Here is a 72,089-nt window from a genome sequence, read left to right on the forward strand (position 1 = left end):
GGCGAAAGGCTACAGCCGTACCTTACACCCTTCCTAATACGAGCACTTCGTTCTTGATCGTCCACTCTTATTATTCCCTCTTGGTTGTTGTTCATATTGTATATGACCCATCTCTCCCTATAGCTTACCCCTACTTTTTTGCAGAATCTCGAATAGCTTGCACCATTGTATATTGTCGAACGCTTTTTCCAGGTCAACAAATCCTATGAATGTGTCTTGATTTGTCTTCAGCCTTGCTTCCATTATTAGCCGTAACGTCAGAATTGCCTCTCTCGTGTCTTTACTGTTCCTAAATCCAAACTGATCGTCACCTAGCGCATTCTCAATTTTCTTTTCCATTCTTCTGTATATTATTCATGTAAGCAGCTTCGATGCATGAGCTGTTAAACTGATTGTGCGATAATTCTCGCACTTGTCAGCTCTTGCCGTCTTCTGACTTGTGTGGATGATGGTTTTCCGAAAGTCAGATGGTATGTCGCCAGACTCATATATTCTACACACCAACGTGAATAGTCGTTTTGTTGCCTCTTCCTCTCATGATTTTAGAAATTCTGATGGAATGTTATCTATCCTTTCTGCCTTATTTGACCGTAAGTCCTCCAAAGCTCTTTTAAATTCCGATTCTAATACTGGATCCCCTATCTCTTCTAAATCGACTCCTGTTTCTTCTTCTATCACATCAGACAAATCTTCACCCTCATAGAGGCTTTCAATGTATTCTTTCCACCAATCTGCTCTCTCCTCTGCATTTAACAGTGGGATTTCCGATGCACTCTTAATGTCACCACCGTTGCTTTTAATGTCACCAAAGGTTGTTTTGACTTTCCTGTATGCTGAGTCTGTCCTTCCGACAGTCATATCTTTTTCGATGTCTTCACATTTTCCCTGCAGCCATTTCGTCTTAGCTTCCCTGCACTTCCTATTTATTTCATTCCTCAGCGACTTGTATTTCTGTATTCCTGATTTTCCAGGAACATGTTCTCACTTCCTCCTTTCATCAATCAACTGAAGTATTTCCTCCGTTACCCATGGTTTCTTCGCAGCTACTTTCTTTGTACCTATGTTTTCTTTCCGAACTTCTGTGATGGCCCTTTTCAGAGATGTCCATTCCTCTTCCACTGTACTGCCTACTGCGCTATTCTTTATTGCTGTATCTATAGCGTTAGAGAACTTGAAACATATCTCGTCATTCCTTAGAACTTCCGTATCGCACTTCTTTGCGTATTGATTCTTCCTGACTAATGTCTTGAACTTCAGCGTACTCTTCATCACTACTATATTGTGATCTGAGTCTATATCTGCCCCTGGGTACGCCTTACAATCCAGTATCTGATTTCGGAATCTCTGTCTGACCATGATGTAATCTAATTGAAATCTTCCCGTATCTCCCGGCCTTTTCCAAGTATACCTCCTCCTCTTGTGATTCTTGTACAGGGTATTCGCTATTACTAGCTGAAACTTGTTACAGAACTCAATTAGTCTTTCTCCTCTTTCATTCCTTGTCCCAAGCCCATATTCTCCTGTAACCTTTTCTTCTACTCCTTCCCCTAGAACTGCATTCCAGTCGCCCATGACTATTAGATTTTCGTCCCCCTTTACATACTGCATTGCCCTTTCAATATCCTCATACACTTTCTCTATCTGTTCGTCTTCAGCTTGCGACGTCGGCATGTATACCTGAACTATCGTTGTCGGTGTTGGTGTGCTGTCGATTCTGATTAGAACAACCCGGTCACTGAACTGCTCACAGTAACACACCCTCTGCCCTACCTTCCTATTAACGATACGGAACGCAAATGGGGAAATCTGCTGACATCGACGACTACGTGCAACTTGAGATTGTTACGGACCAGCACAAGGGAACGAGTATTTTGAGAACAACGAAGATCGTCCTACTGTTGTGAGCATATGCGGGGCCTGGTTGAAGAACGGTTACAACGGACGTACATGAATTGGACAACCCGCATCTCTCACAGGACGTGGGAGTCGGAGGCTTACCCGCTCTTGAAAGGAAGACACGCAGCGATCGGTGTCACTTTCGATGACAAACTACGATGCTGTTGCTGGCTTAAGTGTTTCGGAGTACACCGTTCGCCACGAATTGTTCCACATGGTTCAAAATGGCTCTAAGCACTATGGGACTTAACATCTGAGGTCATCGGGTACCCTAGACTTAGAACTACGTAAACCTAACGAACGTAAGGACATCACACACATCCATGCCCTACCAAGGTTCGAACCTGCATCCGTAGCAGTCGCGTGGTTCCGGACTGAAGCGCCTAGAACCGCTCGGCCATAGAGGCTGGCGTTCAACATGGCACTCCGAGGCTGACAACCAGCCAGTGCTCCAATTTCACTCAACTACGAAGTCAACTACGATTGCAGTGGCTTGGGATCATCAAGATTAGACCATGGATCAATGGAAATCTTGCATGAATACCGTTGCTTGTTACACTAGGTCTTTGGTCTTGTCTGGATACGCCGTCATCTATTCGAATGGCTGCTCGAAACATGCACTGAAAACATGACGCAGGCCCCAATGGAGGCGGTTTTATAGTGCTTGGAACATTCACGTAGGTTCTTATGAGACCTGTGGTAGCTGTCGATCGCACTGTGACACCTCTTCGCTATGACAGTATTACTGAGGACCACTTGTTTGGTGCTAAGTTGACTATGCCACATCTCAACCCGATGGAACACATTCTAATAACCCTACCACAACAATGGTCAAAATTTAATAATGATTGTGGTGTAGCTCACGCTGCTAAATACTGCATTTTCGGGCAACAACAAAGTTATTATATGGCAGGTGCCATTAGAGCACAGTTAATAAACTCATTTCATGTAATAATGAATAAACTAGGCACACATCTTATCGTGTTTCCGACGCTAGTCTCGTTGTAAAATCATGGCTCAATCGTCGAAAATCTAGGGTGTGATGATTCCAAACTCGGATGCAAAGAGGCCTAGGTTTTATTCCGCTAAATTCAAAAGTTTTGTAGATGCGCTTCACAAACCATTCTTGAAGATTAAACCTTTCAAAGTTAGCGCAATGGTGATGTAACAAAATAATCAGCACTCCGAACTTAAGTTACACTTCATTTTATTACTTTTGCTGCAATATCACGTAACACACAAAACATCACTTCACAATACAAAACATACTTGAAAACATCTTCCTCACTGTTAAAGTTCACATTTTATAAGCTGACTACAATATGCGTCTTTCCAAGACTTGACTTTTTCAAGGTCCGACTCTCTAAATCTCTAACTAACTAATAATCGCTTACGCGCCCAAAAATCCTAGTTACAAGTACGACAAAGATCATAGTGACAACAGAAAGAATACACATAAGAATAATATCATTGCAATATAAACATATTGATGTATCAAAGTATCTCTACATTAATGAAATCAAATCTGAATGTTGTCTCAGGAATATGTTAACTACTTTACAGGAACCCAGTAAAATATTGCTGGTATCGAGAGGTTCACGTGGACTGCCGTTATGGTTACGTAATTCAAGTACCATTACAACATCTAGCAAACTAGTGGGTACCGCTGTGAACACCTGGTCCTACACACCTCTAGAAAACTACCGCGGATTTATTACGAAAAGTATTCATCAGATGCCTACTGTTTGATATTAGATGTACTAAGTAAGAAATATTACCTGCTGGTGACCCATGAAAATTTGTGCAGTACCAGGACTCGAACCCGTGTTTCCAACATATCACGAGCGGTCGCTTTAACTTTTCCTGCTATCCAAGCACGCTTTCCATTTCGCTCCATAAATCCATGTCACAACGTCCATGTCCCTATTGCTCGCAACATTACTTATATTCCCGCAACATGGTTAACCCTCGGAATATCAAAGGTGGTGTGGAAGGGGTGGGGGTGGGGCAGAGTACATGATGCCCAACACTTATAAATGTTGTAATCTAGTCACTTACTGTATATATCAAAATTTTGATAAAAATGTTTATTTTTTTTAATGATTGCATCTACCAGATCCTATAAATGTTTTAAATTTTTTAGCTAAACTTATACCTACAATTTAAGTCTTAGTAGTAGATATCACTTCCCCTCTCATATGCAATGTTTGGTTCAGGACCTTACCTACACATTATGATCTCCATAAAAAGTATTTTTGTGAATAAAAGTTGAAAACAATTAACTAAATCTGCACTTTAATTGTTTTTAGAGGGAGCATTCAATAACCCCCTCCACTTTCGGTAGTAGAAGTTACAAGTGCGTGGATATTGGAAGGAGTGTGCTTAAGGATATTTTCAGGGTCTGGACCCTAGTTACACATCAGTACCTTTTTCAAAAGTTTGCTGGTAATGTAAGTTATCGTCACATAAGGGATTTTGTTTTTTCTTTTTCTTTTTTAGAGGTAGCTCTTTGATAGTATCAGTTGTGGAAAATGCGTCCTCTGGAAATTTGCGTTTTGGATAGTACACTGGCATTGCCGGGGTAATTACACAAACATGTACAACGTTAGTGTTGTTATTGCCATTTAGCTCGTCTAAACTTGTAATACTTATTTTACAAGGTCTGTTCACTTGGAAAAGCATCCATGTCTGAAGGAACAGACATTGTAAAATAAGTACCAAGGACTTGTTGTATCCATACCGTCCAGAAAAGCTGCCATGCTGAGTTCCGCAGGTGGACCAATGCGCTATTAAGCAGGTAACTGTAATGTCTGTATCATCAGTGTAAGTTGCAAATTCAGAAGTAACAGGTACCGGGTGATCAAAAAGTCAGTATAAATTTGAAAACTGAATAATGTAGATAGAGTGGTACAAATTGACAAACATGCTTGGAATGACATGCGGTTTTATTAGAACCAAAAAAATACAAAAGTTCAAAAAATGTCCGACAGATGGCGCTTCATCTGATTAGAATATCAATAATTAGCATAACAAAGTAAGAGAAAGCAAAGATGATGTTCTTTACAGGAAATTCTCAATATGTCCACCATCGCTCCTCAACAACAGCTGTAGTCGAGGAATAATGTTGCGAACAGCACTGTAAAGCAAGTCCGGAATTATGGTGAGGCATTGGCGTCGGATGTTGTCTTTCAGCATCCCTAGAGATGTCGGTCGATCACAATACACTTGCGACTTCAGGTAACCCCAAAGCCAATAATCGCACAGACTGAGGTATCGGGACCTGGGAGGCCAAGCATGACAAAAGTGGCAGCTGAGCACACGATCATCACCAAACGAGGCGCGCAAGAGGTCTTTCACGAGTCTACCAATACTTTTTTTTTGTTCTAATAAAACCCCATGTCATTCCAAGCATGTGTGTCAACTTTTATCTCTATATCTACATTATTCCGTGGTTTATTAAGTTTTCAAATTTATACTGACTTTTTGATCACCCATTATATACAATGAAACCTAGCACTAATGGAAACAGTTATGTTGAGAAGGAGAGATGTGTGATGTCGAAAGTAAAAATTCATTTGTTTTCTCAAAATGAAATCTACAGGCTAGATGAGAATTTATACTTTCGAATTGTGTTGTTACAGAGCAATTCAGGTTTGATTTAATAACAACGAAGAAAGTCGTGATTGTAATCGGGTGGTGGGGGTGGGGACAAATACTTCAGGGCACAGCAAGATCTTAGAGCAGCTAGGCTGGCACGGCTCATCGTTAGGCACAGAAGAATATTTAAGTTGGTAATGGAGAGATAAAAGCTGTGTAGGTGTGTAGCAGTTAGTTCCAGGGGAAGAGGTGAAAACAGTTACACACTACAAAAGCGGATGGAGCTTCGCATCTATCAAGCATTCGGGATGAGGACCACACCAACAAACTTATAAAGTATGCAAATGTGGAAATTATGTGTTATTTCGCTTGATAATGAATCATACTTCGTATGAGAACAGCATACTTCAACTGTGCATGAGGGTGGTGCATTAGTATCAGGAGGCTTTAGTTTCGCTGTTACGCCACCCTACACAATGTGATGCTGACGCAGCTCGTGTTTCCACAGCCACGTCATGGTCCAGTCCAGGCAGCCTATTCCTCCCCCACGAGATGTGAATATTTAAACCGCTTTAAGTGGAGCGGCCGCTGAGTCGCATGTTTTGTGAGGTCAGGTTGCCACCCTGCGGCCGCGCGGCGATCAGGGGGAATCCCCGAGAGGCGGGGGAACTCAGCCGCAAGCTATGGCTGGAGTTGCGTTGCACTCAGCGAGGGATGCTGACGATGGAAGAGAGGGGGAGCCACTGGAGTGGGCGTGACCAGGCTGGACCAGTGGCGTTCCATGACATTTTTAATTTATTTATTTTGGTGTTATGTAACATTCACCATACAGCCAGTAATAATTGCCAGCATACAGAATTAAGACAAAATTCGAGTAGAGCTAAAAAGCACACAACAATAGTGATGTGGTTACCACAATATACCTAGAAGGGTTTAGATATGCTACAAAAGTGTTGCCACTTGCATGCCACTCGGGCGGATTCACTAAACTTGTGTGTGGAGAGATACAAATTGCTATGGTACCACTCGAGATACACCACCTTTAGCCATGCCACTAAAGTTAAGTCGTTTTACCTATGTGATGTTGCTTTCCTTCTTGAACTACCTATTAGAGTCAGAACAAATCAAACAGCAGCCACGATGATTTCAGTGTTGTCAGTGTTAACGTGTGTGTTTGCCAGTTTCTGTATTTAAACTTGCATGTAACGAATATACCCGGATACAAATGACACCACGTTAAAGATCTCTACACAGTGCGTTTTTTGTAGCAAGATTTGTTGTGCTACAGTGGCATAAGAACGTAATGGTTAATTTATGTGGTGAAAGCTTATGAAGTTTGAATTATATGATGTACAACTCAGTTTGTATGAGAGTAAGCAACTGTTATAGAGTAATTAGTGAAACGGGAACTGTAGTTTCATAGCAGCTCACTTAATTCTACAAATGGTGAAAATTAGTACAATACTAGCGATTAGATTCTATTACTGGTATCTTCAATGCTCTTGAACACTTGTTAAATGGATTTGAGAAAGGAAGTGACAAGGTTTTTGGTGGCAGCATAATTTCAGAATGAGTGTATCTTTTAATAAAAGAAATCAACGACATTACACTGTCTTTTAGTGGAAAAACCATAACTCTGAAATACGGCAAAGAATGACTTCAATATTTCTCCACATTTAACTGATGTGTGGTGCAGGAGTGATAGTATTTGTTTTCAAATGCGTATTCGTGGCATTGTAAATAGACTCCAACACATCACACAAGAACATTGAAATTGTAATTTTCAGGGTGTGGTATAAATATTGGCGACATGGCAGGTGATCACCAGATGCAAAAATGCTAGTGCCACTTTAGTTTCACTTGAGCTAGAGCTGCATCTAATTGTGAGTAACTGAGATTCTAACACACCTCGATAAACAGCTAAAAAGTACTCAAAATTAATTTTTGTTATCGAAAACTGGTTCAGGAATGGATTTTCGTTTATGAGTGGTGCTTTTTTCTATAAGTGTTTTTGATCTCCATGTTATATTTCTGGCCAGTATACACTTTCAAATGAACATTATGATTTCTCCCCTTCTTACCGTGTGCTTGCCTCAGATCTAAAGCCACAGACGGAGTGTCAACATCAATGTGTGTCAGCAGAATCCAAGTCGACGACATACTAAGAACTATGCAACTATAATTTTGACAGGAACGTGTGGAAGCAGTAGCAAATGATGCCACTGCCAAATCAACCATGATGCCACTCACTGTAGAGTCAATTTTGTTGACTTTGGAAATCAAGTAGAAGTTCATTCTGACAATTGTTTAATATGGAGTGCCTTGTTCAAGATAATTTAACTCCTGCATATGCAAGTGATTGATTAAAAAAAATGCAAATGTACCATAATTAGAGTCTACATACAGAGACAAAAACATGAAACACGTGCATATAAACTTTTATCATAAAAAAGAGTGTTTGTGCATGTATGTATGTGTGTGTGTGTGTGTGTGTGTTTGTGTGTGTGTGTTTGTGTCTGTTCCACATTTCCTCGTAAACCACCATAAACCACCAGACAGGTTTCAACCATACTTGGTACACATATACCTTACTGTCAGGCGACAGTCACTGTGGGGATAATAACCACCCACCTGTCGTAGTGGGACGGGTGAATATGAAGTGTAGCCTGTGATGTGTAAATTCCTATATTTCAATCACAAGTAATTTGACAATGAGAGCACATAGTGACTTGTAACATACTGCATAATTAGTTTCAATTATTCGATAATTTTTTTTCGTTGACAACCCCTACAAAATGATGAAATGAAAAATGTTATTGATTACTACTTACAGTAAAAAAACTGCATGAAGTGGACATTGTAATTAATTATTTCTTTACTAATAACTGTATTTGTCAAACTTTTTAAAGATATCACCATTACATATGCCATCGAATTTAAGTGCAAAACTATCTTTGCAACTACACACATGTCAGAAGACGCGACATCATAAACAGTAAGCTCAAGGCCAGATGCTGCGTGGTATGCGCATGTAAGCGCAGCTATCAGCCAAGGCCTGTGTTCACTATTCTAGCTGGACTGTCTCCATTAGATTATTTATGTGCATGGACTTAATAGTACCTGACGTAAATCTGTATATCAGCTCTTTTTAACAATTTAAACTTTGTAGCTCAAGTAATCTTATGGAGATACCCAAGTTAGAATAACGCATTGCACCCTTGTTTGTACACTACTGGCCATTAAAATTGCTATACCAAGAAGAAATGCAGATGATAAACGGGTATTCATTGGGCAAATATATTACACTAGAACTGACATGTGATTACATTTTCACGCAATTTGGGTATATAGATCATAAGAAATCAGCACCCAGAAGAACCACCTCTGGCCGTAATAGCGTCCTTGATACGCCTGGGCATTGACTGAAACAGGGCTTGGATGGCTTGTACAGGTACAGCTGCCCACGCAGCTTCAACACGATACCACAGTTCATGAAGAATAGTGACCGGCGTATTGTGACGAGGCCGTTTCTCGGCCACCATTCACCACACGTTTGCAATTGGTGAGAAATCTGGAGAATGTGCTGAAGAGAACAGCAGTCGTACATTTTCTGTATCCTGAGAGGCCCATACAGGACCTGCCCGATGCCCCTGAATCGGCCAGCGGTGGGGGGGGGGGGGGGGGGGGGGGAGGGAGGCCGCGTGCGGGGTTTGACTCCTGGCGTCCGTCTCTGTCTAACCCATCCGCGGCCCTTGGTGGAACGGAACGTTCTTCTCTGATTTTCCTGATTGCAGGCTTCCAGGCTGTGTTGAGATGGTAGCCACTGTTGCGGTTGATTATTTTCTTTGTGTCCTCGAAATCGAATGTGTGGTTGCAATACTATGTTCCGCCACAGCATATTTGTTGATCTGACCCAAGGGTACGTGACTGATGTGTTCACTGCAGCGCTGTGAGATGTAACGCTGAATCTGTCCTATATATTGCACCCCACATTCGAATCTGACCTTGTACACACCTAGTGCCGTCAGACCTAGTGGATCCTTGGTTGAACCGAGTAGGTCTTAGATTTTCCTTGCTGTGAGGAAACCGGTCTTCACTTTGTGTTTCTTGAGAATTCTCGCGGTCTTGGACGTCGGACGACCCGCGTAGGGCAGGAACATACAGCCCATTGCTTCGTCTTCATCCGGTCTCTCTTCTCTCTTCTTGTGGTCGGTCTTCAGAGCCCTCCTTATTTGTGTTTCACTGTGTCCATTTTTGTAGAAGATGTCCTTTAGGTGTTGCAATGCCCCTGGCAAACTTTCCTTATCACAGATGGACCTGGCCCTGTGCACTAAGGTGTTGAGTACAGCATTGCGTTGTGCAGGGTGGTGGCAGCTATTGGCATTAAGATAGAGGTCCGTGCGAGTTTTCTTTCTATACTCTGTGTATCCCAGCGTGCCGTCCATGTTTCTTGTGATCAGGATATCCAGAAAGGTAAGCTTCTGTTCTCTTCTATCTCCATGGTAAATTTGGTATTTCCATGTATGCTGTTAATGTGTTGATGGAACTCTAGTAGTTTGTCCCTGCCATGTGGCCAAACTACAAAGGTATCGTCAACGTACCTGTAGAAAGCCTTAAGCTTGTGTTTAGCAGTGTTCAGTGCTAGCTTTTCGAAGTGCTCCATGTATAGGTCGGCTACGCCTGGTGCTAGGGCGGAGCCCATAGCTACACAATATATCTGTTCGTAGAACAACCTCCCAATCCCAAATCCTGCTCCTTCCCATATAACACTTAACATCTCGCCAACCTCAGGCAAATACCAGAAACAAACAGAACAGACATCACATATCACAGACACCAAAAAACTACAGAAATAACAACACACACACGTACAGAGGGGAGTAAAAGCCAAAAGGCTACAAACTCCTCCCCACACTTCCCCAAAGAGGGGAAAGTAAAAGATGAGAGCAGCAAGATATCCTGACACTTCGCCTGAAGATGATGGAGACGCATTCCATCGAAACGTTGCTACGAGACGACGATGCTACTCGGTTGACAACCCATGAAGACTTCATAGACGAAGTTCTATATTTATTATTTTACCCGTCCTCAGCAACTTTATTCATATGTAATGAAATAATAAGCAACCAGTTACATAAAGGAGATTTAATTTCTTTACCACTTTCGGGCACTCAGCGCCCTTCTTTAGGAGGTTATGCCTGTTGCATTATTTGCGAATGTCAGTAATAAAGTGCGTACAGCAAAATACCATGGTTCTAAGGAATATGCACCAGCAATAAGTAGGTTTAACTCTTCAGGCATTCCCGGCGAGATCTTGACATGTGGAAAAATCGGGTCTACTGCCGGGTGTTTGTGTCACTCTGGCACAATATTTCGGCCACGTAACTCGTTGCCTTCTTCAGGTGCTACCTGACGCAGCCATGTTGGGTCGTCGCGTCGCGTTGATCTGCACGGAGATAACTTGTCCTCCAATTTGTGATGGAGTTCGCAGCAGTTATTGCTTTGCCTCCCATGCATGCCGATGTAATGCGTCTTCACAAATGGATTGTCTTCTTGGGTGTCTCCTCAGCACAGTTCTGCAGTGCTAGCTATGCAGCGAGCAGGTGTGGCCAGCGGGTGGTGACGCTGCGCCGCAGTTTGCGGCCCAGCGTCCGGATTTGGGCGTTGTGCGACCGGCCAGCACGTTCGTAAAAGGTGCGGGCGGTCGTCTGGAAGAAGTCGCAATGGCGTGAAGATGGGCGGTGGGGAAATAGTAAGGCAGGTGTAATGCCAGCTGAAGGATGCGATTCTGCAGTGTCTCCAGCTTCTTCAGGTTCGTGTCGGCGGCGTTCCCCCAGACGACGACGGCGTATTGGAGTACAGGGCGGAGCAGCGCCTTGTACAGGATGATGCCCAGCCGCGGCGGTAGTTGGGAGCCGGGGTTCAGCACCGGGTACAAGATGCGGAGCCGGTTCCGCACTTTGGCCTTCACTTCGCGGTTGTGCGGAACCCACGTGAGTCGGCCGTCGATAGTGACGCCGAGGTAATGCGCCGTGGGACGCCACGGGACAGGACTGCCACCTACGGTGAGCGGTTGCAGACCCGCAGGAACGAGTCGCCTGGTGACGACCAGGAACTGCGTCTTGGCCCCATTGAATTGTAGACGCCACTTGACTGCCCAGGCTGCCAGAGCGTCAACGGCGAGCTGCAGACGGCGGCACATGACGGCGCCATTGAGGCTCCTCGTATAGAGAGCCGTGTCATCCGCGTACAGGGCGAGCCGCACACGGTCGATCTTCGGCGCATCATAAGTGTACAGCGAGTACAGTAGTGGCTCCAACACCGAGCCCTGCAGCACACTGGAGTTGATGCGGCGGACGGAGGACAAGCCATGCGCGGCCCGCACGTGGAAGGTCCTATCGGCAAGATAGGAATGGATGAGACGAACGTGCGACGTCGGGACCCCTAGTGCAAAAAGTCTGAATAAGAGGCCGCAGTGCCACACACTGTCGAAAGCACGCGACACGTCCAGGAACACCGCGCCGAAGAACTCGAGTTGCTCCAGGGCGACGAACGCACCTTCCACTAGCCGAAGGAGTTGCTGAAAGGCCGAGTGGCTCCGGCGAAAGCCGAACTGCACTTCGGGCAGGAGGCCTTCCTCGTCAACATGGCGCTGCAGCCGCCTGATGTACACCCTTTCAAAGACGTTGGAGACGGCTGGCAGTAAACTAATAGGTCTGTAGTTCGCGAGATGACGCAGATCCATCCCCATCTTCGGAATCGCCACGATCTCTGCATGCTTCCAGGACTGAGGAAAAGTGCAGGACCGGAGGATGACATGAAAGACGTCGGCGAGATGGGTGATAGCCACCGGCGGCAACTTCTGGAGTAGGGCGTTGGAAACTTCGTCTGGGCACGCCGCTTTCCTGGGGTTCAGGGCACGCAGGATGGACGACACCTCCTCCGCCGTCGTCTCTTCAATGACATGTCTCCAAGTAGTCTGGACAGCGTCGGTCGGGTCTTCGATCAGCGTGAACGCAGCCTCAAAGACGTCTTCGAGGGCATCAGTCTTCGCAGCTGGTTCGCAGACAGCCTGACCATGGACCAGCAGCGGAGGGATACGTTGCGTGCGGCGTAGGAAACGCATCATCGTCTGCCAGGCCGTGCCGTCGTCAAGACAGAGGGTGGCGACCTTGTTATGCCAGTCACGATTGCGATGGTTGTCAATGGCGGCCGGGATGTCCCGAGGCATCCTGTTGAGGAGGCGCTTGGTGTCGGCATTTCTTGTCCTCTGCCACTCCCGGTATACCCGGTTCTTCTCAGTGATGGCCGCAAGGATGTCCGGCGGAAGCTGTCGGGAGTAGTCAGGTGGAGTGCAAGGTCGGGGTGGCGTTGCTATAGCGGCAGCGTCGATCGTGGTTACCGGGAAGTGCAGAAGTGCTGCGTCCACTCCAGCCTCTGCAGGGGGCGGCGCGGCGGCGAGTAAGTCCGTCACTGCTGCTTGAAACCTGTCCCAGTCGATGCCAGCAAGTGAGATGCCCATCCTGGGCTGTTGGAGGGCGTCTAGGTCGATATCAAAAATCACTGGGACATGATCAGAAGACAGTGCCGTCCCCGTCGTGGCCGTGATCTGATGAGGGATGCCCTTGACGACCGCGATGTCGATTATATCCAGGAGGCCACGGGCAGCGAAGATTGTCGGGTCATACGGCCCCACCACAAGCGCATGGTGACGTTCCGCTACCCAGAGCAGGCAGCGGCGAGCGGCATTGGTGATCCTGCAGTTCCAGGAGACATGTTTACTATTGAAGTCCCAGGCGATGATCACCTGCCCCCTCAAGAAGAGCAGAGCATCAATGTCAGCAGGGTGCAGTGGACGAGACGGCGGTCGATAGGCAGCGACGAACGTGATGGAGACCGCCGAGGTGTGAACGACGACACCAGTGGCCTCCAGCGTTGCCAGTGGTGGAAGATGTATCACGTGATGACGAATGCCATTGCGGACGCAAACGGCTGTCCCAACACCCGCCGTCAGTCGATCGGTGCGATAGATGGAGTAGTTTGCCACCCTGACGTCGACCCCAGGCTTCAGGTGGGTTTTATTGATAAGGCAGACGTCGACGGTTTCATCTCGAAGAAATTGGCGAAGTTCGCCAGCTTGAGTGCGGACGCCGTTGGCATCCCACGCGACGACCGTGAGCCCTCTAACGCTGCCCATGGTGCACCTGATGAGTGTTGACAGCGGTCGGGGCCAGAGATGCCATCGGCACTGCAGCGGAGAGTTGCTGCGACAGGACTTCAATCAACTTCGTAGGACTTCAATCAACTTCGTAGCACTGTCACCAGGGCAGTGAGCTGCGCGACGTGGTTGGCTAGGTCAGCGGTGCAGGCAGCCGGCTCGGCCCTGTCGCTGGAAGGGGGAGGCGTGGCTACGTCGCTGTGAGAGGACACCTGAGGCTGCTCGACTGACGGTGCCGAGCTTTGGGTACACACAGGGCGGCGACCCCCGCGCCAGCGGTTGGCGGGGCGCGGTCCGGCCGAGCGGCTGTACGCGGGTCCGCTACTAGCATCTGCGGTGTAGGCGCAGGAGCCTCGGGTGTCGGCTCGGCCTCGGATGCGGCAGGAGCAGGAGCAGTCGACGCAGCCGGGACAGCGGAGGGCGCACCTGACGTTGCCGCCGCGAAAGAGACGCCGGGCCGTCTCGTTGCTGGCTTCTTCGGACGTGGCGCTGGTGTTTGGCCACATTGGCGAGCGATGGAATGCTTCCACACCTCACACCCACGATAACTGGCCACGTGAGCACCGCCACAGAGTTCACATGTCGGCTTCTTGGTGGGCGGACGGGGGCACGCACGTCCTGCGTGGGCGCCGGCGCATTTAACACATCTGTCCGGCATAGAGCAGTGGCGCGCCACGTGATTGATCCCCTGGCAGCGAAAGCACTGCCCAGGGCCTCTCCGGGATAGAAGATCTTCGGTCTTAACCGGAACGTCGGCGACCCGCGTCAATTGGTAGAGTTTGCGGTTCTCCACGGTGTCAGAGCAGACGACCAGGAAGAGTGGCATATCATCGCGTGATTCGCCCGGATGCAGAAGCTCAGGTCAGCGAGTTCACGATGCTGGTGATCAGCTTTCATGTTTAATGGGAGGTCCCGGATTACAATCTTTAAGACCTTGTCAGGTGCGGAAGCGTGGGTATAGAATGGGACACCACACTCAGACGCCTCCTGAGTGACCCGGCGATAGTCGGCAGCAGTGCGGAGTGTGACCCTGTACAGGTCACGCCCGGCAGGCTTCACGGTGTACACGGCCGTCGTCCAGCTGCGCAACAATTTCTGCAGTTCCCCATAGGGCGGCCGAAAGTGGAGGACCACCGGCGGAAGATGGGAGTCTTTCTTCGGCACAGGACCGCGTGGCAGCTGGTCCGGCGCGTCAGTGAGCGCATCGAATGGATTGGCGACGGCAGTTGGAAGCGCCGTCGATGACTGCATGCGCCGTGCAGTTCGCCGGGTCGGGAGAAAACCATCGGCGTCAGGGGCGAAATCTTGCTTGGCCCTCTTCTCGATCGGCGAGCTGCGAACAGCGGACGACGCGGCAGTTGCCCTGCTCTTCTGTTTCCCGCTTCGTCCGCGTGGTCGAGGGGCGGTGGAGCTCTCATCTTCAGAATCGGGGAGCGTAGCAGACAGCGCCGTCTTCAAAGTTTCCGGAGTTGTTTCCGTCAAATCCATAGCCATAGCACGTCGTCATAAGTGGGGGGCCAGATGGAGCCGCAATCTGCCACACCCTTCACGTCGCTAGCAAGCGCAGGAACGTCCTTCTCGCGGCTGCACATCTCAGCGAACTGAGTGCCAGCCGTGTTGGAGGATCTTGTCTCGTATTTATGCCCAGAGGGCGCTGGGTGCTCTCTCTGCCGTCCGCGCCCGCCTGGCGCTGCATGTAATGTGTTGTCTCTTCCCCGGTGGTCCCTCGGACGTCCGCGGCCGACTTGGGCGCCATCTGTGACAGCTCTCTGTCCTGTGTCGGGCGTTCCGTTCGTTGTCCGCGCCCGCCAGGTGCTGCTCCTGAGGTTTTTACCCCTCTCCGGTGCTCCCACGGACGTCCGCGCGCGGCTCGTCCACCATCTATGGTCGTGGCAGTTGTCTGAGGCCAGACCCGCATGTGGCGTTCAGTTCGTCGTCCGCGCCCGCTTGGCGCTGCTCCCGAGGTGTTGGCACCTCCCTGGTGCTCCGACGGACGTCCGCGCCCGCCTAGTCCACCATCTGTAGTTGTGGCAGCTGTCTGAGGCCCGCCTCGCGTCGGGGGCTTTGTTCGCGGTCCTCGCCCTCCTGGCGCTGCTTGTAAGGTGTTGTTTCTTCCCCTGTGCTCCACCAGACGTCCGCGCCCGACTTGGTCTCTATGTGTGGCAGCTCTCTGAGGCCTGTCCTTTGTTGGGCACTCTATTCGCGGTCCGCGTCCGCCTGGCACTGATCCTGCGGTGTTGGCACTTCCCTGGTGCTCCGACGGTCGTCCGTGCTCAGCTCGTCCGTCATCTGTGGTCGTGGCGGCTGTCAGAGGCCCGTCCTGCGTCGGGAGTTGCGTTCGCGGTCCGCACCCGCCTGGCGCTGCTCCTGCAGTGTCACTACTTCTTGAGGAGTTTGTTGGTTGATTCCGTTGAGCCCTTATAAGCTCCAGAGCCGGACTCAGCTCTGAGCTGAGCTGGTAACCGCTGTCTCTGTTTATTAGGTTGTCAGTGACCTTGATCTCGATGGCCTCCTTTATGACTCTGTCCCAAAATCTTGGCGTCTGTGTCACAATTTTGGTGTTGTTGTAGTTCATTGAGTGGCCGAGCTCCAGACAGTGCTCCACTATGGCAGATTTTGTTGCCTGTCCGAGTCTGGTGTGCCTCTGGAGTTCTTTGCACCTGACATCTACCGTCCTGGTTGTCTGGCCACACTGGCATGTGATGTTGTAAATGCCTGGTTTACGTAGTCCCAGCTCGTCCTTCAAACTCCCTAGGATGGTCCCAATTTTGGAGGTTGAACAGAAGATACTCTTTGTATCATATTTTGAAAGAATTATTCTGATCTTTGCACAAATAGGTCCAGCATATGGTAGTTATGCCACCTTTTTCGCCTCCTCTGGCACCTCGTGTGTACCTTGTGGTTGACTGGTAGTATGAAGTGCCCTATGGATGCCTATGGAGAAGTATCCATTTCTGCTGAACAACAGCTGTAGATGTTCCATCTCTGTGGCCAGACTTTCCTTATCTGACAGAGCTCGAGCCTTGTGAACTAATGTTTCCAAGACTCCATTCTTCTGTGCCGGGTGGTGGCAGCTACTGGCTTGAAGGTAAAAGTCAGTGTGGGTGGGCTTCTGATACACACTGCGCCCAAAAGTGCCATCTGCCTTCCTTTTGACCAGGACATCCAAGAATAGGAGTTGTCCATCCTTCTCTAGCTCCATAGTAAATTTTATACTTGGGTGGCGTGAATTTAGATGTTCCAAAAAGTCATCTAGCTTCTCCCTACCATTGGGCCAAATGACAAAAGTGTCATCGACATACCTAAGAAAGCACTTGGGTTGGTAAGTGGCTGATGAAAGTGCCTCTTCTTCGTACTTTTCCATAAAAAGGTTGGCTACCACTGGTGATAAAGGGCTGCCCGTTGCCACTCCTTCAGTTTTCTCATAAAATTGACCCCCATAAAGAAAGTATGTTGAGGTCAGTACATGCTTGAACAGGTCGAGCAGGGCACCATCGAACTTCCCTCCAATGATATTGAGTGAATCGGTGAGTGGAACTCGTGTGAAGAGCGACACCACATCGAAACTGACCATGATGTCAGAGTCAATGATGCGTAGCTGCCTTAGCCCTTGTAGGAAGTCTCCGAATTCCGAATGTGGTGTGCACATTTATCCACATCTGGTGCCAATATCTTCTTCAGGTATTGTGCAGTGAGGTATGTCGCTACGCTGATGTGACTGACAATAGGCCGAAGAGGGGCCCCCTCCTTGTGGACCTTGGGGAGTCCATAGACTCTGGGTGGTACAGGTGCTTTGGGATGAAGCTTCTTGGTGACCTGTTCAGGTAGACCTGTCTCCTTCAGCAACTTCCGGGTCTTCTTGTCCACTTTGTCAGTGGGGTCACCATCTAGCGGTTTGTAAGCAGTGTCTTCCAGAAGTTGTTGCACCTTCCTATCATATTCCATAAGGGTAACTCCATGGTCATCTTAAACAAGTTGGAGTATGATAGGAAGGTGCAACAACTTCTGGAAGACACCAGGAGCACCAGGGAGGGGTAAAAATCTCAGGAGCAGCACCTGGCGGGCGTGGACCGCGAACGGAACGCCCGACAGGACAAGCGTAATCGCTGTGAAGGACACGGACCGGCTGAGTACCCGTATGTGATGGCATTATCAGCAACTGAAAGGGTTTGAAACGAGCCTCACTGCGTTTCTACGTTTGACCAGGAGGTCGAATCGTTTGATATGCTTGTGCATTGTGAGTTGACAGTGGCCGAATGTCTGACGGCCTGGGAATATGAGGGCAGTCATACCCGCTGTCAAGGTACCGCTCAAACACGTCTGACCATCACAATGTGGGATCGCCGAATTGTGCACCACAGAGGTCGTAACGCCTTTCGTATGCGCCTGCCATTCGAGAGCAATTAAATGACTCTCTGTAACAATTTGTGTCATGCCAAACCCACCGAAACTGAATACCACAATCTGGACTAGGGAATTACCGTCATATGCCTTGGCTGCCTTTTATGCCATAACTCAAACGGCTGCTTTTGGCCTGGTGCCATGACCGTCAAGTATTGATTGTTCATTAAAAGTGTCTCCAGCTATGACTCACGCGTGTGTACTCCCAGCATAGCCTACATCCGCAAGTATGGCGGTGACCTAAAGACAGGTCACATTCTTCAAATAATTTGAACAGGTAGAGCGATATTACTCCTTCATTACTGATGTTGAGCGACAATGGATATGACTTCAACTCGCGGCTGGTAGACGACGTAATGAGCTACATCTCACGCAACAGTGTCTCGTGGAGCCATTTCTCAACAGGACAACACACATCCACATACAACGTGTGCCTTCATGAACTACACTCTGTGATAAAAAGCATCCAGACAACTGGCGCCCTCCATCAGTAATGCTGGAATTCAATAAGTTGTTGGCCCACCAGCCACGATGACAGCATCCACTCTCTCAGGCAAACGTTCAATCAGGTGCTGGATGATTTCGTGGGGAATAGCAGCCCACATTCTTCTCGAAGTGCTGCACTGAGGAGCGGTATCGATGTCGGTTGGTGAGATCTGGCACGAAGTTGGCGCTCCAAAACATCTCAACGGTGTTCTGTAGGATCGAGGTCAGGAGTCTGTGCAGGACAGTCAATTACAGGGACGTTGTCGCGTAACCACTCTACCACAGGCCGTGCGTTGTGAACAGGTGATCGATCGTATTGAAAGATGCAGTCGCCATCCCCGAATTGCCCTTACACATTACACATTGCCTATCACACATTACGACCCTCTTCACTTGTCGGCGGTCTCTGTCAGTCAACAGACGAGGTCGGCCTGTACGCGTTTGTGGTGTAGGTGTCGCTTCACGTTTCCACTTCACTATTACATCGGAAACAGTGGACCTAGGAACGTTTAGCAGTGAGGAAGTCTCGCGTACAGACGTATGACACAAGTGACACCCAATCACCTGACCACGTTCTAAGTCCATGAGGTCCGCGGAGCGCCCCATTCCGCTCCGTCACGATGTCAAATGGCTGCTGACGTCGCTGATATGGAGTGCATGACAGCAGGTGGCAGCACAATGCACCTAATACGAGAAATGTACATTTTTGGTGGTGTCCGGATACTTTTGATAACTTAGTGTACTTGTTGTCTTCTATAGGCCTTGCCCATCGCAGCGGCGTATTCTATCCTTTTAGGTATCTCTTTATTTGAAATACGGCCTGTCCCAATTTCTTTGGCGCTTTTGTGCATCATGCCCTCGTATTTTCCCCGATCAATGAATAAATGCTGTCACTCTACTGGTATTCCCTTCCAGTAACTTCCGGTACCCGAGTTCTCCTCTCACACTTAGATACGATAATTCCGCTTGCAAATCGTTCCGACAATTTTGAGTCAAATACTGTTCTGTAATCACAATGAAACACGAGTACTTGTTTCTCTTTATGTTTTGACGTGCAAGAAATACTGATTATTACACTTCGATTAAAATTAGTTTGTGACATGTTGCATTGGCGGGGAACAGTGTTGCCGACATGGAACCAGCCATGCTTCACAAGGCGCTGCAGGTATCTACAAAACAGCCAAAACAGCGATCATGAGACCGTAACGGCTGTCCCATTGCTCTAGACTAGCTCGAACGTCACCCACAAAGTAGTTTCAATCAGGGTAGAATCTTTCTTATTACTATGGACAATCTCTACAAGCTTACTCTTCTCCAAGAGAAAAATTTCGAGATAATAACGGTTGTGATTACTTACCGGAAACTCAATTGTCTTCTTTCGTACAGACGTCTCATAATAGTTACTGCATCAACTCCACAGGGTCACTCTACAGTGATTTCTCTCGACAATTCTGGTGTGGTATAGGTTCCTGGTCCGCTTACTGCCCACCGTTCACTGCTCCACTCATGGTGCTAACGGAATTGATCCTGATTTTTCGGGGAATTTTGGGTGAGCTTCGCTCGCCAGTGTAGCCTTCCCCTGACTCTTCCGAACATCTATCTAATGACCTTCTACAATGCTCTGTAACATCCTCGCTCTTGGCCTACATGTGCTAGTCGTTTTCGTGGCAGTGGATGCTGTCCTTGATGACCATTACAGCACTGTCCTTTCTCAGCATACTGTCAACTGGTCTTACTTCATATTAATGCCTCATGCCTGGCACGACGCCATTGTAAGAGTGTTCAAGCTTGTTTTATTCCTTAGCGGCCCAGCCACTTCTTACATTAACAAAGTTTTGACAGCCATGACAGGGTTCCAGGTTCAAATCCTGTGACAGCACGAAGTTTTAACCTGCCAGGAAGTTTCAAAACAGAGCCCACTAGTATGCAAATCGACGGACTCATTTCGGAAACTGGAGCAGTGGTTGGATCACTCCATGAAAGCTTTATTTGATTTACTGCGTGTTCCAGATTCGATCAGTTAAACGATACGGACATAAATGCAAGAAGACAGAGCAGTGTATGCAATAGACAGCATGTTCTCGTAGTAGACATCGAACCAATTTTTACCAATTTGTGGTGCATTCGAAAACACTGGGGTGATGAGACTAGTCCATACTGATTTTTTAATGTGTGCACTGTAAGACAGAGACACGACGCACCGCGACAGACTTATGAGAATGAGACGGAAATCAGTAGACTTTACGTACATGCATGGACTAACAAATGCTTAAAATTTCAGAAAAAAATTGGTGAATTGTTCAAGAGGAATAGATTAACTAATTGAGCGAGTCAGTAAAGCTTTGGTCCGCCTCAGCAAGCTAACGCCCGCCCACACATGGTGAGAGTTTCTCCTGCCTGTTTTCGTGGTTGCAAAACCCTACCTTGACCATCGAAGTCGCTTCATCTTTCCCCAACTGGGGCGGTTGGAGCATTATCGATAGGGTTCTTAAACCACCTCGAAATGCTGGCGATCTAAAGCACCAATTGGGCAGAATACTGCTTGATATACCGCAGGGGGACATCCAACAACTCCATCAATCAATGCCAAGCCGAATAACTGCTTGCAAAAGAGCCAGAGGTGTACTTTAGCCTTATATCACACAAGTGGTGTAGTTATCGGTTTGAGATATTAGCTAGTCATGAATGATGGAACATTTTTCAAGAAAGAAAAAGGGATAGTAAAACGTAAGGAGAACAAATTACAAATAAAAGTAATTTCAGTAATTACACACTAACTTTTCAATCAACAAGGCCCGTAAAGGAGCTCATAAGGCAAACACGTACGCATTCTGATTGTTGGGCACTACAGCTGGCTATGTACTGGTACAACGTACAATTTTAAGATAATGAATATTCACAATGTAAAATTTGTTCCGAAAGAAAGCTTTCTCAGAGTCAATTTTTTTTAGGAAATCTGCTATCTACTGTTGTAGATTAGCTACGTGATCACTATGTTTTACCAGCTGTGTCACCCTGTTACCACTTTTATAAGAACGTAGGCTTCCGCAGCTAGTGTTATAGTGCCCTAAGAAAGTCCATTGCAATTCGGCCGACACGTTGGTTTTAGTTTATTATTGCGGTTTTTTTTTTACACTGACACGGCATAATACCCAAAAGAATTTTAAATCACTCTTAACACTTTCTTTGCTCTCAGCCCTTAAAATCTCTCACATACTGGAAGCTGTACGGTTTCATAATTTTGTCCCATTTAATGAGTAAGTTCACTCAGAGGTCCGCTGGTGGCGTGAGCTATTTCTTTCTTCATGTAGGAGCCCTATCTTTGGTCGTATTGTCAATGTTATAGAGAAATTAAATGTTCGTCCAAATGAAAATAACTTACTGAATGGTATGGTTTGGATTTTAACAGTGACTACAGTACTAGATTTTTTTTGTTAGAAAGGAATTTTTTTTTCATTGTCAGATCTTTTGAATATCTTTCTTAACAGCTAAAGGTTTATCGCAAGATCTAAGTACAAAACTGGTAAATTGTTAGTTAAGTAACACAGCAGAAACAATGCAGATGCAGCACGATTTCCTAAAAGGATGGCGTGGATAGAAAGACTGTCAGCACCGGCGCATAGTGGAATTATTGTTTTCTGCCCTGCAAACAGTAATGGATATTTTTGTCTTGAAAACGAAACTATTTCGCTTGTCGTCATTGTCTTCTGACAACCATTTTTAATAGCCAAGGGTAATTGATTTGTCACGAAATCGATGTAGAATACTGAGAGAATATAAACTAGTGCACAACAGTCACAACAGAGATGCAGCATGATTACTGAGTAGGCTGGCGATTGTATGTCACGTTGGCAGCCATGCTGCACAGTGCAATTGATCCTCGGAAGCAGTGACTACAGCATTAGGTTTCTTTCTGTTAAAATCTAAAACACTTTATTTACAGCCAGAGGTCGTTTTGAACAGGTAAAGCAAAGGCGATATAATTGTTTCTTACAAAACGCAAAATGGTTGGTAATAGGTGAGAAGCAGCCACATTGTGGGCACAGGCCGGTGGCGCGTCCTCAGGTTGGCATCCCTGGCGCGCAGAGAGTTGGCAGCCCTAGAGGCCGAGCTGGATCATGGCGGCGAGCACGCCCTGGAAGCCGGCGTTGTAGTCCAGCGTGGGCTCGGTGTGTGCCCAGTCGGTACGCGTGTCTGTGAAGGCGTCGTTAGCATCCGGTCCGCCCATCAGCGCGCCGTACAGCACGTGCGCGTTTGGTTCCGCCGAGTTGTAGAAGTTCCAGTCGCACGTCGCCGGCGCATCAGGGCACGACCTGCAAGCAAAGTACTGTCACTGAGACCTGCAGTTCACAGATTAGCACTACGTGTGGAACTTGACAGATGGTGATGGCAACTTGTGATGCTGATGGCAATTTGTGTTGGCGTACTCTACAGCAGTGGTCAACTATTATAGCCACATGAGGGTTGGATGGTTAAAGCTTAACTATCCATCCACGAGTGAGTGCCACAGACATCCGGCAGTCGTAATACCAGTTCATCGGAGAATCAATATCTGGCTTCGTTGCTCGCTAGATGTGAGAATCGCAGTTCTCAGAAGTGTGACAGCAAACTCTCGCAACACTTCCATGCTGCAGCTGAGGTAATCCCACTCGGTTCTAGTACCATCATAAGACCCTATGCCTCTTGCTCGTCCTGAGTGATGTGCCTTATTCCTTGCTACGTATGCGTTTATCTCGACTAACAGCGTGTTGTTGCGCAGCCGTTTAATCACCCAAAAACATGGTTCAAATGGCTCTGAGCACTATGGGACAACATCTGAGGTCATCAGTCCCCTAGAACTCAGAACTACTTAAATACAACTAACCTAAGGACATCACAAATATCCACTCCCTAGGCAGTATTCGAACCTGCGAGAGTAGCAGTCGTACAGTTCTGGACTGAAGCGCCTAGAACCGCTCAGCCACCATGGCCCGCTGTAATCATCACTAGTGCGCTATTGGCAATTACTTCAGTCCCTTTTTATATTCTGTCATTTATGGTATTAATGTGATTGTAGTATTTTCTCTTCACTTTTAGTCCCATCTTAATTCAGCAGGTTGTGCTACCACTTTCTTTTCTTAATGTACACTGAACAAAACTGGTATGCCTGCCTAATATTGGGTAAGGCCCCCGCGAGCGCACTAAAGTGCCGCAACACGACGTGGCACGTGGCATGGACTCGACTAACATCTGATGTAGTGCTGGAGAAAACTGGCAACATGAATCCTGCAGTGGTGTCGCTAAATACAAAAGAGTACGAAGGGGTGGTGATCTCTTCTAAACAGCATGTTGCAAGGCATGCCAGATATGTTCAATAATGTTCATGTCTGGGGAATTTGGTGGCCAACAGAAGAGATTAAACTCAGAAGACTGTTCGTAGAGCAGCTCTGTACCAATTAAGAGCATGGACTTGTGAGGTATTGCACTGTCCTGCTGGAATTGTCAAGTGGTTCAAATGGCTCTGAGCACTATGCGACTTAACTTCTGCGGTCATCAGACGCCTAGAACGTAGAACTAATTAAACCTAACTAACCTAAGGACATCACACACATCCATGCCCGAGGCAAGATTCGAACCTGCGACTGTAGCGGTCGATCGGCTCCAGACTGTAGCGCTTAGAACCGCACGGTCACTCTGGCCGGCGTGGAATTGTCAAAGTCCGTCGGGATGCACAGTGGACATGAGTGGATGCAGGTGATTGGACAAAATGCTTATGAAAGCGTCACCTGTCAGGGTCGTATCTAGACGTATCAGGGGTCATTGCAACTGCACATGCCCACACCATTACAGAGACTCCAACAGGTTGAACAGTCCCCTGCTGAAAGACAGGGTTCATGGATTCATGATGTTGTCTCCATACCCGTACACGTCCATACGCTCGATACGAAACAAAACTCGCCCGACCGGGCGACATGTTTCCAGTCATCAACAGTCCAATGTCAGTGTTCACTGGTGAAGGCGAGGCGTAAAGCTTTGTGTCCTACAGCCATTAAAAGTGCATGAGTGGGTTCACAGCTCTGAAAGCCCATATCGATGATGTTTCATTGAATGGTTCGCACGCTGACACTTGTTGATGGCCCAGCGTTGAAATCTGCAGCAATTTGCAAAAGGGTTGTACTTATGCCGATTTCAACGATTCTCTGCAGTAGTCGTTGTTCCCGTTCTTCCAGGACATTTTTCCCGGCCGCACCGATGTCGAAGATTTGATCTTTTACCAGGTTCCTGATATTCACGGCACACACGTGAAATGGTTGTAGTAGCAGCTGTACCAGACACATGTTGTCTTATAGAAGCGTTGCCGACAGCACAGCCCTATTCTGCCTGTTTACATGCCTCTGTATTTGAATATGGATGCGTATACCAATTTCCTTGGCCATTCAGTGTATAATCACGCCAGATCTACTCACTGGATTTATGTATACAAAATCGAATCACAGCTGTAGCAAATGATTCACTTTCTTAGGCTCGTTCAGTTTAGAGGATGGTATTTGATGCTTGTTTACAAGCCATACAGCTAGGAACACAGTTAAACTCATTCACAAACTTTCAGGGACTGGAGACGGGGAAATGTATTAGTCTTAGACAACGGAACTTGGTCAGGAAACTATTGCGTCACAAGTTGTAAATCGAAACGTGTTGCAGGACATGAGAACCCACCTAGATTTAACGTTGATTCGTTGTGTTTGTATAAAAGACAAGCTTCTCCTCTGTAGAATCCCTCTCCTCTGTAGAATCCCAAATTCTCAGCTTATTTGGATGTATTTACAGTCATCTTGTTTTATTTTGTCCAGGATTGTAGGTCCATGGCTCTACATTTCTGAGGTGATTTGGAATAGTTCATAAAAAATTCGTAATCTTTTTTTGTCATCATTCACCACAAAAGAAAGAAACAGTCTTTTGATAACACTGCCTGACCGAGCAGTACTACACCCTGAAGATATGGCCACGTGTCAATGTGACTTTCCACTCACATGCCATCATTTGGTATCAGAGTTCCATTTCTTTGTGACATTTATAAAGACCACCAGGGTGAATTTTGCTGGTGTTTAATGTTGTCAGCAGACCAGGTAGGGTGAGGGGAGTGAATAGGTGTAGATGTCGAGCGATCACTGTGAAGGACCTTTCGATGTGGCATATTCGTGAGACAGCGTTATCAGTAAGTCTCATTGTTGATCTGCTTCTGGTGGCTATCTTAATCGTACAATATCCAGATTTGTTGGACATTTGGATCTGATTGTGACCTGTTGTTGGTCCTCATGGGTACTACAGGAACGTTATCATGTGCTGTTTGTCTCCATTCTAGGGCTGTGATCTGTAGAGAGATGTTAGTCAAGGGATCCCATTGCCCTCATCCTATTTTTGCTCTGAATTTAAAGAAATAAATGACATTATAATCAGGTTACTGCGTCTCATACATATCTCAAGAATGTCACATTGCGCAGCGAATATTCCCAGTTGACACGAAAACAGCCCCGATCACACTCACTTATGAAAGGGGTAAAAAATTATTGTACGGAGCCAAAATCTTTACCAACGAGGTTGGTTTGCTTTAAACTGATGGGGCCTTTCGTTTGTAAATAACAGCTGAAGCCCTCACCTACGTCTGTGTTTTCTGATTCTCTGCTCCCTCTGTACATCTACTTTGCAAGCGACCATTCACTGCATAGCGTAGGGTATCTGTTCTATCGATTTTCTTTCCTCTTCCATTCTCATATCGAGCCACGAAAATAAGGATAGATGCTTCTGTACATTTTCTAATTTCTCGTATCTCATCCTCGCGGCCCCTACGAGGGATATAAGGTGATGGTATGAAAATGCTGGCACAGTCCACTGAGAATACTGGTACTATAAATTTCCCAGCCGCTGCTCCGTGTTTAACTACTGCTCTCTCTTCGAAGGACTCTTATTTAAGTTCTTCAAGTACTTCCTTTACATTTTCGTAAAGGTTATACCTACTTTTTGCAGTCCTGTCAGCTGTCACGCCTGACTGATATGGACTCCAAACACTGAAGCAGTGCTCTAGAATTTGTTGCACTTTCACAGAAATCTTCCAACAAATCTAACGCTGATTTTACATGACCATTTCACATCCATTGTTAGTACTACATTTAAAATTCATATAGACGGTGGCAAAATCGAAATAAATACTAGTCTCGTGCCGCGCGGGATTAGCCGAGCGGTCAAGGACGCTGCAGTCATGGACTGCGGGTGATCCCGGCGGAGGTTCGAGTCCTCCCTCGGGCGTGGGTGTGTGTGTGTGTATGCCCTTAGGATAATTTAGGTTAAGTAGCGTGTAAACTTAGGGACTGATGACCTTAGCAGTTAAGTCCCATAAGATTTCACACACGTTTGAACATTTTTAACATACGCACTTCAGTTTATATCATCTATTCTTTGTGTGGAACATGTAGGTTGTGTTGCCTGTCTTGGTGCATCAAATATTTTAGGGCCACTTTTACGAGGACAAGCTCATAAGTAGTGCCTCCTTATTACGTATAGGAAAAATGTTAGACTTTTTTGAAGTAAACAGATAAACATTTTATATCTTCTGTCTTCATGCCTACCGTATCTCCAGCCGTGTGCCGCTAGAGAGATCTGAACTGGGGCGTGTAACATGGAGGTGTGTAACGTAACTGTGTCGCTGCTGTAATACTCTTTCGAATTCGAAGAGTTCGTTCACACATGGAGGACCTACTCGTTCAGTATGACAATGCCAGGCAACAAATGAGTGATGCGACATCTGCAACAATGCCACACCTTGGGTTCATTGTCGTCGATCATCCTCCAGACACTCCCGGCCTGGCCTGTTCCCACTTTCATCATATTCCAGAACTTAAAGAACTCCTTTGAGGACTTCACTTAAACAGTAATGAAACAGTGCAAAAAGACGTGAAGTTGTGGCTCCCTCAACAAAGTCAAACATTCTGCAGTGATGGTGTCAACAAATTGGTCTCCTACCGGCTGAAATACATTCGTCGCTGGTGACTATGTTGAGAAATTAATATCTAGACATGAAGAGTAATATACCAAAGTTTATTTTACTTACAAATCTTCATCTACATCCACATGCATACCCTGCAAACAACATTTAAGTGCCTGGCAGAGGATTCATCGAACCACTTTCACAAATCTCTATTATTCCAATCTCGTATACCACGTGGAAAGAACCAACGCCTTTATCTTTCTGTACGAGCTCTGATTTTCCTTATTTTATGGTGGTGATAGTTTCTCCCTGTGTAGGTAGGTGTCAACAAAATATTTTCGCTTTTTGAGGAGAAAGACTGTGCTGCCAATAAAACGCAGTCTTTGGTTAGCCTTTCCCACAAACTTTTCTATGTGTTCCTTCCAATTTAAGTAGTTCGTAATTATAATACATAGGAATTTAATTGAATTTACGGCTGATTTATCGTGTAACCGTTGTTCAACTGATTCCTTGTAGCACTCAAGTGGATGACCTCACACTTTTCGTTATTTAGGATCAACTGCGAATTTTCGCAACATTCAGATATCTTTTCTAAATATTTTGCAATTTGTTTTGATCTTCTGATGAGTTCATTAGTCGATAAACGACAGCGTCATCTGCAAACAACCTAAGACGGCTGCTTAGGTTGTCTCCCAAATCGTTTATATAGATAAGGATCAGCAAAGGACTTGTAACTCTATCTTGGGGAATGTCAGAGATCGCTTCTGTTTTACTCGATGACTTTCCGTCAATTACTATGAACTATGAGCTCTCTGACAGGAAATCACAAATCCAGTCACATAACTGCTTGTGAGGCGATATTCCATGAGCACGCAATTTCACTAGAAGCCGTTTGTGTGGTACAGCGTCAAAAGTCTTCCGGAAATACAGAAATACGGAATCGATCTGAAATCCCTTGTCCACAGCACTAAAGGCTTCATGTGAATAAAGAACTAGTTGTGTTTCACAGGAACGATGTTTTATAAACCCATTTTGACTGTGTACCAATAGACATCTTCAAGAAATTTGTCTTAAACATTCAAAACCATTAGTTTTCAGGAAACACTAATATTTTGCCAGCCCTGTACAATATGACATGGCCAAGAAATTCCCCACTACTCTTGTGATGAGACACTATTAAGTTATTGAACTTCGTGGTGTGCATCCTATTGCATTCATGCATTTATAATAAGAAATCCGGTCCATTTCAAAAAGTGAAAACTTCGCTCAAGTCTTACTACAGTTTACTGTGACGGTGCAACAACGATGCTTTCCTGTAATAATGACATCATCGCCAGCAGGAATTTATTATCTTCTCTCCCTAAAATTATTGCTTTACTATGAAGCTCGAATGTTCTCCTGAAAGTAATATAATGTGGAGTAGAGACGTCAGTTTTGCCAGTAAGTAAGAAGTGGAGGTTCAGTACTCACGAGGAACGGTGGTGGGGGCTGTGCGGGTAGTTGCTGCCGAACCCGACCAAGTAGCTGTACCCAGTGTCTCCCAGGATGTAGCCCATCTGCTCCTGGACCATCTGCTTGTTCACGTCTGCGTTGATGTTCAGCTTGGCAGCCTGAGGGGGAGATAGAAATCACACTGCGATTAGGGCCACGTTATTGTTGGATTTCCAGTGCTCAAATATATCTTTACGGACAAAGAGGGATTTACATAGTATGTATTACAGCCAATAACTGCAAGCTATCTGTAATGGTTATTCAAATACTTGACTAAAATATGGACTAATAGACCGCAAATAAGGATCAGTTTAAGCAGTCATACATAGTTTACTTCAGTGACTTAACTTGTGTCGACTCATGTTTCTAATCTGCACCACAGATACACACAATGTAATACTACCAAAATTTTATAGATAATAAACGCATCAGGCTTCTTCATCTAATTTATTTACTTCTGTGACTCCTGGTCTCTGAATTTACTTGTTTCCACCACTTGTTTAGACTGAGTGTCAGGAGTCCCAATACCATCTGCGTCCTGTAGTTGACCACAAAGTTTACTTGTCAAGTTTAATGCAGCATCCCATTTGTGACTTCGATAATAACGGTGATTTGAGTGGGGATACGGAGAAACCGCGTAGTAGCACTTGGTCTACATGGTGTGAACAGGACTGTATTGCGTTCGTGGTCACATTGTGTATGTGTGTGTGCGCAGTGCCATATTTGTGCCACTGATGGTATTGATAAAAAGAGAATGTATGGGCGAAGCAGCTAGTCTGACCTTAGGCAACACTGCCTAGAAGGTGACTATATCACGTGTATATTCACAGGTCGCGTGTGTGTGTGTGTGTGTGTGTGTGTGTGTGTGTGTGTGTGCGTGCAGAGTAGTGTTATGTTTGTGGCATTGATGATGATAAGAAAATGGACAGAGTGAAACACTGTGCCAACACATAATCTACAGTCCTATTACCGGAAAGGTGGCTTATGATTGAAAATATGAAGAGTTGGTTCAATCCTGATGAATTATCGTTAGATAAACAAGGGAATCGGTACGTAAAAACTGAGTATTTCCTATAGCATGGCCAAATATACAAATAACTCAATGAACGATATATCAGGAGAAAATGGTGTTCTGATATAGTACCTGTAAATAGGTCTCATTTTGCAATGGTGGATACATGTGGTAATCAAATAAATACATGAGTAATGTAAATACTAATAGAGCACAATGAACATCAACTTCAAGTATCTAGACAATGTGTACCACAAGGATCTGTCTTGGGTCCAATATTGTTACTAATCTTTTACGTTAATCCTCACGACAGTGTGAGTGGTTACTGTAAAGGGGATATGAACTAATTCTTCTAACGATCTTGTATCGCTGGAGCATTACTAATTTCCCCACCATTCCTATTGTAGGTTCTGAGCAAAAAACGCGTTCTCCTGGGCAGGTGGAGCTCACCTGCAGGCAGGTGAAGAGCACGTTGGCGACGAGCCTCATGTTGCCCCAGTCGCCGATGATGAGCAGACCCTTGGGCGTGCGCTGCTGCTCCTTGGCCATGTGCCAGCAGTGGTACTCCAGCTGCGTCTTGTACTCCTGGTTCCCCGTCATGTCGGCCAGCAGCGCCTGCAAAGTCAGCAATCTATGACAGCAACTTACTCCTACACTGTGGGAGAACTAAATACATTCAACCGCTTTACAGCTTAACCAGTGCATTGCGCTGACGCTAATCAAGATCTGCCCGCACAGATACCGCGTACAGGATGCTGCTGTACTGGTGAACTACACTGAGGCGCCAAAGAAACTGACACAGGCATGCGTATTCAAATACAGGAGTATGTAAACAGGCAGAATACGGAGTTACGGTCGGCAACGCCTATGTAAGACAACAAGCGTCTTGTGCAGTTGTTAGATAGGTTACTACGTCTAAATTTATACTCCGCAAGCCACCCAACGGTGTGTGGCGGAGGGCACTTTACGTACGTCATTATCTCCCTTTCCTGTTCGAGTCGCGTATGGTTCGCAGGACGACTGCCGGAAAGCCTCCGTGCGCCCTCGAATTTCTCTAATTTTACATTCGTGATCTCATCGGGAAGTATAAGTAGGGGGAAGCAATATATTCGACACCTCATCCAGAAACGCGCCCTCTTGAAACCTGGACAGCAAGCTACACCGCGATGCAGAGCGCCTCTCTCGCAGAGTCTGCCACTTGAGATTGCTAACCATCTGCGTAACGCTATCAGGCTCACCAAATAACCCTGTGACTCTTCTTTGGATCTTCTCTATCTCCTCCGTCAACCCGATCTGGTACGGATCCCACACTGATGAGCAATACTCAACTATAGGTCGAACGAGTGTTTTGTAAGCCACCTCCTTTCTTGATGGACTACATTTTCTAAGGACTCTCCCAATGAATCTCAACCTGGCACCCGCCTTACCAACAATTAATATTATATGATCATTCCACTTCAAATCGTTCCGTGCTCATTCTCCCAGATATTTTACAGAAGTAACTGCTACCAGTGTTTGTTCTGCTATCATATAATCATACAATAAAGGATCCTTCTTTCAATGTATTCGCAATACATTACATTTGTCAATGGTAAGGGTCAGTTGCCACTTCCTGCACCAAGTGCCTATCCACTGCAGATCTTCCTGCATTTCTCTGCAATTTTCTAATGGTGAAACTTCTCTGTATACTACAGCATCACTCGCAAAAAGCCTAATGGAACTTCCGACACTATCTACTAGGTCATTTATCTATATTGTGAAAAGCAATGGTCCCATAACACTCACCTGTGGCACGCCAGAGGTTACTTTAACGTCTATAGACGTCTCTCCATTGATAACAACATGCTGTGTTCTGTTTGCAAATAACTCTTCAATCCAGCCACACAGCTGGTCTGATATTCCGTAGGCTCTTACTCTGTTTATCAGACGGCAGTACGGAACGGTATTGAAAGCCTTCCGGAGGTCAAGGAAAATGGCATCTACCTGGGAGCCTGTAGCTAATATGTTGGGTCTCACACGAATCCATGTTGATTCCTACTGCTGCTACAACAGTAGCTTATTAAAATTTAAGTGAGTTTGAAAGTGATGTTATAGTTGCCACACGAGCTATTCGACACAGCGCCTCTAAGGTAGCGATAAAGTTGGGATTTTTCCGTACGAGCTTTCCACAAGTCTACCGTGAATATCAGGAATTCGACAAAACATCAAATCTCGGGGATCGCTGCGACCGGAGAAACAGCCTGCGATAACGAGACCGTCGACGAGAGAATAGTTCAGTGTGACAGAGATGCAGCCCCTCTTCTAATTGCTGCAGATGTCAATGGTGCGCCATAAACAAGTGTCAGCGTGCAACCATTCAACACGAACATCATCGATGCGACTATTAAAAGCCGAAGGCCCACTCCTACATTCTTGATGACTGCCCGATCTATTTGTAGCATCGTACCTAGGGATGAGTGGAAGGTCTAAATCAGAGGCTCAGACGGCTCTGCGACGGTATCGGATGCGAATTTCTCCATTTCCGCAATCGGGTGCAGAATTGATGGGTTCCCCTTAACAGGTCAAGCGTGCACTACACGCAAGAAGCAGCTACTAGTGTAGCGGAGTACCTGTGGTGTGCACATGCGGATTTTTTAGGTTAGAGAAGCCCTCCCTTGGGAACAAAGACGATTTGCGTGTTACATCAGCCATGGCGACCTCAGAGAATCTTGGTCCTCGCAGATCAGTTAGGAAAGATTAACGCTGCAGGAGCATTCAAGGAAAGGTCTCAGAATTAGTATCGCTTAATGAAGGTTAGAATACATAGACAGCATTGGGAACAGAAAACTGGTTGAAATCAGACGTCAATGACAACGAAATCATATGTTCAGATGGAATATCTATCTTAAGGATAGGTTAGTCACCAGTGGTGACGGCGTTTTCATTCCAATAAAAATTCGGTAAAATTTAGCGAGGTTATCACGGATTCCAAATCTGAATTTATCTGGGTGAAGTTAAGTATGAAAGAACGGTCGAAAATGGTGATCGGATGCTTTTATAGACCACCTGGGTCAGGATGTAGAGCGCTTCGGACAGAACTTGCAGAATATCATTAGTAATTTTCCTGATCATGCCGTTGTAATGGGGATGACTTCAACTTGCCAGATAAAGATTGGGAGTCTTATACCATCAAAACTGATGCCAGAGACAGGGATTCGTGAGTCATTGTTGTGGATGTCTTGTACAAAAATTACATTGACCAGATAGTTAGAGGAACAACTCGTGATGGTAACGTCTTAGTCCTCCTGGCAACAAACATACCTGAACTTATCAAATCAGTCTACGCAGAGGAAAGTATCACGGACCATAAGAGAGTGACAGCGTCTATGACGAGGGGTCCTACAAGGAATGTTAAGGAAGGCAGGAAAATATATTTGGTCAGCAAGGGTGACGGGATACAAATTTCAGAATATCTCAACAGTCAGCATCAAATATTCGGTGATGAGGACGAAGATGTGGGGAACAAATGGAAAAAATTCAAAGGCATCGCTCAATATGCCCTAGCCACGCACTCAATAAACAGGCGCCAAACTTTTACTGTAACTAACTACGAGTCTTCTACCGAGTATGAGCGAGGCAACACGTGCCGGGACGGTGGAGTCCGATGACGATAACTATTCTTCGCAGTTAACAATGCCTCGGAAAGCGATTTGTCTAACAACCCACTAGAAGATTTGGAGGGTATAGTATAACGAGCGAAAATCATTTGTTGTGTTGTTCAGTGCATTGGTGACCGGTCGCGTGAAGTTTTTAACATATTGTAATACCGTGAAACATTATATTGTCTTGTTCCGGTGCTCTGAACGTAGTTAGCTTCTGCGGTATTTGATTTAATGAATAGACGTAGTCAGGCGTTTACTTGAGACTTCTTTATGGCCGCTAAACTTCAATGAATGAAAATCAAGTGGGATCCAGCATTTTTATAACTTAATTTCGTAGTACTGGATTTTATCACACACTGCCACTTCAGTTTAGCATAGTTTGTTGTTTACACTTCGTATTCTGCGCCTATATGTAGAGGAAGTCAGTCTGTACGAGATCTGCGAGACTAGAAGACGCGAGGTATGCAAACCAAGTCAGTGATTGTAGGGAAGTGAAAACACATGTCATGAACTGCAGTTCTGTTAGAACCAGACGTTCCTGCGAGGTGGGTAAGGTGGGTAGGGCATCTTATGAAACCTGCCTTGTAGTGGATAGCCAGACGTACGTTATAAAAATAATCCACCGTCGCCTTTACTAACATTACAAGGGATCAGATTTAAATAATATGTGGGTTTTCTTACTGTACTTCAAGAACCATCCCACCATTTATTTCGCTTCGTGACATTTGACAGTCTCCGAACCAGACTTATTTATTTCAGATTCATATGTTTGCCGACCCCCACAGTGCCTGGATATTTAATTCGTCATCATCCACCATTGCGTCTTTACTGACTACCACCAAACACCCAGATATCATACAGATATATTCTACGCTAGAAATTTCAAAACTGCCAAAGCATGCATAATCTCCGCACCAAGCCTTCCGATATCCGTTACAAAACCTGGAACAAAAGTCCTCGTAAATAGATTCTGACCTAATATGTCACAATCTTCAAGCAAATAAAACTGGTGAAATTACGGAACTGATATGGATTAAATCTAATTCTGTTATAAAATAAAGTGGCAAAAGTAGAGCGACTGGCGAGGGATGCAATCAGCAGAGGAAGACACGTGGACAGAAAAGTAATATACACATACTATTTCCCGAAAATAAAACAAGCAATTCAATCCTGGCAAAAAGAATGGAAGGAAAGTCCAAGTAGGAAAGGTAGAATCTACCCTGGTTTACAGCCACGGTTTGCAAATTGGAGACAACCAAGCAAACAATAGCGTCTATTCTGAGAATGCATCTTAATCACGGATCTGCCCCACCCACTTACAAAAACGCACTATTTTGGAGACACCCTACAGCCAGCGTCATGGGAATTGGTTATGTGACTTGCCAAAGCCTGAAGTTTTTAAAACTAGATTATGAGAAGCAGGACTATATGCTTGTAGTCGAAACGTATTCCGTCATCTTTCTTTATCATCCGATTTTAGAGCCCTCACAATGTATTCAATTTTATAATGATCTCTGTACTTTATGTTTAGTTTTTGAACATTCTGTGAAATTCCGACTAGTCAGAAGACGAATACATTTTTTATATAACTTTATATACTAGAAATCTTGCTTTCTTATATACAACTGACAATATTTTAACGAGGAGCTTCGAAGGGATTTCCTTCTCATTATTTTGTACATATGTTGTTGTTGTTGTGGTCTTCAGTCCTGAGACGGGTTTGATGCAGCTCTCCATGCTACTCTATCCTGTGCAAGCTTCTTCATCTCCCAGTACCTAGTGCAGCCTACATTATTCTGAATTTGCTTAGTGAATTCATCTCTTGGTCTCCCTCTACGATTTTTACCCTCCACGCTGCCCTCCAATGCTAAATCTGTGATCCCTTGATGCCTGAGAACATGTCCTACCAACCGATCCCTTCTTCTGGTCAAGTTGTGCCACAGACTCCTCTTCTGCCCAACACTGTTCAATACCTCCTCATTTGTTATGTGATCTACCCATCTAACTTCCAGCATTCTTCTATAGCACCACATTTCGAAAGCTTCTATTCTCTTCGTGTCCAAACTAGTTATCGTCCATGTTTCACTTCCATACATGGCTACACTCCATACAAATGATTTTAGAAACAACTTCCTGACACTTAAATCTATACTCGACGTTAACAAATTTTGTCTTCTTCAGAAACGCTTTCCTTGCCTTTGCCAGTCTACATTTTATATCCTCTCTTCTACGACCGGCATCAGTTACTTTGCTCCCCAAAAAGCAAAACTCCTTTACTACTTTGAATGTCTTATTTCCTAATCTAATTCCCTCAAAATCACCCGACTTAACTCGACTACATTCCATTATCCTCGTTTTACTTTTGTTGATGGTCATCTTATATCCTTCTTTCAAGACACTGTTCATTCCGTTAAACTGCTCTCCCAAGTGCTTTGCTGTCTCTGACAGTATTACAATGTCATCGACTAACCTCTTCTCCATGGATTTTAATACCTACTCAGAATTTTTCTTTTGTTTACTTTACTGATTGCTCAATATACAGATTGAATAATATCGGGGAGAGGCTGCAACCCTGTCTCACTCCCTTCCCAACCACTGCTTCCCTTTCATGCCCCTCGACTCTTATAACTGCCATCTGCTTTCTGTACAAATTGTAAATAGCCTATCGCTCCCTGTATTTTATCTCTGAGTATTGAAATTTGAAAGAAAATATTCTAGTCAACATTGTCAAAAGCTTTCTCTAAGTCTACAAATGCTAGAAACGTATGTTTGCCTTTCCTTAACCTAAGATAAGGCGTAATATCAGTATTTCCTCACGTGTTCCAATATTTGTACGGAATCCAAACTGATCTTCCCCGATGTAGACCTCTATCAGTTTTTCCATTCGTCTGTAAAGAATTCGTGTTATTATTTTGCAGCTGTGACTTATTCAACTAATAGTTCGGTAATTTTCACATCTGTCAACACCTGCTTTCTTCGGGTTTGGGATTATTAGATTCTTCTTGAAGTCTGACGGTATTTCACCTGTCTCACACATCTTGCTCACCAGATGGTAGAGGTTTGTCAGGACTGGCTCTACCAAGGCCGTCAGTAGTTCTAATGGAATGTTGTCTACTCCCGGGGCCTTTGTACACATATTTGTACGTTATGCAAGCATCAGCGACGCCTGACATTGATATGCATGATACATTTAACTGGTTGAAGCATGCGTCGCGGTTTTGATTCGTGCTTATTTTACATATTATAAGTTGTTGTGGTGCAGCAAAACGTGAGGTTTATTGTGTTTTATTATTACTTCTGTCATTTGATTCTCATCTCTTAATAAAATTGTTGGTAATGTACTTTCTTGTACGTTTACTGTCGAGTCTGAAGACGGTTACTGCATAGGCGAAACCTGTAATACTCTTGAAAACGTTGTCGGATCTAGACAATTAAATAAAAGTTAACTACGTCATGAAAGCTCTCTATATGGAAACTTTATGGCAGATTCCACTACAATTTTGTTGTTGTTAGTTCTCCTGCGTTGCAGCGCGCGTAAATAATATACAAGCGAGTCAGTTCACTTACGAAGGTGCCGATGGTCTTCTGGTCCCAGCTGAGGGAGCTGACGAACTGCAGGTTGAACTCCTGGATGAGGGCGTACACCCGCTGCAGGTACGTCTGGTCGTTGGTGGCCTTGTAGAGCCACGTGTAGCCCCACACCAGCTCGTCGTCGTAGCTGCTAGACCTGCCAAAGCAGAAGAAAGCGCGTCCACAAAAAATTACTACTCACATCCGGAGAAATCACTCTCCATCCAACACCTCCCCTACCGTTGATGATGTTCTTTAGCTAGACAGAAAACTCACAAGTTTCCTCCCGTGCGCCATATCCGGCTGAAGTCACTCAGTGCTGATCAGACTCCGTGGAGCTACCAAATCGATGTCTCACATGTCTTACGGAAAATTCAAATACTGGGTTTGTATGCGTTGGTTTAGCTGCCCTCTCGAAGTGCGGTTGGGCGTGTGAGTGTTCGCCAGATGGGGAACGCACCAGAGCTGTAGTGTAATCAGGGATGATGCCATCTTGGAAGACGAGAAAGTTCACAGCTGGCTCATCATGACGATGTACAAAGCAGGGAGTCATTTGGTGACCGAGAATGTTAAAATAGGTACGAGAGGCGCTCAATAAGTCATACAGCACATATTTTTTCTCGGCCCGCTTTCATTGTCGAACATAGTGGAATATTCCTATTTATCCTCTGTACTTTCATAAAGGTAGCGCTGTAGCGTATGTGCGTTCCAAACACAGAAATGTCATTGAGCACAGGTTTTGGCAGAAAACCGGAACAACAGCATGACGAATTGGCCGAGTGGTTCTAGGAGCTACAGTCTGGAACCGCAAGACCGCTACTGCCTCAAGTTCGAATCCTGCCTCGGGCATGGATGTGTGTGATGTCCTTAGGTTAGTAAGGTTTAAGTAGTTCTAAGTTCTAGGGGACTGATGACCTCAGCAGACAAGTCCCATAGTGCTCAAAGCCATTTGAACCATTTCAACCGGAACAACATGTATGTTAATAGGAGCTTCCAGAATGTCTACGGAGATTTGGCGGTGAACAAAAGCACGGTGAGTCACTGGGCGAGGCGCCTGGCATCATCGCAACAAGGTTGCGGAAACCTGTCCCGCGTGCAGGTTGTGACTCCTGCAGTGTTGGAACGTGTGGACAGTCTCATTCGAGGCGTTTGGCTGATCACCACCAAACACGTCGCTGCTCAACTGCACATCACTGTTGGTGCTCCTGACACACAAGTCCACCAGTTGAGGCAAGCAAAAGTGTGTGCCTGCTGGGTTTATCGCCATCCAACAGAAGATGATAAAGAGCTAACAAGGTTCGTCTGTGTGGAACCAGTACATGGATTATGGGGAGGTTACAGATGGAGCAAGACGTTCGCTTCGACGTCGATCATTAGATCATTCGGGCATACAGGCTTTCTCATTAAGGCTGTCTCACTCATCGCAGATTATTTTGAAAACTGGGGTATTGTAGTTAAAATAATGGAGAATACTATAGTGTATTGGATTTCTGAACGAAACCAGCCTGCTTTATGATGAAAAAAGTGTTGCATGAATTATTGAATGCCCCACCTTATGTGGTGCATATTCAGAGTAATTTGAAATACCGTACCCAAGATCAGGCACGAAAAACACCCCTGAAAAGTCTCAGTACCTCCTTGAGCGTGGGCTCCCCACACATTGCACGTTAAACGCCCCATTGGGCTGTCTGAACTTAAGAGACAAACTAGATATTCGTAGTAACAGGCTACTCGCCTGCAATAGCTTATTGACCCATCGAAAACGGGCACCTTTATATGCCCCTCTGATGAAAGCCCATTTGCGATATAACGCACTCCAGTTCTCTCCGCATTGTTCGCTCGGGAAATGGTTCGACACCGTCGTGTTGCAGTGACTGCTGTCGGGCTGTTACTGACAACGCATGACACTCACCTCCAGTCCCTGTCAGCTACGACCACTATTCATATCCCGTGATAAGCTGCTGCTGCTGGTACAACATTGTTCTGGACGCGTTGGACAGCCTGTGTTGATACAGCGACCTGTCACGCAAATTCATTCGCGGTGTTGTCATAGAGCACTACCAAATACTACAGCTCGTTTTTCCAATTCCGCCACGTCATCACTTCCACTTGTCGCTACCGTGCTGACTCCATACAATCGACTGACGCCTGCGCACCACTTCACTGCCATCGCTCATGTCAGTGGTGGAGGAGCACATACTCATCTGTTACTATTTCTATACAATCTATATCGATCAAAATCGACAACACCATTTGTTCTAAGTACTTAAGTAATATTTGTCCGACAAGACAACATGTTGACTTTTGCGACGATCGTTATCAGTTTAAGTTTCCGTCACGACTAACTACACTAAATATACAGACATGAGTACGCATTCCCTGCTGCCTATACAGGGTGTATTGGGAGAATACGAACCTGCAAGGTACCATGGGAGTCAGCAGATTCTTTACCCAGGGGTTGGGGGGTTGGGTAATATCCTAAAATTCTTTTTTTTGTATATAGCTGGTCCACCTAGCTGGAGTTATCCCAACAACTAAATTTGACAGAAATTCTTTAGTCCTTATTATATCTTACAAATACGGTCCCAAGACCTTAATCTTACAGAAATACACGTAACTTATTGTCGCCTCAACGACTGATAGATATCCATTCACCGTCATTTTTAGGTGGAATAATTTCACAACAAATATTTTATTGATATAACTCAAATATCTATCTCTGTGATATTAATGTAAATGTGAAAGCCATTAATTTGATTTAACGATGTGAAATAAAACTGTTTTTATCATCAACTACAGGATATTTAACGCTTTATTCACTAGAAATATTTTTATTTATATAGTAACAATATCAGATTGTCAATGAAAATTAAAAATCTTTGCCGGTCGAGGTGCGCCCTTACATGCAGTTTGTTTTACCTCAGCGCAATGCCATCTACCAGCAAGACAATGCGGCACAGCTCACGTAGCGCGTACGTGGTTTGAAGACAATCGGGATAGGTTTGCCACACTCCAATGGTCACCAAACTCTCCACATTTAAACCCAATACAGATGCAGTCAGACCACTTCGGCTGCGCTGTTCATGCCACTGATTCTCAACCAAGAAGACTACTGTAGAGGTACATGGCACTGGAGTTGTAATGGCTCCACATCCCTTTTGATACGAGGCGTGTTTTTTTTATGTAAACACCGTTTTGAAATTAAAAAAAATTTACTTGCTAAGATATCTTAATAATTTTATTTTTTCGTGGAAGCCTGTACCTTAATCTACTTTTCTACATAATTTCCGTCAATATTGAGGCACTTGTCATGACGTTGTACCAGTTTTTGAAAACCCTCTCATAGAAATATGCCGTCTGACTTGTTAACCACTGCATCATCACTGTTTTGACTTCGTCATCGGCCGGCCGCGGTGGTCTCGTGGTTCTAGGCGCGCAGTCAGGAACCGTGCGGCTGCTGCGGTCGCAGGTTCGAATCCTGCCTCGGGCATGGATGTGTGTGATGTCCTTAGGTTAGTTAGGTTTAAGTAGTTCTAAGTTCTAGGGGACTGATGACCACAGCAGTTGAGTCCCATAGTGCTCAGAGCCATTTTGACTTCGTCATCGTCTTGAAGGCGCTGATCGCCCAGGTGTTTCTTTAAGTGCAGGAACAGACGGTAGTCATTGGGCGCAAGATCGGGTCTGAACGGAGGATAATCTACAGTTTCCCATGGAAAAGAGGTAATGAGATCTATGGTCTGATTCCCCACATGCGGACGAGGATTGTCTTGCAGCAAAACGATGCCCTTGCTCAACTTCCGTGCATTCTGGTGTGACGTAGACCACCCATGTTTCATCGCCCGTAACAGTTTGGCTTAAGAAATCATCACCGTAGTTGTGGTACAGCTCAAGGAAAGTCAATGCACTGTCTAAACGTTTGGATTTGTGCACATCTGTCAACATTTTTGGTACCCAACGTGCGCACAATTTTCGATAATACAAGTGCTCGGGCACAATGCCATAGAAAACACTACGAGAAACATTAGAAAAATCATCCCGCAAAAAGGAAATCGTAAAGCGTCTGTTTTCTCTCACCTTATTGTCCATTTCCTGCACCAAACTCTCATTAACGAACGAAGGACGCCCACTCCGTTGTTCATCATGCACATTTGTGCGGCCATCTTTAAATGCTCTCACCCACTTTCTTACCATTTCATCACTCATAATGTTTTATCCGTAAACTGCACAGATCTCACGATGAATACCTTTCGCTTTTAGGCCTTTAGCACTAAGAAATCTTATAACAGCCCGTACTTCACAGTCGGCGGGACTCGTGATTATCGGAGGCATCTTAAACAGTCAGTACACAACGAAAACAAGGAAGAATCAGACTGTAATGGCGTCAGTGCGTAGATTAAGGTACAGGATTTCATGTAAAAATAAAATTATTGACATATCTTAGCACGTCTTTCTTTAATTTCAAAACGGTACTTACTTACGAAACACGACTCGTACATTCCAGAATGTCAACCTCACTGGCTCCCTTCCTGCACATCTCCTGCTGCGACAGGTGTTTATTCAGGCTTTTGCCTAGTGGTCACATTAACGTGAGTGGACAGTGCGTTTCTAACCGATTGCGGTATATAAAATTATTTTATAAATATTTACAAAAGTCACATCATTCCAGTGGGGAACAAGTGATTTCTTTTTTTCTTTATTAAAAAGAGTTATGTCTGGCTGCACTGAAGTCAGCAGAAGAAGATTCCTAACGGCAGTCGCGGCTTATGCTAGCTTTCGGCTGTGAAACACAAAAGGCTGCAGGCGGAAACAATAGTCGCGTATAGAGCTGTGACAACACTGCGACGTTGCCGAAGCAATGTGCCGAGTATCGCGTAACGTGACGAGTTAAACTACGGTAGCTGCACGAAGCAGCCGCGCCTACCACACTGCAACGCTGTCCGGGATCTTCGTCCGCTGAGTTGACTAGAGGCAGACGTCGTGTTCCCTGTGCGGTAACTGCTGCTACGTGACTGCCACGGAGCGCTGCAAACAGAGAAGTTTTTCGAGCTACCTCAAGACGCTTCACGCTGGCCTAAATTATGGGCATACCCTGCTCTCTTTGTGCGCCCAAGCTATATTGCTTCAAGCTGTCTCATAGTGGTATCCTGCATCTACATCTACATTTATACTCCGCAAGCCACCCAACGGTGTGTCATGGAGGGCACTTTACGTGCCTCTGTCATTACCTCCCTTTCCTGATCCAGTCGCGTATGATTCGGGGGAAGCAATCGGCGCGCTCGAATCTCTCTAATTTTACATTCGTGATCTCATCGGAAAGTATAAGTAGGGAGAAGCAATATACTTGATACGTCATCCAGAAACGCACCCTCTCGAAACCTGGACAGCAAGCTACACCGCGATGCAGAGCGCCTCTCTTGCAGTGTCTGCCTCTTGAGTTTGCTAAATGTCTCCGTAACGCTATCACGCTTACCAAACGACCCTCTGACAAAACGCGCCGCTCTTCTTTGGATCTTCTCTATGTCCTCTGTCAACCCGACCTGGTATGGATCCCACACTGCTGAACAAATACTCAAGTATAGGTAAAACGAGTGTTTTGTTAGCCACCTCCTTTGTTGATGGACTGCATGCTGTAAGGACTCTCCCAATGAATCTCAACCTGGCAACCGCCTTACCAACAATTAATTTTATATGATCATTCCACTGAAAATCGTTCCGTACGCATTTTCCCAGATATTTTACAGAACTGCTCCCAGTGTTTTTTCTGCTGTCATATATTCATACACTAAAGGATCCTTTTTTCTACGTATTCGCAATACGTTTCACTTGTCTATGTTAAGGGTCAGTTGCCACTACCTCCACCAAGTGCCTATCCGCTGCAGATATTCCTGCATTTCACTACAATTTTTTTATGCTGCAACTTCTCTGTATACTACAGCATCATTCGCGAAAAGCCGCATGGCACTGCCGACACTATCTACTAGGTCGTTTATAAATATTGTGAAAAGCAGTGGTCCCATAACAGTCCCCTGTGGCGCGCCAAAGGCTACTTTAGCTCCTGTACACGTCTCTCCATTGAGAAAAACATGCTGTGTTCTGTTTACAAATAACTCTTCAATCCAGTCACACAGCTGGTCTGATATTCCGTAGGCTCTTACTTTATCAGGCGACAGTGCGGAACTGTATCGAACGCCTTCCGGAAGTCAAGGAAAATGGCATCTACCTGGGAGCGTCTATCTAATATTTTCTGGGTCTCATGAACAAATAAAGCGAGTTGGGTCTCACACGATCGCTGTTTCCGGAATCCATGTTGATTCCTACAGAGTAGATTCTGGGTTTCCAAAAACGACATGATACGCGAGGAAAAAACATGTTCTAAAATTCTACAATAGATCGATGTCAGATATATCGTTTTGCGCATCTGCTCGACGACCCTTCTTGAAAACTGGAACTACCTGTGCTCTTTGCCAATCGTCTGGAACCCTCCATTCAACTAGAGACTTGCGGTACATGGCTGTTAGAAGGGGGGCAAGTTCTTTCGCGTACTCTGTGTAGAATCGAATTGGTATCCCGTCAGGTCCAGTGGACTTTCCTCTGTTTAGTGATTACAGTTGCTTTTCTATCCCTTGGACACTTATTTCGATGTCGCTGGTGTATGTGTTTCAACATGTACGTGCATACTCCGCAAGCCACCGCAAGTAGCGTGGCGGCGAGTGCTATTTACCACAACTGCTTGCCTTGTGGTCTTAGAAAGTAGGGCGCTTTCCAGTATTGCTGAGTGGCTACTCACGCGTAGAACTCTGCCGTGTCGGGCACGGAGTCGACGCTGCGACCTCGGTAGTTGTCGGCGAACGCGATGAGCTCCTTGGCCGCGTTGAGCAGAGTAGCCGAGTAGCTGGCGTCCACCGAGCTGAACACTATTGACGCAGACGCCAGCGCCGCGGCGGCCTCCCCAGCGCAGTCCGACCCTGTGGACAGAGCGATCCCAAGTGTGCGCCACCTTCCTCCTCTTAAGTACAGGCGCTCTCTTGGCTACCATGAGACCAGTAACGGCAAAATTTACAGGCCACGCCCGATTACTGACTATGCTCGCGCTACGTGTGATATATCTGAGTTCCAGTCTGTAAGTTTACGTCTGGAAACACAAATCCCATGTAGATATTTATCCATCGAAATACTGCAATAAGCCAAGGAACGAACTCAAGCGTTATAGAAATACCCGAAGAGATGTGTCGATGCTGTGTCCTGAAGACAGCTTGTTGTTGTTGTTGTTGTTGTGGTCTTCAGTCCTGAGACTGGATTGATGCAGCTCTCCATGCTACTCTATCCTGTGCAAGCTTCTTCATCTCCCAGTACCTACTGCAACCTACATCCTTCTGAATCTGCTTAGTGTATTCATCTCTTGGTCTCCCTCTACGATTTTTACCCACCACGCTGCCCTCCAGTACTAAATTGGTGATCCCTTGATGCCTCAGAACATGACCTACCAACCGATCCCTTCTTCTGGTCAAGTTGTGCCACAACTTCTCTTCTACCTAATCCTATTTAATACTTCCTCATTGATTATGTGACCTACCCATCTAATCTTCAGCATTCTTCTGTAGCACCACATTTCGAAAGCTTCTATTCTCTTCTTGTCCAAACTATTTATTGTCCATGTTTCACTTCCATACATGGCTACACTCCATACAAATACTTTCAGAAACGACTTCCTGACACTTAAATTTATACTCGATGTTAACAAATTTCTCATCTTCAGGAACAAATTTCTCTTCTTCAGGAACTTGCCACTGCCATTCTACATTTTATATCCTCTCTACTTCGACCATCATCAGTTATTTTGCTCCCCAAATAGCAAAACTCATTTACTCCTTTAAGTGTTTCATTTCCTAATCTAATTCCCTCACCATCACCTGACTTCATTCGACTACAGTCCATTATCCTCGTTTTGCTTTTGTTGATGTTTATCTTATATCCTCCTTTCAGGCCACTGTCCATTCCATGCAACTGCTCTTTCAAGTCCTTTGCTGTCACGGACAGAATTACAATGTCATCGGCGAACCTTAAAGTTTTTATTTCTTCTCCATGGATTTTAATACCTACTCCGAACTTTTCTTTCGTTTACTTTACTGATTGCTCAATAGACAGATTGAATAACATCGGGGAGAGGCTAAAACCCTGTCTTCCTCCCTTCCCAACCACTGCTTCCCTTTCATGTCCCTCGACTCTTATAACTGCCATCTGGTTTCTGTACAAATCGTAAATAGCCTTTCGCTCCCTGTATTTAACCCCTGCCACCTTTAGAATTTGAAAGAGAGTATTCCAGTCAACATTGTCAAAAGCTTTCTCTAAGTCTACAAATGCTAGAAACGTGGGTTTGCCTTTCGTTAATCTTTCTTCTAAGACAAGTCTTAAGGTCAGTATTGCCTCACGTGTTCCAGTGTTTCTACAGAATCCAAACTGATCTTCCCCGAGGTTGGCTCCAACTAGTTTTTCCATTCGTCTGTAAAGAATGAAAACAGCTTAAAAAATTAAACAAAAAGCTTAAAAAATTAAAAAAAAATAAAGTAAATATTATCTTCTTTAAGCCTATCAGTGTGATGGCCCCTGTAATAAAGATCATAAATATATGTATTCTTCTTGACTATATATATATATATATATATATATATATATATATATATATATATAGTGGTCCAAAAAATGTATCCACTATTAAAAGTCCACTATTAAAAGTCCATAACTTGCAAACTAATTGACGGATTTGTCTCATTTTTGGTGAAATTGTAGCTTAACGTCCAACTTAAAGATATCACTGTAGGTGTTTGAAATGGTCACCATTAACATCCACACACAAACGATGCCGCCTAACTGCAGCACAAACTACTAACTGCAACGTGTTCAGTTGGATATTTGCACATGAATGTAAGATGGATTCTCGAAGTTCATCCAATGTGCATCGCTTTTGTCGATAAACTACGTCCTTTAGTGTTCACCACAGGTAAAAGTCCAGAGGAGTTAGGTCTGGGGAACGTGGTGGATGCTCCACAGCACCTCTACTGCCTATCCATCTTCATGGCAGATTTTCATCCAGATACGCCCTAACACGATTTTGGTAGTGGGCTGGGGTACCATCTTGTTGAAAGTAAACTCTTCCGTCTCCATACAAGTCTCGGATGGCAGGTAAAATGGATGTCTGAAGGTACACCTCACCGGTAACTGTGCCATGAAAGAAGAATGTCCCAATCAAGCCCCGGTAAGACAACCCACACCACACATTTACTCCTGGCAGATTCACGGCTTTGTCTACATGGACGTTCGGATTTTCGGCGGCCCAGTAGATGCAATTGTGACGATTTACTGTACCACTGAGTTTGAACTGTGCCTCATAAGGCCACACAGTCATCTCTGCAAACTCTTCATCGTGGCGCACCATGTTAGTAAACCACTCGCAGTACACCATTCTACGATCTGGGTCGTCCTGGTTCATTGCGTGTAGCAATAGTGGGATGTAGCACTTCCACTTCGCTGTCTTCAAAATTCGCCGAACACTTGGGCGACTCACTCCAGTTTCACGGGAACACTGTCTCACAGACTTCTGTGGTGAGCGAGTGAATTGTTGAATGCGACGAATCGTTAAACGTGTCGGTGGCTCTGTTTGATACTCATTTCTCTAATGCCGTTGAACGTCATTAATGTTTTCGTACTTAAAATACCACTTTTAAACTGACTTCCTTTCATCGAATGTAAGTCTTGCGATAGCCATGTTTACTTGAGTAATGTAGGAACAAAACAGTGACTATCTGGCGACTGTCATCTGACAAAACAAAACAGCGCAATACAACGCTTGTGTGGCGATTGTCGGAACTACAAACTATTACACTACCAAAGATGAGACAACTCCGTGAATTAGTTTGCAAGTTATGGACTTTTAAACAGTGGATTCATTCCTTTGGTGTTTGGGCTTTCCTATACATAGGGTCAAGAAAAATTCACGCATACTGACTTTGAAATGCGATTCCTAGCAATAGTTACATTTTCGTCTTCGTAGTATGTAAATGCAAAATGTTTGTAGAAGAGACACTGTAATCGCTGTATGGCGATTAAGAAGCCAGGTGCCGAACTATGCAGGCTACATTCAGCAAATAAAAACAAATTTGCCTCGTCTCCAGCATGCTAACACATCAACTGCACAGCACTTCTCTCATACAGAGGTAGGTACCGTACATTTTATTACAGTGCTGACAGAATGATAGTCTTTGACGTCGCATTACTGCCAGAAATATGCGCAGAACGTAATTTTGTGACTGGCATTTTTGTATTGTCACCCTGTGTATATGTGGCATAACACTGTAGTTTACAAATCCACCAGGATGATGCAGGAATATTTAAAATCGGTCAAGGATGCTTGCAGATCGGTGGAAAGATCATGGAAACATCAATAATTTACAGGCTGGCGTATGGTTCTGGAAAAGAGTTCATGGTTATTAATAATAGTGGTAAAACGACCAGACGAATACAAGGGCAGCTGTAGAAGGGGAGAAGTAGACAGATCAGGCAGAGGACCACAGGCGCTAGCATCCACAAACTGATACCAGGAAAGGCCAAACACAGAGGCCATACGGATATCTCTGTTCCTCAATAATTTTAATCGATAGCAATAGATTGTGACTCTAATTGGTTTCTGAATCCTGGAGCTGAAGAAGATGTGTCTCAGATTTCCACCAAGGTATGATAGCAATAACGGTCGACAGCAACCGACAATGAACAATTGCATAGGACTTTTGAAAAGATGCGATGTCACGCCTCTTCGCTAGGTAAATACAGAAATGGAACTTCGCTTCAGTCAGTGGCGGGCCAGGATGTTCATCGGACTTTGGAAATACTACAAGGCCCCATGAGGATGTACTACACAGGTGGGAACGAAACGTTGGGTTTCAAAAAGAAATTCGTCCGATCATGGAAAAATGGCCCTATATATCTGAATAGGTTCGACATTTCGGGCCACGAATGTTTACATTTTACAATATAATCGTGTCCTGGACTTGAATGACACGCCACTCACTGGGTCCCTCCGTATCCAGGTGGTAGACTGGCCTGGGGAAGGTGATGTACCACAGGAGGTCCCACTCTTGCAGGTGATTATTACTCACCAGGTCTCTCCATGTCCAGATGTTAGGCCAACCAGGGGAAGTTATGTCCTCCAGGATTCCTCACTTGGACAGCTAATTTGTAATCAGCAGGCCTCTCCATGTCTAGCTGTTAGGCCGACCAGGGGATCTGATGTGCTCCAGGAGGCCCCACTCGGCCAGGAGGTTTGGTACTCACCAGGTCTCTCTGTGTCCAGGCGGTAGGCCGGCCTGGGGAAGTTGATGTCCTCCGGGCGGCCCCAGTAGGCGTGGTCGGCTGTTCCGTTGCCCACCTGCAGGTAGATCTCGTTGGGGCCGGTGTGGGCCTTGAGCAGCCAGTCGGTGCCCCACTTGATGGTGTCGCGCACGCCGTCCATTGCACCAGCCTGATTGTAGCCCTGCTCGTACTCGATGGCGCCCCACGACAGCATGGTCAGCGCGAAAGACAGCGGGAAGGTGAACTTCACGTAATCGCCAGCTGCAATGAAACTCTTCTTAGAGCTCACTCTACTTCTGCAGCACATTTCAGTTTCACTCTCTACTGTTATACAGCTAAGCTTTAGAGCCTATGTTGTACCTAAATGTAAATAATTTTGAGCCGTAATAACATTATTCTAGCACAAGCATGATTTAAGCCCTGAAAGTAAACCGTTGGGTAAAGGTCATTTCTGACGTGTTTAGTGTATTAGACACTCCTATTGACTTTTATTATTTGAATGAGAGACATAGTCAGAGCAGTAGATGGCACGGACGCATGTGATTTTACAGAATCTTATGAAAGGATACAACGTAGACAATGGGAATACTTACGTTAACTGGATTTAATCACATTCTGTCACAATGGCATAACTTCAGAGGCTGATTGGGATTGTTAGATAGACATTTTTACGTCAGGGAGAACAGCTCGTTACAAAATAAATATAGTCATTTGGTCTGTCATAAATGTTTGCCTCCATAGTTGAATGATCAGCACGGGAGAGTGCCATACAGGCGGCCCAGGTTCGGTGCCTGGTTAGGTCGGAGATATTCTTTGCTTGGGGATTGTGAGTTATGTTGTTTTCGTCACCATTTCGTCCTTATTGAAAAACAGTTCGCCGAAGAGGCTTTAATTGCACCAGTCGACTTGTCCATCCGACTGGAGGCCGTACCCACAAGGCAGTTCATTCCATTTTTGTAGTAAATTTCAGGAGTCAGCTGCTGATACATGAATCCGAAAAAACCTCTCGTCAACTTGGCAATGTCTTTTGCCAGAGTTGAGGCTCACGTTTCGCTTAGGGTAACGACTGTAAAGGAGCCTGCTATGTCAGCCCACCTACATAGTATATCTATGCTGATCTAATTCTTGTGCATAAGTGCAGTGAATATGTATAATGTACTTCACTAATACTAACTGTAGCAGTAAGATCATTTAATCAGACACATCTAGTATCGTTTCGTATCTGCAACTTCCTCTTTAATTTTACGGTTACATGTAGAATCATCCTTCAGGTTGTGCTCCATTGCTTTCATAAAGACATTTTAATGTATACCTAGACAATACTCTGAAACTGCACAACGAAATATCAGTCCAAAGTTGCAAATATCACTTTTTTTGTTCACTTGATGTCTAGTTTCGTTCCGAAACCCATTTTCAGATCATCCTAACATAGTCAAAAATGGTGACTATGTGAAGACCATGTCAAAAATGTGCAGCAAACATTTGCAGCGCATACAGCGAAACTAGTCGTCGAGAAGAAGAAAAGCAAATTTTGCAGCTGTGGACTGGTGTTTCGTTGTAATGACTAACAGAAGTTGATCACCCACAGCTCTTCCAGCGTGCTAGAAGTTCATAATTACTCTTAAAACTTCTACTGATCTGCCATTAGATTCCGCAGTTATGCCAATATCTTGCACGTTTTAAAATGGTTTATACTACACGTCTAAAATTTTGAAGTATGTTATGCATCTACTTAGCGTTGCCACATACGTTCTCAGCATGAAATGTTACCTAAAATATTTTCGAAATATAGGGATGAAATGTAAGCCATACTAAAGTCTTCCTGACTCTGACATTACTGTCGTATCTAGTTGTGGAACTATAAAAAGCTTTGAAGCTTTCTAAGCCAGTCTATCCCGCGCAAGTATCTTCGTCACAGAGTATGATTGAATTTTCTCATTTTGAGAACATTGAAGGGCGATGTTTTAATTGTTAAAAAATAATTTAAAAGCCAAGACCACATAAAATACTGCTTTAATTTAGACACCGGCTGCTGGTAGCCGAGCGGTTCTAGACGTTTCAGTCTGGAACCGCGTGACCAGCCTCGGGCATGGATGTGTGTGATGGTCTTAGTTTACTTAGGTTTAAGTAGTTCTAAGTTCTAGGGGACTGATGAGCTCAGATGTTAAGTCCCATAGTGCTCAGAACCATTTGAACCTTTGTTTTTGATTTAGACAACTGGTTTCAACAGTCTTTACTCTCATCTTCAGATCTTAAACATCTTTCTGTGGCAAAACATGTTCACTTTACACCGACACCTTGTACGTGAGGTCCATCTAAAATGAACATGCTTTACAGCAAAAAGATGTTTAAGACATGAAGATGACTCCAAAGATTGTTGAAACCGGGTTGTCTTAGTTAAAGAAATACTTTATGTGGTCTTGGTTTCTGAATGATTCTTAACAATCTCCGAATATCTACTGAAAGCTACATTCATTTCAGTCTGCTTACTGAATTCACATCTTCGTCTCCCTCTACAATTTTAACTCCGCACACTTCCCTCCACTACCAAACTGATCATTTCTAGATGCCTTAGGGCGTGTACCATAAAACAATCCTCCCTTTTAGTCAAGTTGTACCATAATTATTTTTTCTTCTCCAGACGGTTCAGTACCTCGTCGTACTTTATTCCGTCTACCTATCTAATCCTTAGTATTGTTCTGTAGCAAAAAGTTTCAAAAAAAAGTTTCAAAATCTTCTAGTCTCTTCTTGTTTGCATTGTGTGTCGTCCACATTCGTCCTCCTTACAAAACTAACAGAAATACATCGAAAAAACTTCCTAACATTAAAATTTACAATACATGTTAACAAATTCCGCTTTTTCGGAAATTCTGTCCTTTATATCACCAACCGGCATTTAACAATTTCCCTACATAAATTACAAGTAAGCAAGTGTACTATAAAAGCTAGAGAAGATTTTGAAAAATGGGCTGTCACTACTCGAGAGCAGTAGTTTATTACACCGATCTCTTTCTGATACAGGAGTTCCTACTGCGTGTGTTATTTTTGTATAGTTCTATCACTTCATAGCTTGGACCCAAGGTGCTTTGCCATACTTACACATACACATAAACATACACACACACACACACACACACACACACACACACACACACACACACACACACACGCGCGCGCGCACACACACACGCGCACGCACACACACACACACACACACACACACAACACGGATTACGAAACACATATACTGAGTCACACACACATACCTACTATCATACATGTGCAATAGAAGAGCTTATTCTCTATATTCACCACATTACAGAAAGCCATGTTATGGCAAAAAGAAATACTTGCCGGTGTTTTTCATTTGAAGAACCGTGCATTAAACCCTAAGGTCGAAGGCGACACAAGACTTCGAAGTCCATTGCAATTAAAGTATTAACAGACAAAGCTGAATATAAAAATAGCCTATATTCAACAAAGATGTTGTGCAGAGCACAGAACCCACCGTCAAAGTACCCCTGGGTGAGGTCTTCCCCGTTCCAGCCCTGGTCGGTGAGGCAGGAGTCCTTCCTCCAGGACACCAGGGGGTCCATGCCGGACAACCTGCCAGAGCGCTGAGCCTGGTAGAACAGGATCGACTTCTTGATGGCGTCTGCATAGTCGTACGTCGCGCCTGTAACAGTCGGGGCAACGGCGGCCGTACAAAAACTCTCCTCTTAAATTTTACTACTGGACAGAATGTCATCTATGAGTGGGGTATGCAATCAAGTCCACAAAGAGCATGGATGGGCTATAGGAATAGGTGTCGTCAGCCTCTACGACTCGATTTGCCAAAAGATCTCGTCAACATTGTTAATTTCTTATGAAGATCTCTGAGTGATACATGAAATCATGTTACGCGTGAACAGAACAGGAGGAGGAATGCGTCGCCAGCGAAAAATATGTCTCTCCTCTCGGGCGCTAGTCGTATGGGGCCCTTAGATCGCGCACGGCACGAAGCATGGTCCTTCCGAACCCATCGTTTGTAAATTCGAAAGACAGTCATGTGATCCCAACGAACTTGAGCAACGATATCACAGTACGTTAAAGTACACTCTTGGCCAACCGTCATCCTGCCGCTACCGATTTCCGAAAAGCGTTGTTGGCCGTTTCTTATTCTTACACTAGATTTAACAACACCTTCTCACAACCTACTTTGAATTGCGATATCTGCTTCTCATATACGCCACGTAATGATTTCTTATGCATACAGTATAGATGGCTCAACTCTTATCTGCTTTGAGCGGTAGCGCTAAAACTGTAATGATTTTTGTATCCAAGCATGTAAAGCACTTCGCGACAATTTCACGTTATTTGCACGCCTTCATTATGTCGCAGTTTTAATTCCTATTATTATACCTCTCTACAGCAGCTGTGAACTGTTTAGTAGCCTTAAAACAATTACCACTCCCAACTTTTAACGGGAGACAGTTATTGACGACTTCGGTAAATGACGTACGTCCACCATTAGTTCCTACTTCAGATCTCACATTTTTTCGGTTTTCAAGAAACCTTTGAAGGCACTGCGTTAATCCGTTTTCTCTCATGTACGAGCATGTTTTAATGAAATACATCCATAAAACTTCTATAGCCTTTACAATATCCTGCTCCGCATTTCTTTGGCGTTCCAGAAAGAAAGCTGGTCACAACCTTTCCGGCACATATGATCGACTTCGTGTTTTATAGCGTGGGTTCACGTGTTTACACACACTCCTCAGTTTCGTTTCGATCTGTATGTGGTGTAAGTATGTCTTATCAATAGTATCAAACGGATTTACTTTCAATCAGTATTCAAAACTATTCAAATGTCAGCTTTTTACTTACATAAACGTTCTCTACTTTTTTGTCTCACATACCTACTGCACCATTTCCTTCACTGGTCACCATGTAACTGAAATCGGTTTCGACAAGTAAAGTAGACGCAGCAGCAGCTTTTTGTAGTGAGATGTTTTGCATTTTATGAAAATTTAGAAGTCAAGGTGTCAACATTCTGATTGCAAAACGAATTTCACGGTTAGACGCGAAAGGCAGAGTGAGTAGGTAAAAATAGAGTAGTGACATATTTTCTAGGGCACGAAATTGTCCGCTAACTTGCCACAAGAAAAATGTGAGCCAATTAGGAGAACATAAGGCTTCCCACAGCATTTCTACACGACTTCTAAAATCATTGGAGAAAGTAGCAAAAACGGAAGAATATTCAAAGCTGTGTGTAGGATCTTTGAGCGTGAAGACATACCATGCAACTTTCGAAACATCAAGGCAGCAGCGAATACAGCAGAGCAGGAAAATTAGAGGATACTGCAATCAGTCTGATACCTCATGAATCAAAATTTCTGACCAGAATAGCATACACAAAGGGAACTGAAAGTGTTGTAGGACGATCAGTTTGGGTGAAGTATAGCTAAAGGCACCAGAAAGCCAGTTCTGAAGTTATTCTTAACAATGGAAGCAAAACGTAGGTACCGGCCGTTGTGGCCCAGCAGTTCTAAGTGCTTCATTCTGGAAACGCGTGACGGCTACGGTCGCAGTTTCGAATCCTGCCTTTGGCATGGATGTGTGTGATGTCCTTAAGTTAGTTAGGTTTCAGTAGTTCCAAGTTATGGGGGACTGATGACCTCAGATGTTAAGTCCCATAGTGCTCAGAGCCATTTGAATCATTTTTTTGAAAACGTAGGACAACTGAAGACAGTTTCATAGGATATGGCGACCCTTAAGAAGAAAACTTCAAAGTGGTGCAAGGCGCCTGAAATCAACCTAAAACAACAGTGCATGATGTGGGCTAGACCTCCAAGACCGATTTTATTAATTGCGCATGAGCGACGTCAACCTAATAGCTACGGTGGTGGCTTGATCAAACAATAGCAAACAACAGCTGTTAAGTAAGAATGTGCATCGCAAGTGTGTCATCCTTATTACGTCACAAATCGCAACAAAGCAGCATCTATAAATCAGGTGTTATAGAAATTCTCCAGATTATTTTGAAGAAGAAAGAAGTGTGCACAAGGCTTAAAGGAGGACTCAGAAGTGGGATTAATATTCAGGAGAAAATAACGTCAATGACAATATCCTCTGATGACAGTGATGAGGAAGAATTATGTGGTATGACAAATGGAAAAAAATGTCAAAATTTAGACTAAGGGTTGAAAAATTGGATGGCTGTTTTAACTGATTATTTATCCTGAAACAATTACGATTACCGGTTCCGTATTCTGTGTGTGTGTGTGTCATATACAAGTCTTATCAAGTAGCTTAACATGTTGATTTCATTTGCGTTTACACCTCTCTCAGCATTAAAATCGTATTTAGACATTAATTTTGTATTTTAATGTTGAGACAGCTACGTTGGCAGTGAACGTATTTATGTGACGTAGGTTATTTGAAAGGACAATGAGAAATTAGTAAGAAGAATCGGTGTGAACGGTCTTACAATAACTGCGTGCGTTTACGGAGTTTTTAGTTTCTTGGGGTCACTGATTACCCATGGAGGAGTATTGGTAAAGTCGTGCGGTTTCTGGAGCGTAGGGCTGTGGTCAATGGTTACCTGTATCATTGGTTTGCTGTAGAACACGAATAGGTTCGCCGCGAGGGATTTGCCGAGCGGTCAAAGGCGCTGCAGTCATGGACTGTGCGGCTGATCCCGGAAGAGGTTCGAGGCCTCCCTCAGGCATGGGTGTGTGTGTTTGTCCTTAGGATAGTTTAGATTAAGTAGTGTGTAAGCTTAGGGACTGATGACCTTAGCAGTTCAGTCCCATAAGAATCCACACATATTTGAACATTTTGAACGAAGAGGTTCGCGTGATTGAAGCATATCGGCAGTGTAGAAGATGCACTGGAGATGGCTGCGGCTCGTTGAAACCCTCTGACATGTTACGTATATTCTCTGTTGCCGAGTTTATACGAGAGTATAAAATGTCGCAAAATTTTGATGTATTCTCGTTGCTGATAAGGCGACAAAAGCAAAATAAAGTCACTCATTTGAGGGCGGGGGGGTGGGGGGGTGGGGGGGGGGGGAGGAGAGTGTGACAAATTTCTTGACCGCTCTGCTAGTTACTAAACGATCGTAATGTCCGTGCTTTGAAATCAAAATAAACAGAGAGCTAGCAGGAGGCAGCTAGCGAGCAGTTCGCAAGCGAAGCACTGACCGTCAGAGGCGGCGACGGCGACCAGTAAGCAAGCGAGAGTCCTCCAGAGAGCCATCTTGGTGTTTCAGCGGCAGTCCTGGCGGAGGTGCGCCGCCTACATATAGTCCGCTCCCCACCCACGCCCCTTCACGAAACCTGCAGCTGCTGTTTGCACAGTGGCAGCTGCGCTCCACGGCGGCACACTTGTTTTTGCATCGCCCGACACACCTCCGAGCGTCAACACAGCTCTAACCCTTGTTCACAGACGCGCTGTGTTTGCGAGGAAGCCGCGGAACCAATCAGCACTGGCGACGCTGAACACGGAGGTGCATTTTGTGTTTGTCTGGCACGCTTCTGAGCGCCCAGAAATAGTACGATTATGCCCTCCTCCAGTCGTCAATATGTCGTGTACAAGACAAATAACTGTCATTCTGTTTGTTCGGATCAGTGGCACAGTTACGACGCAAGGCCGCCTGGTGGCCCTTAATTAAAAGAAAAAGAACAGAAAGAGTATTTCCCTAAGTGATAATAGGTGATAACAACGATATCTCGCAAAAAGAAATCCCATACCTCTAAAAACACTCCTATGCAAGGGGCAGTCATAAATTTTTATTTGCCACATCAAAAAATTTCTTTACCTAGTTCTGCACTTCTGGCGTCAGGTGTCGCCTTTTACGGTGCCCATCTCTTCCTTGGCCCTTCCACAGTTTTCTGCTCTACCAGATTACAATATCTGACCTTTCAATGTAGTCTTCTGCAGTTTATTAATCGAGATATTCACTCCATTTCCTTGTGATGGTCTCAGTTTGTGTAAGGTAACAAACTACATCTACATTTATACTCCGCAAGCCACCCAACGGTGTGTGGCGGAAGGCACTTTACGTGCCACTGTCATTACCTCCCTTTTCTGTTCCAGTCGTGTATGGTTTGCAGGAAGAAGGACTTTCTGAAAGTCTTCTTGCGCGCTCGAACCTCTCAAATTTTACATTCGTTATCTCCGCGGGAGGTATAAGTAGGGGGAAGCAATATATTCGATACCTCATCCAGAAACGCACCCTCTCGAAACCTGGACAGCAAGCTACACCGCGATGCAGAGCGCCTCTCTTGCAGAGTGGGCCACTTGAGTTTGCTAAACATCTCCGTAACACTATCACGGTTACCAAATAACCCTGTGACGAAACGCGCCGCTCTTCTTTGTATCTTCTCTATCTCCTCTGTCAACCGGACCTGGTGCAAATCCCACACTGATGTGCAATACTCAATTATTGGTCCAACGAGTGTTTCGTAAGCCACCTCATTTGTTGATGAACTACATTTTCTCTCTCAATCAATCTCAACCTGGTACCCGCCTTACCAAAAATTAATCTATATGATCATTCCACTTCAAATCGTTCCGCTTGCATACTCCCAGATATTGTACAGAAGTAAATGCTACCAGTGTTTGTTCCGTAATACATTACATGTCTATGTTAAGGTTCAGTTGCCACTACCTACACCAAGTGCCTATCCGTAAGTACGTAGCCTTCACAAAAGAAACATGTGGCTTATGAGGTGCAACTCGACTAATGTGTACCACTCTTTATAACTCAGTAGCTACAATCATTGTGCTAGCTGAACTTCTGGTGGCAAACTGGAGTTCACTCCTTCCGCTTATTTAATGTGATAATCTTTCATCTGCCATCGCTGTCCGTAGCATATCGGGTCCACTATGTCTTGATTTTGCTGTGGTCGTTCCTTTGAATTTCTACTTCACAATACATTACTAACAACCTACCTGGGAAGCTTCAGGCATATTGAAATGTTGCTGATATGTTTCAAACTCATGTGACATCTAATCAATCCACCACTTGAGACATGTAGTTGTGAATTCCAAATTATATATCAACCAAAATGACAGTCACAATCGCTTTATTTATTTTGTCGCCAACCAGTTTTAACCCGCAATGGGGTGTTATAAGTAAATTAATCGCTGTTTATCCCCATACAACTGTGTTGTCTAAAAATTTAATATAAATAACTGTAGTAATCTACAACTCCAGAATTATATGCCTGGCCTCTGGCACACACACACACACACACACACACACACACACACACACACACACACACACACACACACGGCATGATAATTTTTCGTACAGGAAAGTTACGTGAATGACGTATTTATTCTAAAATTTTCTTACTTCTGGAAAGAAAGTATGTCAGAACTCGGGCGTTTATATTTGTAGGGTATTTGTTTAAGAATCTACAAAATAAGCGACGTGTGCGACCTCATGCTAGAAAGCATGCAACCATGTGTAACCATATTCTGCAGTACGTATATAAAGACTCATTTTTTAAATCGAAAGGAAATTTTTATTGCTGTAGAATAATATTTATTTACGTTCCAGATGTACTTCGCATATTATATTAAAAACATTTTCAGTGGAGTTTTTATTCACTCGTTTGCCTCGCGAAAATCTACATTTCATCTTATCTGTTCAAATACAAGAGAGCGAGCTTTTATTTATGAAACGCACTGGGTGCTCTCTCTGCCGTACGCGAACCGCGAATGGAACGCCCGACACAGGACAGGCCTCAGAGAGCTGCCACAGATGGCGCCCAAGTCGGGCGCGGACGTCTGAGGGAACACCGGGGAAGAGACAACACATTACATGCAGCGCCAGGCGGGCGCGGACGGCAAAGAGAGCACCCAGCACCCTCTGGGCATAGATACTGGACAAGATCCTCTAACACAGCAGTGTCAGGTAGCACCTGAAGAAGGCAACGAGGTACGTGGCCGAAATATTGTGCCAGAGCGACACAAACATCCGGCAGTAGACCCGATTTTTCCACATGTCAATAAGTAGGTTGTATATGCACAGTAGCTGACAAACCCGGCGCTGCTTGCATATCCATTTTGCCAATTTTCTATTGGATACAGAAACCAAAAATTAACTAGGGTAACATGAAAAAACTTTCATTTCCATGTATTCGTGAAAATATCTTTGGAATCATGAAACTGGCGTTCAAAGAACGATGAATTATCTACAAAATTATAGGTACAGCTGCTTTGCATGCCTACAACTCGATCTAGTAAACTTCCGTATAATTCTGTAGAAGTCAATTGTTTTCACGTACAGACGTTTGAACTTGGAAGCTGTCAAAAGCATTGTTAGGTGTAAGGGTTGAATCGACTGTAAGAATGTCTTAGTAGCAAAGAATAAACCTTTTAAAACTCATTGTATGATGTGACAATTTTGTTTCATCTATCTCAGCTTTTAAGACGCCGTATGTCTTGAAATGTGTCGCACAATTATTTTTCGCGCAGGTACATACATCGGCATATGCGGATACTGTCTCGGGAAACACACTCCTGGAAATGGAAAAAAGAACACATTGACACCGGTGTGTCAGACGAATCATACTTGCTCCGGACACTGCGAGAGGGCTGTACAAGCAATGATCACACGCACGGCACAGCGGACACACCAGGAACCGCGGTGTTGGCCGTCGAATGGCGCTAGCTGCGCAGCATTTGTGCACCGCCGCCGTCAGTGTCAGCCAGTTTGCCGTGGTATACGGAGCTCCATCGCAGTCTTTAACACTGGTAGCATGCCGCGACAGCGTGGACGTGAACCGTATGTGCAGTTGACGGACTTTGAGCGAGGGCGTATAGTGGGCATGCAGCAGGCTGGGTGGACGTACCGCCGAATTGCTCAACACGTGGGGCGTGAGGTCTCCACAGTACATCGATGTTGTCGCCAGTGGTCGGCGGAAGGTACACGTGCTCGTCGACCTGGGACCAGACCGCAGCGACGCACGGATGCACGCCAAGACCGTAGGATCCTACTCAGTGCCGTAGGGGACCGCACCGCCACTTCCTAGCAAATTAGGGACACTGTTGCTCCTGGGGTATCGGCGAGGACCATTCGCAACCGTCTCCATGAAGCTGGGCTATGGTCCCGCACACCGTTAGGCCGTCTTCCGCTCACGTCCCAACATCGTGCACCCCTCCTCCAGTGGTGTCGCGACAGGCGTGAATGGAGGTACATCCAAACCGTCATCGAACCCATCGTTCTACCATTCCTAGACCGGTAAGGGAACTTGCTGTTCCAACAGGACAATGCACGTCCGCATGTATCCCGTGCCACCCAACGTGCTCTAGAAGGTGTAAGTCAACTACCCTGGTCAGCAAGATCTCCGGATCTGTCCCCCATTGAGCATGTTTGGGACTGGATGAAGCGTCGTCTCATGCGGTCTGCACGTCCAGCACGAACGCTGGTCCAACTGAGGCGCCAGGTGGAAATGGCATGGCAAACCGTTGCACAGGACTACATCCAGCATCTCTACGATCGTCTCCATGGGAGACTAGCAGCCTGCATTGCTGCGAAAGGTGGATATACACTGTACTATTGGCGACATTGTGCATGCTCTTTTGCCTGTGTCTATGTGCCTGTGGTTCTGTCAGTGTGATCATGTGATGTATCTGACCCCAGGAATGTGTGAATAAAGTTTCCCCTTCCTGGGACAATGAATTCACGGTGTTCTTATTTCAATTTCCAGGAGTGTATATTGCGAATCTGGTTAGTAACACAGAAGTAATAATTTTAAACTTCGTGTATGATGCGGCAGTTTTTCACGAATCTCAGTATTTATGTCGTCCTATCTCCTGACTTGTACTTGATATAATGATATAGTGTATCTGCGGTATATGTGGATTCCGTCTCTTAAAAGGAGTTGAGAATCAATTGGTAGAAAAGAAGTATTAAATTTATAGTCAGGTAAAGTGTGGCAGTTTTTCACAAATCATATGTTTTGAACTAGAAGTGGTATCGTGATATAATTTTGTAGCTTTATTTAGTGGAATCTAATGGATATTATCTTTGAAATTTATTGCGAATAGAGTTAGTAGCACATAGGTAATAAATAATGGATGACAAGTACTGTTTTGCTGCATATCATTGTTTATGACCTCATATTTCGTGAACTATGACAGGCAGGTGGTTCTTACCCAAGCAGTAATTTTTGCCTGGCAGTTAGGGATGCATGTACCAAGTTTATATATATATATATATATATATATACACCCACACAAAATCCTTTTTTATGGTATGTGTGTGTGGAAACTACATTGGATAAGACAGTCTATTTGAAACCGCTGCAAGAACAAGCTTGTAACACACACACATGTACACACACAAATAGTGCACTTCTACTAGGAGTGTACTACTGGATAAGACAGTTCCTAGAACTTCATTCTCATTTGTAAAATACATCTATGATCATCTTTGTATTATATACGAATGTATGACAACCGCAGTTCATCAGTATTTGTGTTATCGACATACTACAAAGTAAAAAAAAAATAAAAAATAAAGAAAACCTTGTTAGATAGTCCTGAGATTTTGTAAGATTGACTAAGGAAAAAGCTGTATTTAAGACAGCTGTATTCAAGGCGTTCGTCAAAGAAGTGCTATAAAAAATTCTGATATACTCTATCTCCACCAAAATCCACTAGTTTAAGTGTATATAGGGTTTGGTATTGTCAGTTAGCATTGTGTGTTATTGGAATTTTTTCTGGGTAGACGTTTGGAGGAACAGAAAGAACTGTTCATGCAAGCAGTTTGTAGATACTTTGGCTAGGTCGGAGGAATCTGTAACATGGATGGATGCTAAACAAGTCAATTCAGGTCTGGAAGGCTAAATACGACCTAAATTCTCCAGGTTCATCTGTTTGAGACATGGTGTCTGTATGTGATGACCGAGTAACAAAACTTGATGCTACTAAATGCATATAATTCGCTTTGCTATTAGGTGACTATGCATCTGTGGAGATAAAATGGGCTGTAAAGTAGTTACAAACAAGTGTGGATGTTATAGCTCAGCCAGTAAGATGGTAGATTATTAATGTCTTAAAGTCTTTATAATACCACAATTTACGGCATTAGATTCAAATGAATTCGCAGAAGAAATATGTTGTCATTCCTCTCATCAATTAGGCTGGAAGGACCATGCATATTTTGTTACATTTGTTTACACGGCTTAGATGACAACTAATAACTTCGCACTGCATTTGCTGGATTAAATGCCAATAATTGTCATCACTCCTGTTAATATATGATGAATCTCTCCAGCAGTATCAGTAGTGGACGTCTCACTACTTTAGGCACCAAAATTTCTGATTTCAACAAAACATTCATTGATTTTGATACAAAACGCATTAGAAATATCACACAAAGAGCTGGTTGAGTGCTATAACAGGCAGTAAATTAACGATCAGATGGGAGATTTAATTGTTTTTAACAACATATCTCTTATGAAAATACTTGTGTGTTCACTTTTCAAATTGAAAATGCCTCTCTCTTGTTGTAATATAAAATTTATCGATGGCCCAGCCATGTCAAACATCTTATAGTACAGGCATACTCAGAGTATTTTCTTAAATACAGTTAGACCTTGATAAAATTTGTGTTTTCTCTTACAGGGTCTTTTCATAGTTTTTATACGTCGTTTTCGTCAGCTAAATGAGACAATACGATCAAAATGCTGATATGGAGACAGTTTCAGATTAATTTACGAAAAATATCAATAGTTTTTCATAACGCTGTATCACTATATTAACTTTACGGAGTGCAACGTATGAAAAACTACAAAACTAACAGATATTGATCATAATATGTGCAGATTTTTCATAAATGGAAGCTCGCTCTCTTGTATTTAAAACAGATAAGATGAAGTGTAGATTTTCGCGAGGCAAACGAGTGAATAAAAATCTACTGAAAATGTTTTTAATATAATATGCGAAGTACATCTGGAACGTAAATAAATATTTTTCTGCAGCAATAAAAATTTGCTTTCTAGTTAAAAAATGAGTATTTATATACGTACTGCGGAATATGGTTGCATATGGTTGCATGCTTTCTACCATGAGGTCACACGCATCACTTATTGTGTCGATTCTTAGACAAATACCCTACAAATATAAATGCCCGAGTTCGGACATACTTTCTTTCCAGAAGTAAGAAAATTTCGGAATAAATAATCATGCCGTGTGTGTGTGTGTGTGTGTGCTTGTGTGTGCATGCCAGAGTAGTTGTAGATTACTACACTTATATATATTAAATTTTTAGACAACACAGTTGTATGGAGATAAACAGCGATTAATTTACTTATAACACCCCATTGCGGGTTAAAACCGGTTGGCGGCAAAATAAATAAAGCGATTGTGACTGTCATTTTGATCAATATATAATTAGGAATTCACAACCACATGTCTCGAGTGGTGGATTGATTAGATGTCACATGAGTTTGAAACACATCAGCAACATTTCAATATGCGTGAAGCTTCCCAGGTAGGTTGTTAGTAATGTATTGTGAATTAGAAATTCAAGGAACGGACCACATCAAAATAAGATACAGTGGACCTGATATGCTACGGACAACTACGGACAGAGATGGTAGATTGAAGATTATCACATTAAATCAGCGGAAGGAGTGAACTCCAGTTTGCCACCAGAAGTTCAGCTAGCACAATGATTGTGGCTAGTGAGTTCTACATCTACATCTACATCCATTCTCCGCAAGCCACCTGACGGTGTGTTGCGGAGGGTATCCTGAGTACCTCTATCGGTTCTCCCTTCTATTCCAGTCTCTAAAAAGAGTGGTACACATTAGTCGAGTAGCACCTCATAAACCACACGTTTCTTCAGTGAAGGCTACGTGGTATCCCATCCTCGTCGCCACTGTGGAGTCTTGTACTGCATGGAATCGATGGAGAGGATGTTACTATGGGTGGCCAGTACCCTCTGTCTACAACAGAAATGCACATGTGAATTAATATGGTTCTTTACTTACATGAACATTTACTTAACTTGAATGGAGTCCTTGTTTTGTGGTACACGCTCATCAGTTATAGTCCTCTTGGAGACTGTATCGGTAATGTTGCTGCTGTCACTAATCTTATTGCTATGTACTGTCGTAGAGTGTGACGTGAACTAAACCAGCACTGCATGTAACTGACAGACGCCAGATTGGAAGAGTGAGTTCGTGAGGCCCCCTGCGGCCTAAATATATGCTGTCAGGAGAGCGTTGGCGGTTTGTTGCTTGTTGGTGTGTCTGTGGCCTCTCATGTGATAGGCGCTCTTGATACAGCGCCTACTATCGATCTTCGCGGTACATCTTTGCCGACCAGTTTGCTGGCGAGAGGTTACTCCAGCAGAAGGTAAGTAATGCATGAACTCATGAAAATAGTGGCGCCAGTGGACAGTGCATGACTGGAAACAAGTGGTTTTTAGCCACGAATCACGCTATAAAATTTGAAGTACATATGAACAGTTTGGGTTTAGCAAGTATCAGGAGAACATTATCTGAGATCAAGTATAGTGCCAACAGTAAAGTATGGAGATGGTGTGTTTCGCTGTAGGTTGTTTTCCGTGATTAGGGAGTGGAGTCTACATTGTTCTTAAGAAAACGCTAAATGCTACAGGATATGACCAAATTTTGCAGCATATCTCCCTGAAAGTGTCTCCAGCAGAGCTCAGTCCGTTGGGCAAAAGGTGTGAACACCCTATGTCAGTACTAGCAATACCAATATACTTTCAAGAACACATACTATCAAAGGCAACGTAGGACAGGGGGTTACTTTATGCAGAAAAGAAGTTAAAAAACACAAATTTCTTTAGCTGTTGTTAACTTTTACTAATAAATTACTTTTTAATACTGACCCCAAAATTTCGATCCAGAATCTGAAAACGTCTTTTAGCACCATCTTAGCAATACCTATGCATTTTTCGTATTGTGTACCCTGATGTGAGAAGTACTTTAAGAACACAAAAAATTTAAAAAACATACAAATTTCGTTAACTGTTGTTCTCTTTTATTAAAACGTGCTAATATATATATATATATATATATATATATATATATATATATATATATATATATATATATAGCGTGAATAAAAATTCGCGCACACTGACTCATACACTAGGAATACAACAATGCCTGTCACCAAGTTTTGTCCCGCACGTGTTTCGGGCAGTAAATTAACGTTATATATTTGGCAGTCTGTCAATATTGTAATCACATCTACTTATACAACGTTCAAGCTGTCTCTTTACCGTTCGACCCTCGAACGGCACGCGGGAAAAACGAGCACTTAAATTTTTTTTGTGCAAGCCCTGATTTCTCTTATTTTATCGTGATGATCATTTATCCCTATGTAGGTGGGTTCTTACAGAATGTTTTTGCAATCGGAGGAGAAAACTGGTGATCGAAATTTCATGAGGTGGTCCCGCCGCAATGAAAAACGCCTTAGTTTTTTTTTTTCTTATTGCAACTCCAATTCACGTATCATACCTGTGGCCTATCTCTCCTATTTCGCGATAATACAAAACGAGCCTCCAATCTTCGAACTTTTGCGATGTCATCCGTGAGTCCCACAGGATGCAGATCCCACGCTGCACAGCAGTATTCCAGAATAGGGTGGACCGTGTGGTGTAAGCAGTCTCTTTAGTAGAGCTGTCGCACTTTCTAAGTGTTCTGCCAATGAATCGCAGTCTTTGGTTTGGTCTACTGACAACATTATGTATGTGATAGTTCCAATTTAGGTTATTAGTAATTGTATTCCCTAAGTATTTAGTTGAATTTACCACCCTAAGATTTGTATAACTTTTCATGTAATCGAAATTTAACGGATTTCTTTTAGCACTCATGAGAATAACTTCACACTTTTATTTATTCTGGGTCAATCGCCACTTTTCGCACCATACAGATATCTTTGTTTTTGTCATTTGATGACTTTACAAGACGGTAAATGATAGCCTCGTGTGCAAATAAGCTAAGAGGGCTACTCAGATTGTCTCCACTGTCGTTAATATGTTCCTTGGGGAACGCCGGATATTAATTCTGTTTTACTCGATGACTATCCTTCTATTACTACGAAATGAGACCTTCCTCACAGGAAATCATGAATTTAGTCGCACAACTGAGGCGCTATTCCATAGACACACAGTTTGGTTAGAAGACGCTTGTGAGGAATAGTGTGTATGAACTCTTATGGGACAAAACTGCTGAATTCATCGGTCCCTAAGCTTACACACTATTTAACCTAACTTAAGCTAACTTACGCTAAAGACAACACACACACCCATGCCCGAGGGAGGACTTGAACGTCCGACGGGGATAGAAAACCTTCTGAAAATCTAAAAATATGGAACCAATTTGATACCGTGTGTTGATAGCACTCATTACTTTATGAGTATAAAGAGCTAGTCACGTTCCGCAAGAACGATATTTTCTGAATTCGTGCTGTGAGTCAGTAAATCGTTTTCTTCGAGGTACTTATGGTCGAACACAGTATATGTTTCAAATCCCTACTGCGAATTGACGTTAGTGATATGGGCCTGTAATTCAACTGATTACTCCTATTTCAGTTTTTGGGTAATGGTGTGACTTGAGCAATTTTCCAATCTTTAGAACTATTGTATCAGCATACTCTGAGAGGAACATGACTGGTATACAGTCTGGACCGGAAGCCTTGCCTTTATTGATTTAAGCTGCTTTCCTACGCCGAGGATATCTACTTCTATGTTCCTAATCTTCGTGTGCCTTATAATATGACCAGAATCTCTTTGGATTTTCTGCTAGATTGCGAGTCAGAGTTTTGTTGTGGGAATTATTAAAAGCATCTCGCATTGAAGTATTCGCTATATTTTGAACTTCTGCTAAACTTTGAAAATCTTGGGGATTTTGCGTTCTTTAAAACTTGGCATAATTTTTTCGTTGATTCTGCAACAACGATCTGACCCCTTTTGGTACCAAGGGGGATCAGTACCATAACTTATTTATTTATGTGGCATATATCTCTCAAATCTCAATGAAATGAATACCCCTAGCTGCATACAGGCGTTCATATGAATCAACGGGGACAGTTGAAATTGCGATCCCCGACAGGGACTCGAACCCGGGATCTCCTCTATTAATTTTTTATTTTTTTTTTTTTTTGTTCGCTGCGTTTGGTCTGGGCGGACGTCACAAGACATCCGTTCAAGTTGATCGTTGATTCCTTTACTCAGTTTGTTTTATTACAGAAGGCGAGCAGCCCATTGACCGAACATGCTGAGCTACCGTCCCGGCATCCACCTGAGCCACCGATGACACAGAGGATAGTGCGACTTCAGGGACTCATCTCTGGCATGCCTCCCGTGAGACCCACATTCTCAACTTACTGTCCCACAGTATATTCATAGTGCCGCTGCCCATTATACTCATTACTCAGGGCTTTTTGCCGATTCCCGTAAGAGTTCGGGCACTGTTAGTGCATCCGCACAGAAGAAGATAGTCAAATGACCGATGAGCCTTATATATACTGGGTGATCAAAAAGTCAGTATAAATTTCAAAACTTAATAAACCACTGAATAATGTAGATAGAGAGATAAAAATTGACACACATGCTTGGAATGACATGGGGTTTTATTAGCAAAAAAAAAAAAGGGAAACAAAGTATTGCTAGACGGGTGAAAGACCTCATGCGCTCGTCGTTTGGTGATGATCGTGTGTGTGCTCAGTCGCCACTTTCGTCATGCTTGGCCTCCTAGGTCCCGATACCTCAGTCCGTGCGATTATTGGTTTTGGGGTTACCTGAAGTCGCAAGTGTATCGTGATCGACCGACATCTCTAGGGATGCTGAAAGACAACATCGGACGCCAATGCCTCACCATAACTTCGGACACGCCTTTCATTGCTGTTCACAACATTATTCCTCGACTACAGCTATTGTTTAGGAATGATGGTGGACATATTGAGCATTTCCTGTAAAGAACTTCATCTTTGCTTTGTCTTACTTTGTTATGCTAATTATTGCTATTCTGATCAGATGAAGCGCCATCTGTCGGAAATTTTTTGAACGTTTATATTTTTTTGGTTTTAGTAAAACCCCATGTCATTCCAAGCATGTGTGTCAATTTGTACCTCTCTATCTACGTTATTCTGTAATTTATTCAGTTTTCAAATTTACACTGACTTTTTGATCACCTGGTATATGAAGATGGTAACTGTTCATTCGGACATATTGGCGTTAAGGTGATTTTTATCAGTCTTTTTAAATAGATAAACTTTGCGTTTCTTTTTATGGTTGCAACTACATTCGGGTCACTAATCCCTATATTGGTCACGATACTCACTATTTGTCTAGGATTATGTGTTGCTAAGAGGTCAAGAGTACTTTTGCAATCATTTACGCTTCGAGTGGGCTCATGATCTAATTGTTCAGAATCATATTCTGAGAAAGCATTCAGTACAATTTCGAATGACGTTTAATGCCTGCCGCCGGCTTTAAACGTATAATCCTTACAGCATATCGAGGATAGATTGAAGTCACCGCCGACTATAATTATATGAGTGGAGTACCTATTTGAACTAAGACAACTTTTCTTTGAACTGCTCAGCAACTATATCTTCTGAGTCGGGTGGTCGATAAGTGATCCAATTAATAGTTTATTCCGATTGTGAAGTATAACCTCTACCCATAATATATCGCAGGAACTATCTACTTCAATTTCACTGCAAGGTAAACTACTTCTGACAGCAATAAACACTGCACCACCAACTGTTTTTAATTTGACCTTTCTGAAAACTGTGAGGTCGTCCGAAAAAATTTCGTTTGAACTTATTTCCGGATTTGGCCAGCTTTCCATACCTATAACCATTTGAGCTTCAGTGTTTTCTATTAGGGCTTGGAGCTCTGGTGCTTTCCCAACACGGCTAGACAATTTATAGCTACAATATTGATCGTTTCTGCAACTACCTTACTGTGTTTTACCTGCCCCACGTGTACGGTAATTACCTCTGCGAGGATACAGCAGGATTGCTGTGCATTTGGTGCAGAGTATAGTGTTTTGGGCTAGCGTTAACACCAACTATTATTCTTGCAACATCCAGGTCCATTACATTTCGTTATGACCTTATGCCACCAGTGCGGCTAGCAATGTGCTTTCCAAAAAATTTAAATGCGAGCATTGCGAGAGCGAACGCAGAAAAAAAAGTTTGGACCTTAGTAGATGCAGTGGCGCGAAACAGTTCATGTCCACGACGTCTAAAAGGCTTCTTCAAAAGCTGAACACTGAATAGATAGCACTTTCATTTGTGTGTGCTTAGCACGTAACTGCAAAAGTAGGAGTCACACTGCAATCGCTGTATAAAGATTAATGCGCCAGATGCCGTACCGCGCAGACTACTTGTAACAAATAGAAACAAATGTTTCTACCCGGAATCTAACCCCTGAACTTCTGCTTGTGTACCCAAAACGCTATCCACCGCACCAACAGTACAACATTACTGCGATTATTGACATACGTAGTCACCATAAATAGCGTTACATTGCTGCCAGGCTGCCAATCTTTAACGTCCATTTACTGCCCGAAATACGCGCAGGACTAAATTTGGTGACAGACATTTTTGTATTGTGAGAAACCGTGCTGCGCAGTTCGAGTGCGTGAATTTTTCTGCACCCTGAATATAAATTTAAATCTTCGTAGTTATAGTGACTTTTCACAACAAATGTCATATAGACTTATATTTCCAGGTTCACACACACACACACACACACACACACACACGATTTGGGTATTGGGAAGGCTACTTTTGATTAGTCAGTGTACATATAACAAGGGTAATGAAATGTAGTCCAATTTTATCATATAAATCCCAATGGAATTACATTAGGAAATCACACATTGAAAGTAGCAGATTGTCATTGCTATAAGCACAGTAAAATAACTAACCATGCCTGAAATAGATAGTATATAAATACAGAAGCAACATGAAGAAAAAGTGAAATGGAAGAATTTCGTAACATTTAACACACAAAGGGTTCTCAAAATGTTATGCACGGTCGTCCGTAATTTTTTTATTTTTTGCAGGAGGAGAATGAAATTTTTTGTGAACATACTTGGAAGATTTCGCTATACATTGAGCTTACTCAATGTATCCTCATCTGTGACGCATCTGGCCCAACGTTTTATCTATGATGTAAATGGGATTGACTTTTACACCATCGCTTGACACAGAAAATAGTTTCTCGCTATCAAGTGTTTTACCGTGCGAGTGGGCTTTCAGACAACAAAAGAGGTAAAAATTTTATGTAGCCAAGACCGGACTGTAGGGAGTATGAGGAACAATTTTTCAACTCATTTTCCTAATTTTCTCCTGCGTCATAAGGACTGTATGGGGTTTGGCATTATCATGGTGTAGTCTGATGAGCTGACCCTGAAGCCGTGGTCTGTGGGTCTTGATGGGACGTCGCAGCTTGTTCAGTGACAAACAGTAACGGTCCCAGTTAACTGTGGAGTCAGGTTCCAAAAAGTCAATGAACATGGCACCACACTGATTCTAGGAGAAGAAGGCTATTATATTTCGGTCTGTTGTTCGTGAAAGTCTTGGTTTCTGCTTCTGAGTGGAACCCTGATGGCCTGCATCTCGTGGTCATTCGGTAGCGTTCTCGCTTCCCACGCCAGGGTTCCCGGATTCGATTCCCGTTGGGGTCAGGGATTTTCTCTGCCTAGGGATGGCTGGGTGTTGTGTGCTGTCCTTAGGTTACTTAGGTTTAAGTAGTTCTAAGTTATAGGGGACTGATGACCATAGATGTTAAGTCCCATAGTGCTCAGAGCCATTTGAACTATTTGAACCCTGATGACGTCTCTCCATGAATTGGGTTTTGCTCTCAGGTTCGGTAAAAAACAACCATCTTTCATCCTGGTTAATAACGCCGTTAGAATACTGTTTCTACTCTTCAATAAAGGTCTCCATGAGACCCTCCCACACATTCTTCCTCATTGCTTTCATTTCTCTTGACAATATTCTAGGCTCCATACGCACGCAGATTTTTCTGTTCCCTAGTGACTGTATCAGTGATACCACACTACCCAATGCCAAACGAGTCATTTTAGAAAGCTATCGTTTCGTTACACATCTGTCATTTTGGATGATTTGATCAATAGTCTCCTTATTCACATCACTCACTGCCGTGGACGATCTAGCGCATCGTGGATTGTCCAGTAGACAGAAATCAACTTCTTTAAACCTCTGTAACCACCGCTGGGTAGTGCTGCGATCCACTGTCTGCTCCTCATAAAGAGGGAGCAACTTCCTGTGAATCGATGAGGCAGAATCATCGCTGGTCTTTAAGAGTAACTCCATCACCGACCGTAGTCGCAACCTGACATCTACTTCAGTGTCCATTATGGCTCACCTTTAAATAAAGGGAAATGATTTTGTACACCAACTTATAGCTAAATGTTCCAAGTATGTTCACAAAAAATTTAATTCTCCTCCTGCAAAAAATAGAAAAAAATGGTTCAAATGGCTCTGAGCACTATGGGACTTAATATCTGAGGTCATCAGTCCCATAGAACATAGAAGTACTTAAACCTAACCTAAGGACATCACACACATCCGAGCCCGAGGCAGGATTTGAACCTGCGACCGCAGCGGTCGCGCGGTTCCAGACTGAAGAGCCTAGGACTGCTCGGCCACAGCGGCCGGCAAATAAAAAAAAATAGAGATGACTGTGCAAAACTTTTGAACGCCGTTTGTATATCTAAATTTTAGGTAGTTCTTACTGTAACTATTTGTCTGCTGTGTGTCCTTGTATGGGAGCGAAATGTGTACGATAAAGATATCTGACAAGAACAGATGCTTTGGAAATGTTTTGCTACAAAAGAAAGTTGAAAGTTCTGTGAATAGATCGTAGAAATAATGATGTAAAAAAAGGAGCCGAAGCTGGCTAAAGGTAGGGAACAGTTGATAGAATTCATTCTCCACCATAAACGGATCGTCAGTTTTGTAGGTTAAGGAAACTATTGGGGAAGTGGAGGGAGGGGTGCTAAAAGTGTTGATGGGTATTGAGGCTTCAATGCAGTTTGCAGCTTCAAATGGATGTAGGTTGTAGTAATGATACGGAGTTTAAGAAGTCTGCATAAGGTGGGGGACCGTAGTTCTGGATCAAACAAGTCTTGAGTCTGAAGACAACAACAAAAAAAAGAGCATATAGTCCTTCTCAGATGCCAAGAAATTGAAAACAAAATTCACATCGTTGGCTTAAGAGGCCCATGTGCGTCTACAGATGGCAGGTGAGTACAGTTGGTCTGCGACACCAAATGTGCACAACCACGATAGACAGAAGGAAAATTTTCCTCGTGTGATTCAGGTATTAATGGGACCGTTTCGGTAATCAACAGTTAACGTGTGGCACGGGCGTCGTCGGCGGCTATCCCTGGAAATCTGCGGCGCGGCGACCATAATTAATGAGACCGGCGGGGGTTTCAATTA

At 44.1% G+C, this 72,089-nt stretch overlaps 1 protein-coding gene across 1 annotated transcript; it reads right to left on the reverse strand.

Annotated features, from left to right (window-relative positions):
* Nucleotides 1–22,504: 22,504 nt before the first annotated feature.
* On the reverse strand, nucleotides 22,505–55,885 carry LOC126291976 (uncharacterized). Its single transcript, XM_049985729.1, has 8 exons — nucleotides 55,802–55,885; nucleotides 52,126–52,293; nucleotides 48,600–48,878; nucleotides 44,062–44,239; nucleotides 37,272–37,431; nucleotides 30,514–30,678; nucleotides 29,031–29,170; nucleotides 22,505–22,911 (listed from the first exon to the last, which is right to left on the reverse strand). Exons 1-8 carry the CDS (start codon nucleotides 55,854–55,856, stop codon nucleotides 22,698–22,700), a joined length of 1,359 nt encoding a protein of 452 aa, XP_049841686.1. The 5' UTR covers nucleotides 55,857–55,885; the 3' UTR covers nucleotides 22,505–22,697.
* Nucleotides 55,886–72,089: the final 16,204 nt, after the last annotated feature.

This window comes from Schistocerca gregaria, chromosome 9 (assembly GCF_023897955.1).
Source record: "Schistocerca gregaria isolate iqSchGreg1 chromosome 9, iqSchGreg1.2, whole genome shotgun sequence".
Taxonomy (NCBI): Eukaryota; Metazoa; Arthropoda; class Insecta; order Orthoptera; family Acrididae; genus Schistocerca; species Schistocerca gregaria.

Excerpts from the sequence above, each read along its gene's own strand:
- LOC126291976 (XM_049985729.1), bottom strand. The coding sequence starts at position 55,856 with ATGGCTCTCTGGAGGACTCTCGCTTGCTTACTGGTCGCCGTCGCCGCC. Across the intron at positions 30,679-37,271 it reads AGAAGACCATCGGCACCTTC|GCGCTGCTGGCCGACATGAC; the intron begins GTAAGTGAACTG and ends CTGACTTTGCAG. Across the intron at positions 22,912-29,030 it reads AGCCCCCACCACCGTTCCTC|GTCGTGCCCTGATGCGCCGG; the intron begins GTGAGTACTGAA and ends CTTTGCTTGCAG.